Genomic DNA, 72,089 nt, shown 5'->3' with positions numbered 1-72,089 from the left:
TTAAGTTAATTTTGGACCAGAGCACTCTGGATTAATTTAATTATTAAGGACCAGATTGTTCTGGAGAATAATTATAATATTAACAGTTAACTGGGGACCAGAGCACTCTGGATTAACAGATAGAGCGAGAATTAAAATGCATGAAAAAGAAATTAGAAAAATGAGATGCTGGGGGTGTGTGAGCAGTAAAAGGGGGGTGCAGAAAAATAAAACGAAAAGGATTTGGGTCTTGGGTGAGGCCAGGCGCGTGTGGGCCTGGAATAGGCCGGTTCAGACCGGTTCCAAGATTGAACCGGTTCAGTCTAGCATTATAAATAGGTAGGCACCGGTTTTTTTATTCATTTTCACTTCAAACTTCTCTCTCTTCTTTTGTTTCTAGAGAGAGAGAGGCTCTGCCTTCTCTCTAGAATCCTCCTCCAACGCCACCTTCTTCTCCGGTGGCTGGCGCGGTGGCCGGCCGGCCAAGATGGCCGCGCCGCCGCGCCGGAGTGGTTGTGTACTCTCTTTTTATATTTTTTTTCGTCCTCTCTCCTTCTTTTCTCTCCTTCTTTCCGATTTTTAACTCAAAAATGTTCAAAACCCAACGGTTTGACCTAGATCTAAAAGGAAAGAAATACTACTTTTTGAGTCTGGATGTTTGTGGATCCAGTTTAAGGCGTTGTGTTTCTGTAACGCGGTTTTGAAAGTCTGATGTGTGGTTTGTGGGTTGAAATAATGTGATTTATGATCGAGATTTGTGGCTGGATTTGATTGTTGTGTGCGTGATTGATGTTTGGTTAATGCGTTTGGGTTTTTGTGAAGATTTGAATCGAAAGAGGTTGAATGAAAATTGTTTTGTTGGAAAGTTGATTAGGGTTGAAATTTGTTAGTTGGTAGCGTGTGTTTTTGCTGGAAAATTGTTCTCTGTATTTTTAGTTTATTGCTATTTTTGCTGTTGGGCCCCCCTCCTCTCTTGGCTGCTTGCGTGTTTGTATATATAGAGCTTGAAATGAGCAAAATTTTTGTTGCTTGGAGAGGAATATGACAGCCTGTTTTGAGCTGTGTTTGGATATTATCGGACAAAATTTTTGATTTATTTTGGACATTAAAACTAAAATAAAAGGACTAAAAATAAATAAAACAAAAACAAGATAAAATAAAGGTTAAAAAAAATGAATTTAAAGTTAATAAAAGATGGAAATTAAAATTAAATGAAAATTGAGAGAAGAGGGCCCGACTCGGAATCAACTATGAGGTATTTTAAAATACCTCCCTGCCGAATTTTTTGCTCGAAAGGCTGAGACCGGTCGGAGTTAAATGACACGTGTCAGTGCTGTCTTAGGTCAAAAATTGGGGTATGACAACTTGCAAAGCACATAAGGAGTTCTATAAATAGAAACCTAGTGCAATAGTTTGCGTTTACGTTTTCCTTGCAGAAACCCTAGTTCTCTGACTTCCGTCTTCTTGGCTAGCACCGAGGTTTTGGAGGAGCACTGTTCGTGTGGACTCAATAGAGGCTCTGCTGTTTGCTTGGCTGTGATCAAGATTCCAGTTCGCAGATTCCACCGATCGTTTTCAGACTAATCGTTCTAAGGTAACAATCGAATCACTACTTCAAGTTCCAATTCGTAATGATCCAAGGAAAGTAAATCGAAATTTTATTCCGCTGCTTATTCTGTTAATGTCGATTTACCTTCAGGTCTTACCGAAGTAGTAATAAAAGTATCGTTCCGACAGGGAGTTATGAATTCAATTATCTTTTAACAATGATTAGAATTAAAGTTTAAAAGATTGTAAGTTGTATTTTTGTATAATTAAAAGAAAATAAAAATAATAAAATAAAAGAGGTGCCTTGGGATTATTGGTTCATCTAATTGACAAGTCATTCACAAACCAAACTATTAAACTTATAACCTTATGTTAGACCTAACTTCCAAAGACAATTTCTCTTTTGTTCCTCTAGAAACCAAGCCTATTTCGCTGACTTGATTACTATTAGATTTTGGTCTTAAGTTGCAACCAATCCTATTTCGCTGATCATAATTTAGAATCCTTGAAGTTCGAAACTATATGTGTCAAAGATTGTAAAGACTATTTCGCTGCCTTTACAATCTTTGTCTAAATTCACTTGTTCGAATATCAAAGCTCCACTTTCGTTTTATGAATTGATATTTGAGATGATGGATTAACAATTATCAAACCCTCCACTTTCGTTTCCACAGTTTGATAATGGTTAATTCATGTTAAAGCGGTGAATTTAGATTAGAGATTAGGGTTACATAAGATTAAGGTTTAAAGCTTGGTTTGATTAGGATTATGTCATTTAGACTTATCCAACAATTCCAAGACAAGAAGAAGTCTACTCACTAACGTTCATTGTAGACATAGAAGAGAAGAAGAAGAAGAAGAACATAAAATAAAGGTGAACTTTTATTCAAAGAAACAATTGTCACTTATTATTTTATAGAACAAAAGATGAATATTTGTGATGGCTAGCTACTCTATTTATAGTTTACATTCGACTTAAAATCTAAGCAATCACTAGAATGTTCCACAAGTAAACTAAAACAGAGTAGTTTAAAATCTAAGCAAAAGCATCAAAAGTAGTTCTGGAGGGTGGCACGGCCGTGCCAAGCCTAGCACGGGCCGTGCCAAGTTTCTGACTTGAGGGAGATATATTTTTGTCTCCGAATCTTCGTATTTTCGTACCGAATTAGCTTCAAAATCCCTTTCTTTTGCTCCAAGACTCAATCCATCAAATATTCGTTCCTGAAATATAACAATATGTAATTGTTGTAAAATAGCTCAAAAAGGAAATAATGTTAAAATAAAATAAACTTAAATCTAAATAAAACGAAACTAAATAACATATTAAAATAGATAATAAATAACTCATCAAACTCCCCCACACTTGAATAGTTGCTTGTCCTCAAGCAAAAGGCATAAACATGGTAGCACAAAACAATATTATCATATGACAATTTAATTAAAACACATGTCTCCTCAAGGGCTTCAATTTCAAGCGTACACTAATCACAAACTCAAGCATTTCTTGTAAACCTTATTCAACCCAACAATCAAGTTTCAAGTGAGTGTGTGTGTGTGTAGTCCAACCCTTTTCTTGCTCCTGTATAAGATAGATATTATGAGAAAACATCTTCTAATCCTAGTACTAAACCAACCAAGAAAAACTCTTTCTTCATTTTATATAAGAGAGATGAGAGTATTTGCGATCCTTTGATCATTGCCATTTACACATTTCAACATACTTTATTTAAGGAAACGACACCTTCACGTAGGAAGTCGGAGGGCCTACCCCCTTCCCCAATTTAGATTCAATGGTGCCCCTTAAAACATCATCTTCACGTAGGAAGTCGGAGGGCCTACCCCCTTCCCCAATCTAGATTCAATGATGTTTTTTAAAGTTTTTTAAGATAACATCACCTTCACGTAGGAAGTCGGAGGGCCTACCCCCTTCCCCAATCTAGATTCAATAATGCAACCTTGAAATAAATTTGGCTATTTGGCTTTTTATAGACCCCCTTATACTAACTTATACTTTGAGAATTTTTAAAGGTCAATGTACCACTAATATTAGAATGCATTTCCTTAAAATACCTATCCATACATTTACTCAAGGGAAGCAACTTGTGCATTTCTCATTGGATAATTTATTCACTTTAAAACAAGATGTGGGTATATCAGGAAAACTTAAAACACAAGAGTTTATTTTCATGTACAAGAAATAACCAATTAAGAGGAGACGATAAAAAAATTTATGTCATGATATTTTTCAATAAAAACAAGCTACTTAACCATGCCTTTCACAATAAAACGGAACAAAATAATAAAGTTCAAGGGAGTTTGGAAACACTACGACTCAAGACACTTTATTAGGCTCCCCCCACACTTAGGAGAAGCATTGTCCTCAATGATTCAAAATAAGAAAAATAGAAGATAGAGGAGGAGGAGAAGAAGAAGAAGAAGAAGGAGGAGGAGGAGGAGGAGGAGGAGGAGGAGTAGGAGGAGTAAGAGAAGAGAGGAAGAGGAAAGCTCACATTTTTCATTGAGGTCTATAGGGAGGACCTTGGAGGTGAAAATGGTGCATCATGTTCCGAAGCATTTGGTTATTTTCTTCGGATATGCGGTTTCCCTTTAGGACATCATTCCTTAGTCCCGACAATTCAACACCTTGCCTTTGTTGCTCGGTACTTATCCTCTCGACCTCGGTGTGCATCCATGCCCATCTTGCATTTTCATTGGTTTCTTCGTCATCATGGTGCTCCTCATCATGGTGCAATTGTGCACCTTCCTCTTCTTGGTGCAAATATGCACCTTCCTTCCTCGCCTTCATCATCGTGTTCTTCATGTGCCTGTGGATCATCAACAACATACAACAAATTTTCTTCCACCTCGGTGTTAGTTCGAGATGGGTTAGGAAGTACAATCAAAATAGGCACATTGAGTTTGAGTGTGTAGGACATGGGTGGACGGGGCTTAATGAAGTTCATAGAGATAAGGGTCTCTATGTTAAGCCTATTGTTTCCCTCAATTTTGTTAATCCCTTGGTCTTCACCCACTCCCAATTGCCTAGCTATGTATGTGATGATACCACCCACAACTATCTCTCCCCTACCATCCGACCTATTACCGACATGGGAAAGGTAAGCAAGCAAGTAAAAGCATGTGTTAACGGGGTGGTTGTTAAGCATGACCCACAACATGAAGAGTTCATCCGTCCTAGTGTTCCCCAATTCGGTCCTACCCCAAATAGTGCAAGCCATTACCCTTTGAAGGTACCTAAGCACCGGGTTGTGAATATTTCTAGCTTTGTTTGAACGTGTGTTAAATTGCCTAAGGCCGGTGATATGTTCCCAAAAGGTGGTGGGTTGAAGCCCATCTCATCACAAAATTGTTGGAGAGACATCTCGTAATCAATGTTCATAAACCGGATAGAGATTCTATGATTAGGGTTATCAAAATTCATCCTATCCTTTGTAAAAATAATTGAACTTAAAAACTCATAGGTGAAATTTTCATTACCCCGTATAGGTCGTAACATAGCAACCCACCCTAATCGTCCTAGCAATTTAAACACATTGTCTCTAAGGCCTAGTGTAACCAAGTCATAATTATCAGGGTACCTGCAAGGATGTAAAGGTTTAGAGATGAGATTTTTATACTTATCCCTTTGCTTGTTGTCCTTGAATATTATGCCATGATTCTTTGCCGGTACTTGCTTCTTTGGGGGAGGTCCTCTTGAAGATGTTGCAACTTCTTTTCCACTTCTTTTGGAAGCCATAGCCTTGACCTTGGTTGGACTTGGTGTGGTTTTGGTGAAGGTTGGGTGTAGTGAATGTTTTTGGTGGAAGAGGTTGGTTTAGTGATGGGGAGAAGGTTTAAGTGAGTTTTAGGGGTTGGGTTGTGGAAATTGGTGATGAATTTGTGGGTTTTAGGTGAGGTTAATGGGGGCTACGAATTTGGATGATTTTTGGATTGGGTGGATGAAAGTTGTTTTTGAATGAAAGGTTGTGGTTCGAATGGTTTTTGTGCTTATGAAGGTTTTAGAGAGAAGATGGAAGGATGAGAGATGTTTGGTTTGGTGAATGAGGGAAGAAGAAGATGAAAAATAAGGTTTAACCTTACCTGGGGTCGGGCACGGCCGTGCTGAGGTTGGCACGGGCCGTGCCAAGTTTATGGAGTTTGGCTTGGTTTTGGAGAGGCAAGGTCTGGCACGGCCGTGCCAGTGTGAGCACGGGCCGTGCCAAGGTTCTGGGCTCCGGGGCTTCAAATTTTTTCATTTTCTTGAATCGTTCTTGGACAATTACCTACAAAATAACCTAAAACAACAAAAAAACAAACAAAGCAAAGCAGTTAAATGCGTGGGTTGCCTCCCACGAAGCGCTCCTTTATAGTCATTAGCTTGACGGTTAGAAAGGTTTCCCTATCCTATACCCAATCTTTCACAAAGGGACAATGGTATCAAACTGACATTCTCCCACAAATCACACATGGCTCTTTCTATAATCTCGGATCCTATTGCACATGGTATGGAAAAACTCTTTGGATCCTTAAGTTTAGATGGCAAATTGGCTTGAATGATTTCAATAAATTTCCTAACCTGCTCATCTAGCTTGAACTCATCAAACCCTTATGGGAAAGGAATTTTTGGTTCATATTGTGGTGATATGTTAGGCTTTTCACTCTCTATCACAACTTTCTCACTTTGTGGCTTTTCACTCTCTACCTCAACTTCATTAGTCTTGGTTTCCTCAACGGGGTCTGATGAGATAAAACCGCAAGTGTACGGTCTTACCGAAGTAGTATAAAAGAGTATCGTTCCGACAGGGAGTAGTTCAATTTAATTAACCTTTAGAGATGATTAGAAGAGAGAAGAGAATTGTAAGTTGGGGGTTTTTAAACGGTTATATCTTGTGACTTCCATAAAATTGATTATAGCAAAAGCTACACATGGTAGCTTCAACTGGAATCGATTTTGAAAGGAAGAATCACATTTCCAACTGCTTGCCAAACATCCTTCAAATGCTATGAAATCTCGTCTGTAGTGAAAAACGCACGTTTGAGGCATCTTACCGCAGAACCAAACAGGGGCTAAGTGGTTAGGTTGTATTCATTTTGGAGTTCATTTTCCAGTCAACTGAGTTGCATTGCATTCAATCGCTCATTTTGTTAACAATAACAACTATTGAAGTTCAAAGTGTGATATTTCTATATGACTCACAAATGCTCGTATAGATGTTGTTTGTGCTAGTAATGAGGGTGCATAAGACTTCAATGTCGTTGTTAACAATATATTAGGCATATTTTACTATTGAATTGTAACTTAGAGGTTAAGTTTATTTGGAAGCAAGTTAATATAACTTGTAATCTAGTTAGGATGATAATTTTCTATGCTAGTCGTCAAGTCTTTGATTTTGCTCTTCCTTATATTTCATCTCTTTTGATTATTGAAATGAGTTAAGTTAGTTTGTTATAAAAATTTAAAAAAACGATTGAAATTCAAATTTGAGTTTGTAAGTTCTAACGCAAAGTTCAATCACTTTTTTTTCTTCTTTTTTTTTTTTGAAATCTTTAAAAAAAACTAAAGAAAAAGTGATTGTATTATGTAACTTGCATTGCACTATCCACATCGCAGTTCAAAATGAAGACAATGACGAAGAAATTGAAGACAGAAATCAGCTCTCTGAATTTGAAATCCACTTGAGTTGGTCTGATGGTATTGACTTGAGATTTGGGAATGTGCTCAAGTTCGATTATCTCCGGTGCTGATTTAGGTGGGCTAATTTAGCTTCTTTAAAAAAAAAAAAAAACTCTCTGAATTTGATTTTGCGATAAGTTCTTTCACTCTAGCTTAAAAGGTAAGATTAGTTATTACAATTGCAAATTTATAATTTGAGCATAGTTTAGTTTTATTTTTTTAATATTGAGTTTGATTTGTGTTCCTAGATCGATGAAAACATGTCAAGATCGGAGTTTATTTATTTATCTTTGAAGGAAGGATTGGAGTTTATTTTTTGACGTGGATTTATGGTTAAGATGATTGTTGAGAGAGAAAATCGAGAACATGATATTTTTTGGATTTTTTTTCATAAAGTATTGGGTTTATTGATGAAGAAGTTATGCCCTTTTTTTTTTTCACCATTAAATTGGTCTTTTTCAAAATTCAATATTAAGTTGGTTTCTACATACAGGGGTGTTTGAGGTGCCGTTTAGTTTGAGGTTAAAAGTCATCCGAGCTACAAGAGCATGCAATTTAGTTTGGTTCAGTTGATTTTTAAAACAAAAACCAAACCAATCCAACGAGGTTTGGTTGGTTCGGTTGTTGAAATTTTTTGCGAGACAATACTATTTTTTGTGTCCAACATTGAAATCAAGTTAAAAACTATTTATTTTCAACAATGTTTTAAATTTGATCCAACTTTACAAATTCATTTTCATCCAACAAATGTTTCCATCAAGTTAGATATGAGAAAAAAAAAAGTAAAGGCAAGAAAGGGTGTGTAACATTAAAGTTAGATATGTCAAAGGCATATGATTCTATCGAGTGGAATTTTTTGATTGAGGTGCTTTAGTTTATGTGTTTTTTCTAAAATGGCATAACTTGATTTTTCAATTGTATTTCTACGGTTTCTTTCTCTGTTTTGCTGAATGGAGTCTTTGTTGGAAGTTTTATCCTCAACGAGGCATCTGTCAAGGGGACCCTTTATTTCCTTACTAATTTACCTTATGTGCTGACGTTTTTTCCGGGCTCTAAATAAGGCACAAGAAGAAAAAGACCTTCATGGAATTCAAATTGCTAGAGGAGGTCAAAAAAATAATCATTTATTTTTTGTAGAGGATAGCCTCATTTTTTGTAGGGATTCTTTTCAAGATTCTTAATACTTACCAATATGCTTTTGGTCAACTTATTAATTTGGATAAATTTGAAATCTCTTTTAGCCAAAAGGTACATGATGATCGTAAAATCATGTTCCAAAGTTGGATGCAAATTAAAGTTGTTAGTGCCATTCAAATTATATGGGGTTGTCTGCTTTTGTTGCAGGTCTAAGAAACGGGTTTTCAATTTTGTCCAAGATAGGGTGTGGAAGAAGCTGAAGGGATGGAAAGAAAAATTTCTATCAACTGCTGGAAAAGAAGTTTTGATCAAATCATTGGTTCAGGCAATTCCTATGTATGTGATGAGTTGTTTTCTACTTCTGATGGGTTTATGTGAGAATATTGAATGGATGACTAGTAAGTTCTGGTTGGGTAGCAAACAAGGTGAGTGTAAAATTTATTGGATTAAATGAGAGACGTTATGTAAGGAAAAAATGAAAGGTGGAATAAGCTTTAGAACATTTCATGAGTTTAACCTTGCAATGTTGTCTAAATGAGGATGAAGTATTATGCACAACGACGACTTATTGATCTCACAATGTTTAAAATCAAGGTATTTTCCTAGAATCAATTTCTTAAAAGCTTCAACTGGTTACTGCCCAAGTTATACCCGGAGTAGTATTTTGCAAGATCGAGTGAAGGTTAAGGCAACTACGTAAGGGAGAGCCAATTCTTTCTCAAGTCTATTGACCAGAACATTGGTCTAATGGATCTCAAACTAAGTAAACGTACGCTCGGTAAGATTGATCAATGAGGCTTAAAATTCACGGTTCATGTTTACATCATCTTTAACCGGAAGGAACGATAAACAAGAAAATACGTTTGTGGAAAGGCCGTGCATTAAGGACCCTATCAACAAATCATGCTATGAAAGAGGAAGTTGACAGTCGAACATGGAGCGCCATGAACCCCTCAACGAGGGAAACCAATGCACTACCCATAAAATTAGCCGAGCAGAGGTTGTATTGTAGGCCACATCATTTAACTAATATGAATAGTTTCTATGTATAAATATTTGTTCTATACATTGTAAACAAAAGATTCAATCAAACACAAAGCTTATTTCACTATTTTATCTCTGTATCAATTTGTCTTTATCTTAGTTTTTTATTTTTTTTTGCATTTTATAGTGTAGTAACAAAAAATCCAATTAGACGTTAATATTCTTCTAGAACAGTTAAAGAATCCATAACTGAGGGATTTAGTTCCTTCATTAGCATCACTCGCTTGAAGAAAAATGAACCATATTTGAGGACATCAACCCATCTCAACTAAATTCTTACTTCATCAACCTTTGAAAAGGCCTTTAATTACAATTTATTAGTAATCTTTCCATTAGTTACAATTTATTAGTAATCCTTCCAAAAACATCCTAAAATTCATCAGTAATTTGTAAATAAATCTCTTTTTACAGCTTTTCTTTTTTTGGTACGGAAAACATTATTAATAGTTTTTCTTTTAAAAACCGTATGATACTTTTAATTATTAGATAAGTTTTGTAGATAAAACCTTGAACTTAATTTGTGTAAAATTTATCTGCCGATAAAAAAGTGTTTTCATGAGTTAAATATATTATAGTGTTTTCTTTTTGAGAGGAAATGTATTATAGAGTTAAATAGATAGATTTTTGCTCTCTATAAATATACTCTTTTTACTTTTAGTCCATCTAAATTTTTTCTTCAAAACTTCATGGTCCTCAAAGTGATTTTCGTCGATAAATTTGATCATAGATGAAGGTTGTACACATCACACATTCTATAGAGAAATTTAAACTAAATAATGATATATTTATCGATACCCTGTTTTTTTTTTTTTATAAAAATATAATTTTTTCGTTTTTACTCCCTCTACACACTGTCACATTAACTCTTTTTTTTTACCAAAGCAAAGTTAACGATTATCATTAATCAACTAATGTCCAATATAAGAAATATAAGAATAAAAAATACGAGGACTAGTCCATGAACATCCCGCCCTAGCTAAAATATGAGCAACCATAATGATCAAATCAACTTATTTTAAAAATGATGATCAAATTTGTTGACCAAAAATATTTTGAGGACTTTGAGGAATTTTTTTTGGAGAAACAATAAACAAAAAATAATATATTTAAAGGAATTTTTTTTTAACCCTTAAAAGTCACAAAAGACTGAAAATTTCAACCTTCAATCTCTATCGATCTTTATGAATAAACCATACAATCAGCTATACACCAAGTACCATTAAAAATATGTTAAAATTAAGTAGAAGGTGTATACTAATAAATTTAATTATTTTTATTGCAAGGACTAGCAAACGGTTTTGTCATTCCCTTGAGCAGAACACTCAAATATATACTGGGGTTTTTCAGCCTTTTACCTCTTGACTTAGCATGAATGCATCCATAGTTTTCTCAGTTAGTACGTAGTTCTATTCTTTTCTACCTTGGAGTTTAAAACCACTTAAAAAAAGTTACTCCAAATTATGACCTGATTATGGGGACTATTTCCTTCTCTTTTTATAGTCTTAAAGTACTGCCAAAGTACGCAGGTTAGCCAACAAAACAAGCAGATAAAAGAAAAACAAGTGGCGGAATGCTTTGGCACTCCCTTCAACTCTACACTGCTCGGAGTTTTCAATGTGTCATTCATTCTAACGCTTACACTAGCCAACCATTTATTAAGTATGTGTGATTAATCACTTCCACATTGATTTTGAATAAGTTAAATTAATAAGAGTTTATGTTAAAGATACTATAAGAAGTGGCTTTATTGAAAACCATAATTATTTATTAAAAAATTATATATTTAGTATAAACTTGTTTATGCTCCTATTTATAGGAGAAGTAAGTTAAAGTTGTCTTACATGCATAAAGACACTTGTCATTTGACTTTCATGTAAAACATCAAGTGTCCCTTGCAATATGCACCACAACATGTGTCACTCATACACTACACCATATGTACATCATGCACCTTGCTATTTGTCATCACAAGCAACCTTCCATTTTGTCAAATGTATGTTGTAATGTGGCAATAACTGGGCCCCACAGGTAGGGACAATGCATAATATATGCAAGGTCCGAGTGTCAAACTCCGAAAGAAAAAAAAAAGTCTAGAAATTTTACGTATATAAAAGATTCAATTAGATTTTTTTTTAAGGATAGATTTTTTTTTAATCGTCAAAAAGAACTCTAATTTAAGTAAATACATTCTTAAAATACATATTTGAACATAGTAACCCATTTATGTTTTATAGATTTCATTCTTGTTTTGGCAAAAATTTCTTTGTTTAAGTGAGATGTCGATAAGATCAATGCTGGCTGGAGCTATAACAAGGTCCAATGGTTGGTAGCACTTATTTCATGGTGAAAAGCCATTTCATTTGTTTGTTTGCATATATATATGTTTGGGGTGTTACTTTCATCCGAGTCACTTTTAAAGCATTTTGTAGTGTCCACTCCTACAAACAACTAGCACACAAACTCATTGGTAGTTCACTTCATTTACATCTTTTTCACTCTCCCCTCTTACCTTTTTCTATACTTGATTTTGGTGAAAACCAAAATATTTGCTTGTTCATCACCAACCACGAGTCCTTTTCTATCTACCAACTTCACTCATCAATAAGACACTTATAACCATGGTATGTATGCTAACTCACTCTCTTTGAAATTTATGGATTGCAATTAAGAGAAGTATAGCTAATATTAATTGATTTGGTGCATATTATCAATTAATGTTCAACTAGTTCTATTTACTTTCATATTAACATAATGTTGTTGATATTGTCATGCATTTTTCCTTGAGCTTTAATTCTAGTTGAAGTAAACACAAAAATGTGTAGCATGTTTGTAATTTTCACATTAATTTCAAAGTCTAAGCACATTCTTTGTGAATGCAATACTCTCTCTGGTCCTTGTAATAAGACATAATTCACTTTTTAGGTTCATTGAATAATTGATGTATCTGATCCGTATTACAAACCATATACATCAATTATTCAATGAACTTAAAAAATAAATTGTACCTTATAATGAGGATCAAATGAAGTAATTGATTGACTTTTAGACATGCATTTCATGTTTTAAGCATAGAACACGGAACTTAAAAAATGAACTGTTTCTTATAATTTAATGTGATTGGTTTTTGCATTTGCAGATTCTAATGCCCTTAATGTTTGGTTCACTTATGAAGCTGGCAAAGGCACTAGTGTGTGAACCTACTACAACACTCACAACCATTCTTTATTATGGAAATTTGCTTCCAAGAAATCTTAACTTGGAGAGATTAGTACGAAGGGAATTTCTTCACCAAGAAAATTATTTCTTCCATTTTCTCATTACAATGCTGAGGTGTGTCTGGTAATTACTAGGACATGCATGATTTTTCTTATCAAATTATGTGAAAATTCAAGAGATCCATTTAATGTATGTACTTTTGGAGGCACACCATGTGGTAGCTTAGTAGAGTTGTTGAAAAAGGGAATGTATATAGATGTTTTATGTTTCCTAAGACACATTTTTTACTTTTTATGAGTCATGCCATCAACGATGGATAAACTTTGTGAGACATTTTATAATGTTTGAAATTGGATGCTTATAGAAAAAATGTATGGAATTGGAATTACATGTTTCTAATGTACTTGAGGTTGATGTTTTCTATGAATCTACAACTACTACTACTGGCTTAACTTTGCTATGATCGATGCGACTGATTTTAGCTTCTGAATTTGATGATAGTTTGAAATTTAAATACCACCGAAGACATAATTGAAGTCATACATAATTAGATAGTTTAATTTAGGTTCGATAAAGTTCTATGAATGCAACGATGTTAAAACTTTTGAAGAAAAACTTTACTTTTTATTGAAATTTTACAAGACATTACAGATTAGTCTGTGTAGTTATACATAAGTAATACTCTATTTATAAAACATGAATCGTGCTTACTAAAACACATCAAAATGATGTTTTAGAGTTGACTTCCGGCCTTTAAGGCAGGGAGAATTGATTGTGTTTCAGCAAAAATGGTGTTCCAACCCTCCTTTTACTACATCTTATGTATAAAAGGAAGAAAGTTCTGCCCATAATAGCAAAACTCTAGCCGAAATACAAACTTCCTAAAATGACAAAATGACAATCATTCCCTACTTTGTCTGTCAACTAAAAGACCTTATCATTTGTACCATTGGGGGACTAAAATGCATCCCTAAGTGTCAAGAATACTGCATGCAACAAGTTAGGTGTTACCCATACAATAAAACAAGAGTCATGACCTATGAGAAATACATGCAACAAATCATGTGTCAAGAGGAAAACGTGGAGAAGGCCAAATGTTACTAATGCAATAAGCCAAATGTCATGACTCATTAGAAATACATGCAACAAACCAAGTGTCAAAAGTAATGCATGCAACAAGCTATGTCTTACCCATACAATAAACCAAGTGTGATGACTCATTAGGAATACATGCAACAAGCCAAATGTCAAGAGGAATACATGCAGGAGGACAAATGTTAACTATTCAATAAACCACATGTCACGAATCAGGAGGAATACATGCAACAAACCAAGTGTCAAGATGAATACATGCAGCAAGTCAAGTGTTACCCATGCAATAAACCAAATGTCATGACTAATGAATACATGCAACAAGCCAAGTTTCAAGAGGAATACATGCAACAAGCCAGGTGTCAAGAGGAATGCATTCAGCAAGCCAAATGTTACTCATGCAATAAACCAAGTATCATGACAACCAAGAAAGCATGCAATAAGCCAAGTGTCAAGAGGAATACATGCAGCAAGCCAAATGTTACCCATGCAATAAACCAAGTGTCACGACTCATGAGGAATACATGTAGCAAGCCAACTGTCATCCATGCAATAAACCAAGTGTTACGACTCATGATGAATACATGCAACAAGCCAAATGTCAAGAGGAATACATGCAGCAAGCCAAGTGTCACGACTCGTGAGGAATACATGCAATAATTTAAATGTCAAGAGAAATAAATGCAGCAAGCCAAGTGTAATCCATGCAATAAACCAAGTGTTATGACTCATGATGAATAAATACAACAAGCCAAATGTCAAGAGGAATACATACATCAAGTCAAGTGTTATCCATTAAATAAAACCAAGTGTCATGACTCATGAACAATACATACAACAAACCAAGTGTGAAAAGAAATCAATGCAATAAGCCAAGTGTTACTTATGCAATAAACCAAATGTCATGATTCATGAGAAATACATACAACAAGCCAAGTGTCAAAAGGTACGCATACAACAATTTAAGTGTTACCCATGCAACAAAACAATTGTCAAGAAAAATACATGCAACACCGCAATTGTTATCCATGCAGTAAACCAATGTCTAGAGAATTACATGCAAAAAACCACATGTTATTCATGCAATAAAACATATCTCTTTCTTTTGGCTTAGTGAATCCCAACCTGTCTTTTATATGTATGTAGATCAAACAAAGACTTATATGTAATTTCTTCATATATGTTGTTGAGGGATTTCAAATTATTGATGTGATTGTTATTGTTTTTAATAATGATTTTTTACACGAATAGTTTACTCTACATTTTATGTGGGATATGTTAAAAATATTTTATTCATTCACATTTAATTACCCACAAGCACCTCAAACTTTCGAATATACCCCCACTGAAAGTTATGAACCGTTCCCTTACGAACGAGAGTCACAAATCGTTGCCAAGATGCAAGACACTGTTTTTCCATGCCCTCACAATTTTTCCTTGAACATATTCAATATGGTACTTTCCATATAGTTGAGTAGATTTGCGAAGTTCCCACCCACCTATCAAAATTGCACAATGACTTCAACATATGATTCTTTCAAAGGAGATTCAAGCATATTTTCTCACGATTTCACACTGTTGTTAACTAACTCCTTAGACTTCACCTCTTTGGCATCCTTATCGTTGCCATCCACCACATATGAATCCTTTTCTTTGCCATCAACCTCTTAGTAATATTTCTCTTTGAAATTCTTAGATTTGACTTTGCAATCCGTATTGCATTTAGCTTTCACATTTTTAGAAATATGAAACTTACACAAGCAGTAGTTTATGGAAAACATTGACGACAATATTCATTAGTGCGGTATCCATGTTAGTCACAACCACCTTTGCGATATCGTCTTCATACTTTCGAAAGATCATGACAATTTTATAGAACCCAAGTGAGGTTTTTTTTCTTCTTCTTTGGACGTAAAAATTGAAAAACGAACATAATATGTCAACTCTATTGAGGTCACCTCATCTATCTTAAACAATGGCATTTTGTACTAATTAGGTTTATATGTGGATCCGATCAACAAAATAGTAAATGTTAAACAACTTTACAGAATCAAGATAAGCCCATAATATATCTTGTACAATTGTAGACTCACATACAATTCTAAACTTGTAAACATATTTATGATCTTCCAAACATTTAAACAGTTTTCTAGCCTTTCAGTTTTGAAGCATTTTTTGTATCTTTGACGTGCATTGTAAACTTGCTTTATATTTGTCAAATATTATTTTAGGTCTCACCATATTCCGTTAACAACAACCTCACTGTCTTTCTCGGTTAATCTACTAGCAAAATAGTGACATTCTAAATTTGACTCCATCGAATAGTTATGCACTCTATTAAGAATACTTAGTGACAATTCATTAAAAAGGTGAAATGTTAACGAGTGCTTCCGAGATACTCTTTAAGGGTCTTTAATATTAATTTTTTTTTTAAAAATTATGCATTTAATGCATCGAAAACTGAACTATTTAACTTTTTTAAATAACAATTTAAGACCCTTAAAAAATGCAAAATAAAGAACATGCGATATATACTAATTTTCTTTTACGGGATATACTAATTTTTGTGTGTGTGTGTGAGGGGATATAGTTCTTATTGTCAAGGCCAGGAGTTTATGATCAAAAGGACTTGCATGGTAATGATTGATTATAAGTAGGTGTTATTTGATTGCCTTCCCCAACAATTAATTATTAGGTGAATGTTGGCTGAGAATTTCTCCGTAGGAATTGTTGGGTCTGGAGGGGAGTTTGGGGGACCGTCTACATCGAGGTTAAAATAACCACATAATTAAGAAAGACATCACACTCTTACCCAAAATCTTAAAACAATGATGTTATGGGTCCTCTTACTTATAAAGTGTTTAACCTTTACTCTTTTATCCAATGTGGGACATATAACTCACACTTGCACACAACAACACTCTGCCTCAAGTGTGAGTCCATCACTTTATCGTGAGCCACTTGTTGTTTGTACCGTCGTTGCTGCTTTCTGCGCAACTGACCAGCGACCTCGGTCGTACCGTTCGTCGAACCGGGGCTCTGATACCACTGTTGGGTCACTGGGGGAGCTCAGGAGACCGTCCACATCGAGGCTAGAACAACCCCACAAGCAAGAAAGACACCACACTCTTACCCAAAACCTTAAGGCAGTGGGTTTATGGGTCCTCTTACTTATAAGGTGCTCAACCTTTACTCTTTCATCTGATGCGGGACATATAACTCACACTTGCACACAAGCAACATGAATTTCACTCATCATTAGAATTATATTTTTTTGTTTGTATCTTTTACATTATATTAGCGTACTCTATTAATCACCACAAATAAAAAAGAGTATCGCATTATCTCTATTAAATAAAAATAGTATCTTAGAATATCACTTGAGAGTACCTTTTTTTTTTTTTTTTTTAATTTGAGAAGTTGGGATTAGATTTTATATTGTTTATTTTTATTATGATTTGTTCTTGATTTATATGTATCTCAATAAATAGATATTAATATATTTCTTTTACAACAAGTAAGGGATTAAAATTTACTGTTTTGTGTCAAGTCTTTTGCTTCAAGTCAGATATCAGTATTTAATCTTGTATCAAGTTTGTATAGTATATTCGGTAATTTGCATCCTTTTGAAACCCTAACCTGCTTTTGTTATTTCTCTTCTTCTCTACCGACAACGCTTATAGCCATGGTAGGTATGCTAACTCCCTCTTAATTTTTTTTTTTTTTTTTTTTTTGCATTCGTGGTTTGTAATTAAAAGAAGTATAGTTGTACGATGGCTGATATAAGTTACCCAGATTCTTTTTATAGGTAACAAAGAATTGACTTTATATTTGTTTTAGGTCAAGTAGTCTATTGGTTAGAAATTCATCCCTTATATCATACGTCGGGAAATCTGAGGTTCGAACTCCACCCCTAACAATTGAAAAAAGCTCACAGACAAAAAAAAAAAAAAAATTGGCCTTTAATAAACCTTAAAGTGATTAATTAGAATTTGATGTGATTTGCTTTTTGTAGGTTCTAATGCCGGTGCCCCTAATGTTTGGTTCATTGGTGAAGCTGGCAAAGGCACTAGTGTGTGAACCTACTTCCACTCTCACAACAATTCTCTATTACGCCAATTTGCTTCCTAGAAATCTTAATTTGGAGAGATTAGTGCGAACTGAATATCTTCACCAAGAAAACTATTTTTTCCATGTTCTCATTACAATGTTGAAGTGTGTCTGGTAATTAGTACATATGAGGTACCAAATTATGTCAAAATTGAAGGGAACACCATTTAGGCATGTACTTTTTGAGACACATTTTATTTTTGTTCCCACCCCATCATGATTTTTTTATTTTATTTTACTAATTATTATTCCACATGCATTGTGGATTTTATCAACCATGGATATTCCCTTTTTTGTGAAAATTTTATAATGTTTGGAATTGGAACAACATGTTTCGAACGTATTCAGGGGTTGATGTTTTCAATGAATTTACAACTAGTAGCTTACCTTAGATATATCGATCGATGCAACTGATTTTAGCTTCTGAATTATTTGATCGATGCAACTGATTTTGGCTCTGAATTATTTTATAGTTTGAAATTTAAATACTACATAAGAATATAATTGAAGTAGTCCATACTGCACGTACTTTTGGTGAACGGGGATGAATTATTTTTTTGGGACAAATTTTTTGTTATCTCCAATAAACATGAGTCGTGCTTATTAGCTCTCAAAAAAAAAAAAAGAGTCGTGCTTATTACAAAAATATACGTCCCAAATTCTTAACATAATCATTGATCATGCCTCTATTACATTAAAAAACAATGTGTTTTTTGTTTAAAAAAAATGTGTTTAAAGGCTGTTACTAACATATTGAATGAAAGAACTAGAAAGTGAGTGAGGAAAATAGAAGGAGTTTACCTCTTGCACATCTTGTGCGGAGAGAATCTTTGGTGTTTATTATATCTCATTTTAGTTTGTTAAAAAAAAATAAAGAGTTTAAATGGTTATTAATTCATATTATAGAGATCAAGAGACTCTAGGATTTAACTTTAAGTTCTCTTAAAAAATTGAGTTTTTTTTAATCATTCCATTATTTTGTTGATTTAACACACTTATTCTCTCTCCCTCTCCAACAAGCCGACCCTAGTTTTTTCTCTTCCAGTTTCTTCATTGAGAGGTGGTTTTGGGTCAATTTTTGACCTAAAATCATCAATCTTCATCTTTTTCTACTCCATTTCTGTAACGCCCTAATTGTTATCTAACTATTTTTGGTTGATTTAAAGTCTTTTATATGATTTTAAATGATTTATGTTGATTTTCATGGTGTGGTGTATTTTATTAAAATGATTATGTGGTTTGTTGTTATTTTATTAAGTGGTGTTATTTTATTATTTAATAGAATAAGATTTGAAAATAAAATAAGATTAAGTTGTGGAAGCTGTTTTAGAATTTAAAAGAGTTTAGTGGAATAAGTGGAATAAGATAAAGAGGGTTGAGGGAATAAATAGGAGAAACATAGGTCAGAATAGTTTTCACGTGAAAACAAGCCTTTGGGGGAGAAAAAGGGAGAAGAGCCAAGGTATCCAAGTGAAGAACTAGAGAGATCGTAGAGCTTCGTTTGTCAGAATTAAGGTAAGGGTGAGGCTAACTCTCAATAATCATATATATGAATTCTGAAATTGAGTTAACATGTAGTTGTTTATGAATTTGGGAATTAGGGTTAGAATGTAGAATTGAATCGTTGGAAGAAATAGGTAATCTGATGGATTAAGGTGATAAAGGATGTTTAGATTGTAGATTAATCACAGACTAAGTTTCCAATCAGTTTGAGATTTGGGTTCATGAAAATTGGGATTTTCGCTTGAAAAGTCGGTGTCTAAACATTCTTGCAAATAAGGGACTATGTGAGGTTTGGGAAAATGATCCTTGAGATGGTTGAGACTTTAAATTGCTGTAGATTAAGATAGAGCCAAGTGTCAGGAGCGTGTAAGCGAAAACGGCACCAAAATCCGATTAACGGTTGGAATTTTACGCGCGAAATGGTGAAAATCGCACTTTTTGGAGAAGCAGATTTCTGGACCTGATGCTGTCAAAACGTGTCACGATTTTGCAAGCGTGGCACGATTTTTTTGGCCGAAATTTCAATGGTTCTGGGCACAAAAACGTGGCACGATTTTCTAAAATTGTGACACGATTTTCTAAAATCGTGACACGATTTTTGTGAATCAGATCCTTCTTATTTCACTAGTTTTCACCCCTTTTCGCTTTGAACTGGGTTTTGGTGTAAACAAGAAAGTTTTAGATAATTTTGTTAGCTTTCCAATGGCTTTGGTTTGACTTGAAAATGATTTTTAGTTTTCAATATATGATGAAAATACTCCAAGGAGGTCTTAGTGAAATCTTATGAAAATTCAGCATAACCATTTCTAAGTTAATCCAAAACTTATGGGATAATTCCAAAGCTCAAAACTAGAAGTACTATGAGTTCAATTAAGGTGTTTAAGAGTATTTAACCTATGTTGTGATGAATCTAATTTGGTTTGACGTGAATATCTGGTGTTTCGTGTACCATGTAGCGTGTATTGTTGGATTGGATTCTTTAGACTATAGTATTGATTATATGTGACTGCATTGTTTACCAAGAACATGATTGCTTACTGATTGATGTATTATATATATATATATATATATTCATGTGAATATATGCTATGTTGATGAATTTCGTTGTTAAGAGTCGTTGTGTCATAGTTGACCAAGTTGTGGAGTAAGTCATAATTATTTATGCACAGTTGTCGTTGTCCATGTCGTTGTTGTTGTAGTTGTAGTTGAGCTATATGTTGATATACACAAAGTTGAGTCCATTGCATACTTATAAACTGTTGAGGGCTCATACCCTGGAATGTTAATCATTCAAACTGTTGAGGGCTTATGCCCTAGAATGCCTTGTCATTCAAATTGTTAAGGGTTAATTATTCAACTGTTGAGGGCTTATGCCCTGGAATGCCTTGTCATTCAAATTGTTGAGGGCTCATGCCCTGGAATGTTTATCATTCAAATTGTTGGGGGCTTATTATGGTACCACATGCATATTGTAGTAGTTGTCCTTGTTGTCGTTGTTGTTGATTGAGTTGTTGTCCTTGTTGTTGATTGAGTTGTTGTCGTTGTTGTCGTCGTTGCTGGTTGAATTAGTAAGTGTTATTAAAGTTGAAGAAGCGTGAACATTATTGTTGAATATATGTTGCTAATTATGTTATTTAATTAAGTTGTTAAATACAGTTGATGATTTATATATCTATTATTATTATTTGTGAATCTCACCCCTTCTGCTTGAAAATGTTGCCCTTCGTATGAGTAACTTGCAGGTGATCCAGAGTAGTAGCTGTTAGTTGCTGTCGTGAAAGGACTATTCCTCATATGAGTCTTAGGTGCTCTGATACGTAACGGGATGGGGAATATTGTCGTTGTATTTATCATTCCTTATATATCATTATGAACTTGTTGGTGATGGATTAGATCTTTAAAGACAAACTGTTGAGGCCTTGTGCTAGACTTATTGAAAGTTGTAACACGTTGAAAATAAATTCCGCTGCGATGAATTGATATGTTTTATTGAAACTATTATTTAATGAATAACATTTTATCTTATTTAAGAATTTTTGAAAAGCAGTGTGACACTCCGTTTGTTGATTAACTCTGATTTTATTTAATAATTATGTTGTTGTGTTAACGGGGTGTTACAATTTCAATCTAAACAAGTTATTTTCACATCTATCTAGGTTTTTTCTTCGTGATTTTGTCATCTGAGTGTGGTGGTGTGTTGTTCGTCGTCCTGTGCGGACGTTGTTTGATTTTCCATCTTGTTGCGGTGTTCATTTGATTCATATTGAAAGATTGATTATTCAATCAAAGATTTGGCGTCAGCATTGCAGATCCGGAGACATTCCGATCATTTTAATTTTATCATATATATTTGTAGGCATTACGCCGTTATATGCTAATAACTTGAATGTTTTGAGTTTGTTTGCAGATTCATCCTTTACGTTTTTAGCGGTGTTGAATGATGTACTCTATTGATTTGAATGAATGAATATTGTTTTGTTTTTGTCAAAAAATAAAAAATCTTTAAGTTTTATTGTATTTAATTTGTTGTTTATTCTTTTTCATTCTATGATGATAGTATTTTAAATTTTTAAATTTGGATAGAAAATTAAAGTTCAGTCACATTCCTCCAATTCCTATGGAGAAAAGACCCGATACTCTAAAATTTAGTTAGGAGTCAATTAAATTCTATCAAATATTGATAAAGTTAGAGATACAACTTGGATACTCCTTCTCTCAAAAAAAAAAAAAAAACTTGGATACTCCTATTGATAAATTTAATCATGTACTATATCTATCAAAAGTTTAGAATTTTACTTTAATTTTAAAAATTTAAGTGTTGCGAATATTAACAAAATATATAAAACATAATTAATATATTTTTTATAAGGCCAGAGCAAATGACATCAAAAAGAGCGACTCCCAAATAAGTTGGTATCCAACTCTAACATTTTCTCAAATGTTCATATGGTAGGCATGACTCAGAGAGTCTTGAATGTTATGTGATAATGAAGGTTATATATGTTACAAATACAAAGTGAATTTAAATTTCAACATCTATTAAATTTATGTCTTATGCATCTATTATCTATCAAATAACTAAGTTATTTTTTAAATTTTATATCACTTTATTTTATCTTCTTTCGATTTCTTTCTTCTTTTTGTCACATGCATAAAAATAAAAACACTTGTGTGAATGTACATGCACCTTGCTAGTCGGAATGTTGTAAGTGTTTGTGTTTGTGTAAACATTAGCAAAAATGTTTAAGATGGTTGAAAAGTTGTCTTAATAAAAAAAAATGAAAATAACAAAAAGATGAAAACATGTTATATTAAAAAGTAGCATTAGAAAGTGGTTGAAATATATATATATATATATATATATATATATATATATATATATATATATATATATCAAAGTATATGTATGAGAAATAATAGAATTAGTGTTTGGCAAACCTAAAGAAGGAAAAAGGTTGGATGAAAAGAAGGTTTGTGGTTTCTGTTTGTGCTTAAAATATGTGATTACAAAAATTCCTTTATTTATAGTTAACATTTGCATTAGAATATGCTTCTAAAAGATAACATAATAATTAATGGAAACCCCCTTTTTTTGTCAAAATAAAAATATATGTAAGCTTTGTTAAAAGTGTTATATGTAGAATAAATAAGAATATTGAGAATAATAAAAATACACAAAAATACCCCACTTTTTCGAAAAATTGCAGAAATGCCCTACTTTTTCATGGGTCTATGGTACCACTCCACTTGAAGTTGCGGGGTACCCTAAAAGTTGGTGAAAAATTTGTCCTTATTATACCCCTCCACTTGGAGTTGCGGGGAATTTTCCCATTTTTTTTAAATTTTTTTAAATACCCCTCCATTTTGACTTGCGGGGTATTTTCTTGTTTTTTTTTTTTTTTTTTTTTTTAATTTTTAAATACCCCTCTACTTGGAGTAGAGTGGTATAATAAGGACAATTTTTTTTTGAAGGATTGGGATACGTATGCATGCATAAATAATATTAATAATAATTTAATTTAAAAAAACTAATTAAAATTATACAACAAATAAAACACCATAAAATCTACAATTATTATGAAACATGTATTATTTCATCTACTATAAATACTTCATTTCATTTTTCAATTTATCACACCATTTCATTATTATGAAACATGTATTATTTTATCTATTTTTATTATGCAAAATAAAATATTGGTTTTAAAAATAGAAAAAATAATAAAAATATTGAGAATAAATGTGGAAGCGACATGTGGCATATCATATAGATAAAAAATATTGATCATCTTTTTAAATATTTACACAAACAAATATAAAAATTATATCTAATAATGATGTGTGTCATGAAACTTTCATACTCCAATTTTATCGGATTAAAAAAACAAATGAAAATTTGACACCGACGCAACGCACAGATCACCGTTTGAACCTTGAAATCAACGGTTGTAAAGTTGTAATCCACCAACACACGGATCGAGGTTTTTAGCCGTTGATAGAGTGAAATCCAACGGTGAAAATCAACCCTTTCAACAATTCAATCTCATTTGAAATCAACCCTTATCAACGCGTGTTATAAATTACAGAGTTCCTTTCGTCAACAACACAGTCATCAAATCCAATCATTTCCAATCATTGAAACATGGCAATCATCACCTTCATCCTCAACATTCCCAACGCAATCTTTGCATTCTTCGTGCAAACCGTAATTCTCACATTCCTCTTCCCTGATATCTAAATTGAACCAATTCAAAAACAATTTGATCTATAAAAACAAAAAACTGCACACAAAATTAAAAATCATTGGATGTATTTCAATGACCATTTATGAAAACTATTTGAACCGGATTACATATTATTTTTTATAACCAAATCACATACATAATTGTTTTTATATTTCAAATGTAAATGAATCACTCTCATTCAGTAATATTAAATTTTAGTATATTATATGTTATATCTACATTAAACTAATTACCTTATAATTTCTTTACAATTCTAATTTGGATATCCTAAAATCAATCCAAATTAAACCATATTTAATTGAATCACATTATTTTAAATGAGAAATGCAAATCAAACCAAGTATTATGTTATTTTTCTATTTGGATCAGATGAATTTTAGCTTTAAAATCGACCCAAATCGCATCATAAACAACTCTCGTTACTAACACTACCAGAAAAATTGAAGATAGAGACAGGCAAAATGTAACGCCCTCTTTAATTATTTGATTATTTTAATGAGTTTAGAATATACTTATATGATTTGTGTGATTTATATGATTTATTTTGATGAGTGATATTTTGTTATGTTATATGTTGGTTTTTTTTTTAGTATAATATATATGCTATTTGATTTAGAAATATATATGCTATTTGATTTAGAAATATATATGTTATTTGTTGTAGAAATATATGTTATTTGTTGTAGAAATACACATGATTTGTTGTAGAAATATATATGATTTATTTTAGAGATATATTTGTTATTTGTTATAGAAATATATTAGAATAGAATATTAATATTTGGATATAAGAGAAAAATAAGTAGGTTAAGGATTTATATAAATAGGAGAGATCTAGTTTAGAAAAAAAAAAACATAACGTACGACTGTTTTTGGAGAAAAGGGAGAAAAGGCCAAGAGAAGAGAGAGAAGACCTAGAGGCTGCGATTTTCATTTCTTTAAGGTAAGGGTGAGACTAACTTTGCAATTCTATTAAGTCTGTGAATCAACGGTTACATTTAACATGAATTAGGATGAGTTTAAGAGGAATCGGAAATTAGGTCAAATTGATAGAATTGATGATTAATCGGTGAAAACTTGTTAGAATGATGTAGAAATTGTTCCTAGACCTTAGATAATAATTATGATGAATTCTGGAATCGAGATTAGGCTTAAAACCATGAGAGTTGATGATTTTTAGGCAAAACAACACTTCTGCCCGTAACGACATTCATCGCTCGCCTCCCGAGCTATGATCCTCGCCACGGTGAGTGATGAATTTCATCGCTCGCCACGCGAGCAACCTTTCCTCGCCTCGCGAGTTGCACGTTGCAGCTCGCCATAGCGAGTAGTTGAACTCGCCTCGCGAGCTTGATCAGAGAGCATGCAAGATTTCGTGATTTTGACTTTTGAGATTGAACCTGGAAAGACTTAGAATGAAACTTTGGAGAATCTGACTGAACTCGCCATGGCGAGCAGAGGCTCTCGCCTCGCGAGCACTAGTATTACAGAATGCCTTGTTTAGGTTAAATGCGATCTTTGTCGCATGAGTTGTTATTAGTTGAACCTTGGGATAGTAATGAGGAATATATATGATATTAATGATGATCTGTGAAGTTGTTATATGATGATTTGATGATATTTATAATGTTATATAATTAGATATATATTGCATGAATTATGTTTGATGATTGAGATGTTGATGACATGCATTTGTAATTGTTATATATGATGATTATATATGACTATGTTTTTAGAGTGGATTTTTATGAGACATTTATGAAGAGGCCTTCGTGCCAAAGACTGTCTAGTTATTGAATATATTCCGCTGCGAAGTATTAAAGATTTTGTTATTGAATTTTAAAGGATAAATAGTTATTTATTCAGTTTATGATTTTAAGAAAAGAATGTGACATTCCGTTTACGTGGAAAACTCTGATTAATTAAATGAAATTTTTACGTTGGAAAACAGGGTGTTGCACAAAATCCGTCTCTAAAATGAATAAAATCCGTCTCTATACATGTCTGAGACGGAACAAGTTTGATCGTTGATTTCGTGGTCGCTAAACACTTTAGAGACGGATTTGCATTTCCGTCTCAGATTAGAATGAATAGATCCGTCTCTAACTAACAGATTCCGTCGATGAGAATTATAGGGGTGGAAATAAATCCGTCTCTGACAGAGACAGAAACTGCCGTCTCTAAACTAGAAAATTCCGTCTCTGAACACCATAATATAGGTAATAATTTATGTCTCTATTTACTAATATTTCGTCTCTATAATGATTTTTAAAAAAAATATTGCTTCAATATTCCTAATGTTTAGTGCTAAAACAATGTATAAAATATCATTATATTTGCTACATTTAACTTTTAACTCTCAAGAACATCACAATAATATTTTGATACACATCAAGTTTGAAAAAGGGACATAATGGAACCCTCATACAACAAAACATCATCACATAATCTCAATATAAACGTAACCAAACTAAATTTAATGATTAATCTACCTAGTTGTTACCAGTATAAAGTTATCTAAAATTTAAAAGATCATGATATGTTTGATCTAACAAAAGATATCAAAATAAAGGTAACCAAGCTAAAGATCATCTATCTCGTCGTTACCATTATCACCCTCTCCTTCAGGTTGAATTGATGAGTTCATATTAGGCACAAGATTCCTAAGTATTTGCTCCAAGCACCCATCTTCTCTTTTATTGTTTCTTGTTCACGATTTTTCTTTTCAAGTTCAGCGGTTAATGCTTCAATCTTAGCCTCCATAGCAACAACTACATCAGTAGAAATTGAAGGCAATGGTCTCAAAGATTCTTTGACAACAACAGCTTGAGATCCTAATCCAAAACAAACAAACATTATCATTCAACAATAAAATTAATGTCTCAAAATATTTAACAAAAAAAAATCTCAGGAATAAACATTGTTATCTCATTCACTACAATCAAGGCTTCATGTCAACTTTAGCACCAAGTGCAGCAATAGTATGACGGCCATCTTTATTCCATGATCTAAATTTTAGGTTTCAAGCAAAACCTATCCCGCGATGCAGCCTAATGAGCATATTGCACAGACGACTAAACACAAAATACAAATTGTTGTGCAGTTGCCATATCTGCAGAAAATAATAAAAACAACTCATACATTAGGAAACATCGTCTAATGACTCATTTCTCTTGGAAATGTTGCAGGTCCCGTTGTGGAATCTAGGATTTGTCATCTTACTGAAATTGACTTCCATATTTACAATAATAATCGTCTTATGATTCCACTTTTTCCTATTGATGAGATGTTTGTCGTAAGGCGTGTCTGTATACTTTTGGGGAGCATGCCATTCATTGTAAGGAGCTTCCCGGCTTTAAGTACAGGCATGACTTTGTTAGGGATGTACTTTTTGATATATTCAGGCGAGCGGGAGTATCAGTGAAGAAGGAGGCACCTGTGAACTTTCTGACTGACCCACTAGATAGAAGATCAACACTTAGGCATGCAGATGTTATGGTGTACGGATGGATTGGAGGAAAACGTGCATGTGTGGACTTGACTGGGGTTTCACCACTTGTGGGTTTAGGGGTGGGGGCTTTTACGGTAGGACAGGCAGCTCTGACAATCAACATGCTTTTATACTATTTGCTTTTGACACTTTTGGCTTCCTAGCATCAGAGGCAGTTGACCTTCTACATAGAGTCCAAAGGGTTATGCATAGCAATGTTATGTCTCCTAGGTCCATGAATGCTGTGTTTACGATGATTGGTTTTGCCATCCAAAAAGGTCTAGCGGCGCAGCTTGTTGCCCGCTTGCCTCCTATTCACGTGTAAGTAATATTGATAGTAAATATAAGTTGGATTATTCTAACGCTCATACTAAATTTATCTAGAATATTTATCATACACATTAAAATTAGTAATTGATACATTAAAATTACAACAAAATTTCGTTCAAATGATTACAAACTTCATCACAGGTCCGTACATCTAATAAAAATAACATCTGTCAAATACATACATCTGATACATATCTGAAAACATAGAAGATTATCTATACTGGTACGAAGCATGTATATGTAGGTAAATCATCCGACTTCCTTCTATTGATCCTTGCCATAAGCAATCTGCTTATCTGAAATAAAGTAAAAGGATTGGGGTGAGACAAGATGTCTCAGTGAGTTCCACCTATCTTAGGTTGGAGTAAATCTCGGGAGTCTGTGATTGCCATTTGTATGTGCATAACTTAATTTAGAATCTATTGTGCTGTTCCACATAACTTAGTGATCGGGGGGAGATCTAGGATCACTAACTGTATATTGTTATAATCATATTTATATCATGTTTTCATATTAATGTTAGAAGGTTAGCATTGAATAAACAATATTATCTGAGTTCATTTTACGAAATGGATCCGAGTGGAGTAACCCCAGATACATTCCTCTGCTGACCGGATAAATTCCCTATCTGAGGGCTAGAACTGGACTCCTCTTGTAGTCGTGTGGGCCATCCAGTCGGAACATATATACTTCCACTTCAACTAGCGGAAGTGGGCCATCCATTCGGAACGTACTCTCATCCAGACATAGTTCGAAGCTTGCCTGAGCCACAACTTATCTGATTATATATATATGAATATAATTTTGAAGCACATATATCTGAACATGCCTTTCTAATCGTGTTTATATTTGATACATACTGCTTAGTGGATTCTCGTATACTGTATAACCTAATTGTTCAAGTTCTAAGCATATCATTTTCATATGCTGCTCACTTAGAGTCTGTGATAATTCTCATATCATAAGGGTTTGTAATCTACCTTCATGTTATTTATTATGTATGTTTAAACAATTTGTATTTTGTGTTTGTTATAAAATTAAATTGTTATCTGTTCAATATGTTCATTTCTCTCCATTCAAACGTCAAACCATAGAAATGCTAAAAATCATTAATTTCAACCCAAGTTACACTTAAACCAAATTAATTTCAACCGAAATTACCACAAGAATTTTTTAAATTGTAAAAAGTCTTGATTGAATATGTTATTATTTCTATGGTTAATTTAAAACGTTTAAAAAATTTTAGTTGAATACCACCAAACTTTTCCTTAAATTAAACAAAAATCTTAATCGAATACCACTAGACATTTTCATCATATGAAAATCTTTTAAAATTTGAATTGTACAGCAAGCAAAATATGAATATTTAAATCCATAGTCATGGATTTGACATTTAACTAGAGACGCTTACAACCTAGTTTTGATGGCATATAATTCACATGTCTTGCAAATACTTTATCAATTTGTTTTTATTTTTTTAGAGATATGTTGATCCACTTAGGATTGAAATTTCTCTATATATTGTAATTCATTTTATGAAATAAAGGTAGAGTTTGATTGAGTAAATATTGAGAGTCAATTCTCTTTGGTTCTTGGAATTGTATTTCTAGTTTATCAGCTTGCCGTAGTGCTAATATTTAAGTTATTTACCGAACCTCCATAGCCGGTTGTGGTTTTTCATGGATGGAGTCAGAAATTACACTTAGGGGGACCATGTCCAAAGTATAATCTATTGCAGTTTAATTAGAAATTATAAGATATATTCAAAGTAAAAGTATACTCAAAATTTTAAGAAATTCAAAGATATAATAATGATAAGTATCTTGAGACTTGTTAGAGAATGAATAGATTAAAGTGAATTTTGAATAGAGTGAAGAAAAAAAATGAAACAAATAAAATGCAAAGTTAGGAGGATGGATTCCCTCTGAAATCACGAGCAGTGAATCGTTGGTTAAAATAAAATACATATAAAGTTAAAAAATAAATAAATAGAGACAAAATAAAATACCCACTCCGATTATGAAGTTTTCCACAAATCCATCTTTCACAACTTCTAATTCCATCTTTCACAACTTATAATTCGATTCAAAAAGTTTCACCATCTTTTTAATGGGTACTTGGCATTTCATCTTTATATGACCGTTTTACTTTTTTACATTAGTAGCATGAGATGGGAAATTGTTTTTTTACTTTGACTTGTTGAAGAGCTTTTTGTTCTTGTTAATTTATTTATTTCTCAGAAATTGTTGATGGAGTTAGAGATTAGTCAAGTTATTGGATGATGTCCTCAATGATGATTCCCTTTCTTAAAGTGGGTTTGTTAACCGCTCCAGTAAAGCGTTAAACACATTTTTTTGTTTGTTTTGTTTTTGCTACCATAGTAAGAAATTGATGAAATAAAGATAAAGTCAAAATTGTAAATGAATAAAATAGCGAAAGTAGCTTGCGATTTGATTTATCATGACCTACATACCGAAAAACATGACCTAGAATGTATAACATCGCTCGACTATTTTCACGGGTAATGCTTTGGTTTTACTTTGTGAAAAGGTTTGTGGCGTCCACGTCGGTTATAAACTTTCCACTTCACAGTATGATCCTTTGACAAGGTTCATATGCACAACCTTCCCTCACAATATGTGTCTTAACTCATCGCTCCTTGCAGTTAATGGCGCTATAAACATGGAACATCGATTTTATACCTCATTGTCGAGTTCTACCTATCTTTGACTCAATTTTAGGTATTCAACACTCACATACTAGTCAATAGACTTGAGTTAGAATCATCTATCCCTAGTTTGGTTGTTATAACTTTCTCCTAACATTCCATCAATTTGGAGACAATTTTCTCAGCCTTTAAATGGATATCTGCTGATTTCAGCTAACATGATAATTATTTGTATGTAAACAAATTCCCCTCTGCATTGCATTATCTATTGGTCTTCGAGTTGTGAACAATATCATCATTGTGTCGTAAGAGTAGGAAACTAGTCATTTTGACCCATTTATTTCGCTTGCAATTAGTCTGAGGCTATTGCCTCCTACCGAATCACTTGCCACTAGGATAATTTTTTTGTTATCTCCAATAAACATGAGTCGTGTTTTTTACAAAAATATACGTACAATCGTGGATGAGTTTTAGAAAAAGTAATAATGTAGAATCTATAACACAACTGTAAATAAATTCATGATTTGTAAAAGTCTCAAAATCACTAATTACTGAGTAAGGATCCTCTCCATTTATGAAAATAAACGAAGGATACCATTTAGAAAGAAATACACACAAAAAATAAAATATGGGTCATACCATTAAATGGGTTCCACCATTATTAATTATTTTTTACTTTTTTCAAAACTTTTTTTGTCTTTTATCTCTCAAAATTAAAGAAATGGAGGAGGACATAAATGGAGAGGATCTTAACTCCTCTTCCCTCACCTAAACTCTATTTTCGTTCACTTTCCTCCATAACCCATACTCCTGTTTTTCGTTTTCGATCTCTGTTTTCACATAACCTTTGTAATGGCTTCAACTGTTTTGTATTTAATTTTGAGTACTTACTCTTTTGGATTTTAAGTACTTAAGTTATTTTGTTGTATTATAATTTTTATGATTGTGTGTGTATATGTGAAATTACAGTTTTTTCCTTGAGTGGGTTCTTATGAACCGTGTTACATTTCTCGTATTTACGATCCTTCAACGGCTGACCTATCCTACGGTCCTACGTAGGATCTCGATCATGACTACATTGCCTTCTACTCTTGTTATAATGCATTTGACTTATCAACAAAAAGTGATCGTTTAAGATTTCTATGCACATAATAAGTTTTAATCTTCCTATTTAAAATGAAAGTTAAGTTCTGATCCCTTTTTAAGAATCAGTTTTTTAGTCTTTTTTTGGTTATTATGTGACCTACTCATTAATGACCCCAGAGAGACTATATGGTCACACTGAATATCCATGTCAAAAAACAGAAAAAATGAAATTAAAGGACCAAAACAAGTGTAAGTTTAAGAAAAATAATAAATTGGCTATTGAATATAGTAATTTTACTAAATTAACCCCGTCATTAAGAAATGCATGCTTCATAATGTTTTTGGTTAATCATTTTTGTTTCTTATCTTACATTTGATTGTTAATTTTTTTATATAGAATAACACTCAGTTACAGCTGAAGTATTCTGGCAAGAATAATTGTTTTGTTGGAACAAGATTGTTCTGTTATTCATGTACTTGTGAGTTGTGTCACGCATTTTATAAGAAAATATATTTAGTATGCATATATTTCATGCCCAAAAGTTCACACGCTTTAGAATTTTGCATTGATTATTGGCCTCATGGGTTATATATGCAGCAGCCAGAGTATACTTGGCAACTAAGCAAAGTGAACATTAAAAAAGGAATATACACATGTATATTATATAGTATATAGTTTAAGAATAAAGCAAGTGCAAGTCAAGGGCCATGAACCAAACATTTTTCTCATCAATGTCACCATGCATTTTTGCTCTTCTTTTGATTTCTCTACCACGCAATTACTCATTTCCTTTCTAAAAATTGTATTATATTGTATTGTATTGAAGAAGAAATGAAGAATATTTGATTCAATGAATGGATATGCACTACCTGCATGCATTTGCCAACATTTTCTGCCTCAAGTTCACGCAAAATATGACATACTTTTGTCATTGCTTGTGACACTTTTTTTTCTTAGTTTATTATACATTCCTTTCTGATTCCCTCATTGGAGACAACCATAAATTTAAATCAAGTTCAATGAGCCAAACTACTTGAAATAACTAAAACACTTAAGTTTTTGAGAAAAGATATTTCGACACCAACAAAGTATTATATTATACAATTTTTATTTTACATCTTTTTTCTTCTCTATGGAGTTTTGTGTTTTTCTCTTCATGAGAGCTTCATTTCTTTTCTTTGAGGTCTCCTAAATACACTTATTCTTACCTTTAACTTTATGTTCAATCATTCTAAATACACTACATCTATATTATTTAATTTACCCCAACATATCCTCTAAAATATCCAACATCAACAAGAAAAGACATTTCCCTTTTTAGCCAATAGGGTCTCCTCATATATTCTATGATACAAATGTTTCGATGGTTATTGAAGCCTAAGTTCTATTCAAAATGGTACAATATAACACTAACCAATAACTAAAATTGTGATTTTTAATTCTTTGATTCTTTATCTTTCTTTTGAAGAAAAAAAAATTATATGGTGTTTGTTTATTCTAATTTATGTTTTGGATTTGGCTTTAAAAAAAAACAGTATATCATACATAAAGTGTATTAAGACGCGGTTAGAGACGATGGAGAAGAAGAGAAGAGCTATTCAGAAGTTTACGAAGAATGACATTGCTGAGCTTCTTAGGAGTGGACATGATTATGATGCATATAAAAGGGTAATATTCTCTTTTCACCATTAAATTTTGCATACAAGTATTGTTGTATTGATTCATATTATGCACATGACAATAAATTAAATATCGGCACAAACGTCAAACACGACACTGATACTAACATGTAGACTTCAGTAATAATTTGAGAAAATAGAACTGATTACATGTAACGGCGTTGTGTCGGTGTTGGAACACTTGTCGGACATGTGATATACTTTTAATCTGAAGTGTCGAAGCTATTTTTGTATTTGAAGCAGACTGAAGGGCTTCTGTTTGAGGAAAAAATATTATCCTGCTATGAATTCATTGAAAAGTTTATTGGATGCATATCAGATCATCTTGAAGAATTAATTAAGCAGAGGTGTGCTTTTCAATTCTCAAACATGAAAAAATAGCATGATAATCATTGTTTTGAATAGCAACTCAAAAATCAAACCTCTTCTTATTTATATAATATGAACTAATTTCTTATATAGTGAATGCCCTGAGGAATGCAAGGAAGCTATACCATCATTGATGTATGCTGCAGCAAGAATTTCTGACCTACCAGAATTGCGTGACCTTAGAACTTTGTTTACAGAAAAATATGGAAATTCTCTTGAACCATACATAAATAAAGAGGTAAAACCAATGATCCACCCTTGTAGAGTATATTTATTATTATTGTTTCTAAGGATTGATTAAATAATTGTTGTTCCTTAGTTTGTTGAGAAGTTGAGACATTCTCCAACAAGAGAAATGAAGATAAGGTTATTATATGATATTGCACAAGAGTTCTCTATAGAATGGGATGGTAAGGCTTTGAAGAAAATGCTTTATACACACCCATCATTATATGAAGTAAGTAAATTTTCACACTGTGACTTATATCCAAGCAAATGGAACATTTGTTTTATCACAAATATGAATTAGAATTTCATAATTGTGTGATTCACCAACTTTGGTCCTTGATTTCAGGAGTCAAAAAAATTTCTTAAAATTAACAAATCATATTATTGGTCCTAGAAATTATCTTGTACATACTAATGTGATTCTGGATTTTAATTTTTGAGATCATTTTGCAATTTTATTAATTTCAATAGGCTTATATATAGTTTTAGTTCCCTAGTTTTACATTATTCACAATTTTGGTATTCCAACTTTTAAATATCCAACATTTTCTCCACCTATGCATCATTTGAGGTTGATTTTCTACGATGTGACAAGTGAGATAATTACGTAACAATTTAATTGATTATATAGAAATGAGTTGTTAAGCGAGAATTCACCCAAAAAGTCTCTTGCTATAACACAACTGAGTTGATTACATGAAAAAAAATCGGTGACACCAAAACTAAATATAAATCATACTTAAATTGTCTGATCCTATTATTATAGAGACTAAATTGACGACTTATTCATTAAAAGGGGACGCAGTTGGGTGGAAGTGGAGGAGGAGAACACAAAAATGAAAGTGACTTGAACACATTCAAAGAAAATGAGACAATGCACCAATACAATAGTAGTGATGATGAAACAACAAGCACAGACACATCACCATCTCATCATCATGGAAGAAAAGCTAGTTCAAGTTCATTTGGAAGCATATCTGAAAATGAAGAAGAAGTTGAAGAAATCAAGAAACCAAATTCCTTTTTGCTAATTCCACCCCCTTACTTCAAACCACAAAAAACTAATAACAAAGGTGAAATAAATTCCAACAAAACATCAGACTCTGAACCATTAGAGAAAAATATTGATTCAAGTGGATTGAAACCAACAACATCAGTGGAAACATCATCTTCAAAAGGGTATGCACAAATGTGGGGTGGTGCATGGCATGTGCCTTCTACTTTACCTGATTATGATGATTTTATTGCTCGTCTTAAAGCTTTCACTGGAAGATCATAGAAACTTAGGATTTAAAGACACATTGTTGTAAATTTGTAAATGTAATGATGCTAGATTAATTATTATACACCCTAGTGGTGCATCGACTTAATTATTATATGTTAGACTAATATATATATATATATATATATATATATATATATATATATATATATATATTTCAGGCCTTATTAAATTAATTATCAGGCCATTTTTTTCTTCATCTTATAAGTTTCTCGTGCGTTCTATTTAACGTGTTTTGGAGGTTTTTATGAGATGTTTATATCGTTCAAATTATATCATCAGAACTGTATATGGCGTGCGAGAAATCAATAAAATAGAAAAAGAAAGAGTCTAATTATTATACGTTCACTCAAGTTTCACTTGAATACAAAGTATAAAGGCTTAAAGTTTTTGTGACAACAAATCAACTATTAATAATTTTCAAAAACTTGTTCAACATTATGAGACAAATATAACAATAACATAGATAATATATTTATACTCTTTTATTGGAAAACACATGAAAAAACATGAAAAACATAAAGTACAAGTTAAAATTCAAATTTAAATAAACATTGCATGTAGTTTCAGAACACAATTTAGTTATTTTCAAAATATCTCCTTAGATCCTCAAATACTTATTTTTTTCACCATAACCTTCAAGCCATGTTTCATGTGTAGGATTAAAGAAATACTTGGCTTTACTACTTGACCTTCAACCACATGAATATGATAATTCAACAGTATTGCTACAATAATCATTTTCATCTCAATGAAACTCATCTCCTTACCCAAACAACTCCTTGGTCCAGCATTGAAAGCAATAAACTTGTAAGAAGGTACATGAATTATTTCTCCTTTCTTAGAAATCCACCTCTCTGGTTTAAACTCCAAGCAATCTTCTCCCCAAATTTCCTCAACTCTTCCAATTGAATATAGAGAATACACTATCATTGTATTTGACTTAATCTTATGTCCACTAGGAAGTACATCTGGTTTTAATGAAGATTTATGCTCAAAAGGGACAGGTGGATAAAGTCTTAAGGATTCACATAAAGCTGCATGTAGATAAACCAACTTATTAATACCTTCTATTCCTAAACATTTCCAATTACCTTCTCTTGATGGTAAATTTTCTTTAATCTCTTCAAGAATCTTAGCTTCAACAAAAGGGTGCGTCGCGACCAGCCATAAAAACCAAGTAAGGCCAGAACTAATAGTGTCTGTCCCGGCTGCGAGTAAATTAATTGTTGTGTCTTTCAGAAACTTGTCATCTATTGGATCTTTTCCATCTTTCATTTCATTCATAAGGGCGTTTATCACGTCAAATTGTTGTTGGCCTTGTATTTTTCTTTTGGATTCGATTTTTTCATATAACGCTTGATCAAGAATTTTTTGATTCTCTGTATACTTTTTCTCTTCACCAATTTGAAGCCATTTTTGTAGCTTCCACAAGAATCTAGGCTTGTAATGTCTATAAAATATTGTTTTTATTCCTTGAGAAAATGCACTCTCCCATGTAGCTTTAGGAAGTTCAATAGAAAGACATTTAGGATCAAACCCTAAAACTACAGAACATGTGTTGTCAAAGGTTAACCTTCTAAAAACATCTTGCAAATCTACTTGCAATCCTTTTTTACAAGCATTATCAAGAAACAAAAGGAGACAACTATCAATTTTTTTCTCAGTGGTTTTGTAAAAAAATACCTTAAAATTTTCCTGCTTGAAGACTGAATGAAGTAGAGTTCTGTTGTACTTCCACGCATCGAAATCAGACCTGAAAATTCCTTCTCCAAGGGGTTCAAAAATCTCTCTGAAATTTTTTCCTTTACCATAGTTTTCAAATTTTGTGCTTGTGATGTGTTGCACGTTCATGGGATCACTTGTATACACAATCTTCATGTTTGTTAACCATGGTCCTTCAAAAATGAAAGTTCCTCCGTTTTGTTTCAAAACTGAGTTTATATGATCATGGTTATTAGACATGTTGTAGAAGATAGAAGGTAACATTCCAAACACTGGCCATTTCATCATGGGTTTGTTTTTGTTGAGCCTCCAATAGTAGATTACAATGAAAATAATCAAAAGGATTTCTCCAATGCCAAACACAACCATAATTGTGTTGGTTTATGTTTACACCCCAAAATTTGTGTTAATCTTTGTTATTGTTATGATATGGTTTTTCAGTAGTATACAACTTTTGTAGAACTATTTATAAGACTTTATTTTTATTATTTTTACATATATGTTTTTTGTTTCATTAATTGTAGAAAAAAGTAGGTAACATTCCCATTTCATCATGGATGAATTAGGCTAAGAGTCTGTAGTTCATCGAAAAAACTCATTTTTATGTGGAATAGTTATAGATGTAATATAGAAAACTTTTTCAAGAAAAATCTTTTACATTTAGGGTTCGTTAGATGATTAAGATAGGATAGAGACATGATATGATATAGACTTGAATGAAGACGGTATATGATATAGATATGATAAACATTAATCATATGTTTGAGGCGCACATGATAACAAATATGATATCATTATTTTACTATAAATAAATGAGTAAATTACACTCGTAATTAATTAAATATTTAAAAAAAGACATGTAATTAATTAGAAATAAGTAAGGAATGACAAAAAAAAAAAAATTAAAAAGGAATGACAACATTTTAAAAACGACAGAATATCATGATTAAAAATAAGGAATGAATTTCTAATATGTTAGGATAGTTTCTAACCCAACCCATACTTATGATAATAATTAATAAGGCACTTGATGATATGATAGGAGAATGATTTATTTTATCCTATCTTTGTGGTACATATCAAACATAAGATTTAAGTTAATTATGATAAATATATCATATCCTTCTCTCTATCCTGATCATTAAAGGAGTTTCTTAACTTATGTTTCAAAGACACGAGTTAACTTTACCTTAAAAAACATACCAACTTTTTTTGTTTAGAACGGCAAAGTTTCCAAATCACCGATTAGATTGGAGGGAGAGCCTCCCAAATGTGTACCGTAGAAAGCAGGTTGTTTCACAAATAAAGAGAGCATGACTAAAAAATTAATGTACCGACATATAATTAACAATGCTTATCCAGCTGTGCAATGTATATCTTACATAGCACTTGTTGTTGTCACCCCATGGAAGAACATGATGGTTCATTCAGTAAACGGTAGTTTAGGGACATTGATTAAGCATCAAAAGAAATAAATTTTTATTAAAAGGTAATATAATTATTATTTGATGAAAAATGACAGTTTATATTTTTAAAATAGAAATTTTATTTTTGAATTCTTTAACCAGTATTTCAGAGATACCGATTAACTACACCCATTTTATTAAGAAGATCACAAATTGTTGATCTTCTAGAAAAATATGATTATAATAGTGCATGCATGCTATATATGCTATCCATTTCTACAAAATATTAAATGCAAAAGGGCATTGCAAACTATTAGTGGTGATTGACACTAGTTGAAATGAGCACGTGCCTACATGAGTTTTAAGTTTGGGACCATGAGAGTATCAGCATGCCAGCAAACCACTAACTCCAGTTTCCTAAAGTAGGTAAAAAAATGTCCTTATATGGTAATGAGATTAAATGTATGATAAAGAAAGTCCAAGTCATACGTTGATGACCTACATTGCATTTAGTACGAGTCCCTCCCAAGGTGTCCTCAACAAAAGTAATTAATGAATGAGTAATGTTTTATGAGTGGTGATAGGTTGACAATCTTACATGAAGGGGCGGATTTGGCCTTACAAAACTAGTGTGGTACAATTTTTTTTGTTAGGTTGTCTTATATATTATTTCTCACAACATTATTAATGAAACAATTGTATAGGTTAGTTTTTTTTTTTTTTGAAGGAAATTGTATAGATTAGTGATACATATGAATGGATTTTAGTTTAGGTACTCTGGTTCAACACTTGTTTTTTTGCATTTTTTATGGTATTATTAGTTAAAATAAAAGTTAAAAAGCTAAAAAGGGAATTGCAGGAATCAAACTCAAGTTGCTTTAGTGAAAGGGGCGCGCCTTTGCCACTATATAACACCATACACATGTGATGGAATTACAAAATTTGAGTTATATAATATAATATTTAGCTAAAATTAAATATATATATATATATATATATATATATATATATATATATAATGGGTCTGGACTGGTGTGACACTTGCCACAGTGGGCCTTGTCCAGGTCCTCCCCTGCTTACGTGACATATATTAATTTGACTTTTACATAAAAATGTGACACGTGTACATGTGGTGAACACAGAAACACATTCAATACATTTTTCTCTCACTTTCTCTTCTCTCCCTTTCGTCTTTCTCTCTTCCACCTCTTCCTTCTCTCTTCTTCCTCTGCCGACGTCCCTTTGCGTCATGACTGTCCGTCTTTATCTCGTATGAGTAAGGGTCGGGCTGCATTTTTTTATACTCTTTCTTCTCCGACCAACCCTCCACCTCATGGCCACCGACGCACATCTCATCATTGATGTCCCACTCATGTGTTTCACTTTCTCGGTATGGATCTGATAGTGACCGACAAAGATCTAACTGTCGTCGGCGTATATCTGGAAAAAAAAACCAAAACGCCGATGGTGGTGAAGGACAAATGCAAGTGAAGGTTGGTGGCGATAGTGGTTGCGACTACGATGGTGATTATGGTAACCGTCGAAAAGGTGACAAAACGGGAAGTAGACCGACGACGTTGGAGATGGTCGTGACCGGTGATGGTGATGGCCGTCGACGTATGTGTTGGTTGTGACTGAGTGAGAAACACGCAGAGAGGGGAGGGAGAAGACATAAACACACATATGAGAGGAGGGAGAAGACAATAGGTTTATACGGATTTACAAAATTGCCCTCCATTTAATGGTTAAATAAAAATATCTTGTCATATCCAGGTGTGGACCCAGGTGTGTGTCAGGGGCTGCACCTGCACACACACTGGGTTTTCAAATTTATGCCCAGTAATATACTTTATTCATGTTTTGCATACCCTTAAGTTTTAGGAAAAGTCTTTCATAGAGACAACCCCAAATAAATATTATTTGGACATACTCATATAAAACTAACAAAATTAAATAAAAAAAAATTTAGTTACATCAATTGATATATTATAATTTTACTTTTCTTTAATTTTTTCTTGGTTTTGTGTATGTGTCTAAATATATTTATTTAGGTTTGTGCCCAACCAAATATACCTCGTTATTGTTGCACCCCCAAGATCCTCTCACATCAAACCGTGCACTTGAATTTTTTAAGTACAGCCTAACACCTTCTTCTCTCATTCTACCTTGTTGCATTTTACTTACGACTAAATTTTGTTTTTTTAATTATGCATTTGGTAATTATTTGTGTATTTAATATTGGGTAATTCATTGTGTTGCTTTATTTTCAACAAAATTCAAAAAAATCACATGTACCTACCTAGTCTCGTGCTTAGTCTCGAACTAATGACTTAGATTTATCCTCAATTTTCTCAGTCACTTCACTTCATCCATCATTCAGTTGCTTTTGAAAATCTATGATATATAATATATATTGCACAATATCTTTAATTTTCACTTCACTCATTTTTTGTTTTTTAATTTTGTTTTCATTTTCTTTTACTTACAGAGACTATGACTATACCACCAAAAAATAGAGACTATGACTATCGTGATCGTCGAAATTATTACAGGAAAATTTGGTTTGCCATATATATATATGCGTGATCATATTTCGATCAAACCATAGATATTATAAAGTTTGTACTTGTTAAATTCTTATTGAACAGTGCAATATTATTAAAAAATGACAACCTAGTGTAACCATATTGTGAAACATTAAAATTGTATAATTTAAACATTCATGTATATATTATAATAATTATTAATTAAAGTTAAAATTTTCGCACCCCTGAACCAGGGTCTGGATCCGCCACTGGTCATATCAGCAGTGGTATAAAGGGTGTACAACATAAAGGTTGTCAATCTATCATTTTCCATGTTCTATATAGTGTTGTGTTTATTTGAACATCCATTTAGATGACAACTTTTGAGACAATCAAAATTTTACAAAAAAAAAAAAGAGGTATTGGCATAAAAACCAAAACAATAGAGAGAGAAAGTAAAAACGTAATGTATGTATGAGAGAGAAAATTGTTACAAAAGTTGTCAAAAAATGGTTATTCAAAAATCATTTCTCTTTTATATACACCATTTTTCTCATGCATCCATCTAGTTGACCACCGTCTATCTAGCAACCTTTTTCTCTTATCAATGGTGATTTGGTAATTTTAATTTTAAACAAGAGCCCTCACTACTACAAAATACCCCCTTTAATAGCACTCATTTTAGCGTTTAATAGCGCTTATGAAGCGCTAAGAAAGCCCCCGCTATTAAAGGTAAGAATGCTATAATAGCGCTTTCTAAGCGCTATTAAATAGCAATGTTTCAATAGCGCTTTCAAAAAAGCGCTAACAAAGCCTCATTTTTGTGCTATTTTTAACTGATGTTTCTTAGCGTTTTACGGAAAGCGCTGATAAATGTCCCTATTTTTATTTTATTTATTTATATGAAATCTACAGCCAAAAGCATTATAATAAAATGTTGATCAGACAATACAACAAGACACTGATTAGAAACACTAGTAATCCATTAATCCATTGATAGAAATAAACACTAGTAATTGTTGATCAGAAACTTAATTACAAATGTCATAAATATTAATCAATCCTAAATGACATCTAATGTACACTTGCATAAAAATGGAAAGTTCGTGCACAATACATATATATGAAAAGCAGCCACAGCCGCAAAAAAAAAAAAAAAAAAAAAAAAAAAAAACACCAAACATTAAGAGGACTCGTGACAAGCGATCCAAATTACTCAATAGATCTACCTCGAGCATATTCTCCTGTGTCGTATGGAATGAAAAATTAATCAAGTATCATTCTATTTCCAGCATAGCCAACAGTTTAAAATAACTCAAAAAGGATACTAAAGTGCATATAGAATCCACTTAAAATCAAAAAGAATCTAAGTTGACAAACAATACAATACATCCGGATATTATGTAATTCATTGTTTGTCTATTAACCTGTCAAACTATCCAGTTCCAATACAAAAATTCCAACAGCCTAATCTTGTGAAATCTAACTTACTTTTTAACATCGAGGCATAACAATTATTTCAAATTACATTAAAAACGAAAATGATGAAAAATAAAAAGAAACTCACTTGTATAGTTGGCCATGAAGGAACAAGGAACAAGTATATAAAATCAAAGAGACATAAGGCCATTAGGCCTAGTGGTGATAAATTTCAAAGAATTCGGACAGGTGATGTTTTATAGTAATATAGGCAGCTAGCACATGTGTTTTATCTAACATAGAAAAATAGCAAGTCCCGCATCGGAAGGTTATCTAACATTGAGGTAAGTAATTCTATATATACGGACAACACATTCTGCCTCTAACAGACCTGTCCATTACCAAGTGTACTGCAGTACATTAAATTGGTGGGCCAGATAAATTAGTCTAAATTTTTGCATTGTTTGTTGGTGATTGTACGGTTCTCCGGTACTCACTTTTCAGTGAAATTCATGTGTGAATTATCACGTACCAATATGAAAACGAATTGCGATTCGGTTAGAAAGAGAATTAAGAATGTATACCTTTAAAAATACATTCACCAAAAGCGCGATTGAGCGGTAGGGTGGGATAAGTCGAACATCAACCGGTGAACCAATTCGAGGTGATCTTTTTTGTGACCAATTTGCTGCTCTGTAAATGATGAAACAATACACATTATTCCCCTATAACCACAAGTAACATACACTCAAATATATGGGACAAAAAGAAGAATCCAAATGGAAAAATATATAAGCTTGAGTATCAATCAATGGTAACAAACATGAAAACACATAAATGAAATGCATTCCTGAAAACCGGTATCCAGTGCCACATTTCAGTGTTATTAAACTTATTAGAAATAATTCAAGCACTGCACTTATCGGAAATAAAAACAAAGCTCACAAATATAGCATTTAAGATCTTCAAATCGAAGCAAAATAAATGAAAGAGAACAAAATCGAAGCTAAAACAAAAAATATAAATATCGAGTAGAAAAATATGAGTTCTACAAAGACATTTAAAACTCAAACACTAGAAAAAGCTATTAATTTCAATAAAACCAAGCATAATTCATCAACAAGAAGAAACATGAATATTTGTTGAAAACCATTATATTTGAATTAATGCCACTATCTCAAACACAAATAAAAAGTACAAAGGAAGAGAATAAGCTACCTGTTAGGAACCATGGAGTCTTCAAGTGGAGCACATACTCCTACATCAGGAAGCACATGTTCATTAGTACAATATCAACACCCTTGTTAATACTAACGTTCTTTTGAATCAACATTGACCAACTTCAAGAGCATGGTAAATAACATCATACCACACCACAGACTTTGAAATAGTAAAGAAAATTCATTAAATTATTACTAGCGATCCATGACTACAATTTTGTTGTGGTGGTACTTAGCGTGTGTTTGTTATAAAGTTGAATTTGACACAACTGTGCGTTTAAAGAGAAGCTTGCATTTCTAGCTTCACAAAACCATGACAATAGTAGCATTGGGTCGCAAGAAAGTTACCTTGAATGCAAAACTAAACAAGCCATTACTAATTAAACAATTTAATTTAATTTTAACCTTTGGCATAAAATTGTAGTAGTGTTTCCTTCCTCTTATCCTTCATGTTAGTAGGTGTTCTACTTACATAAATGACCACTTCCTTCCCTTTCTCTTTGCTTTTTATGGGTGGACTTCTAGTAGGCATAACCACAAGCTTCCCTTTATCATTCCTTTTGTTTGAAAACGGACTTGAGACGTAGATTAAAGAAACACAGCCACATGTCCCTCAGGTCCCCTGTTTCATTTTTGCACCGTTCACATTCAGTGCCACACTAGTTTAATTAATGTCACATATACTATTACTACTACGGTATTAAGAGTTTCCTACAAAATCTATCGCCCATTCAACACTTGTTTCCTAATAAATTTGCTTACTTGCTAAATGTATTAAGATATGTCTTAACATGCATATGACAGAAGCGATCAAATGAAATGAGAAGAAATATGAACATGTAACCAAAGAAAAGGGGAACCTTTGCCAACAATACCAGAAACAAAAATCAATAACATTTATTTTTCTCTTCATCAAAAGGAATGGGAAAATTCAAGTATAGAGAAAATAAACAACTTACAAAATCCAAGAGCATAGACTTGCATCATATTGATTTTAACAATCTTCATGTTTTTGGATCCTTTTTCAACCAGGACCTGAAAGTAAATTTAATTGATTAATTATGTTCAAACATGATTTGCAAAAACTACCTATACTCATGGGTGTTTTATTGATTTTTGGCTGCACAATACTTAACTCATGAAACTCAATAATTAATGATGTATGCAAAACCAATTGAAGGAAAGCCAATTGTAAATCTTCAACTGGAGTTCACAAGCATGCTTCTACTTCTACAAGACAACCATCAACTTAGTCCATCAAGTATCACTCTTACTCCTATCTAGTTCCTAAACTTTATGAAAGTTATAATTAGTTCTTAAACAATATGAAATCTGTCAAGGTAGTCGTTAAACTATACAAAATCAGTATGTTAACAGACACGAAAATTCAACTGATCCAAAACAAGTAATTTCAATGATATTAGAGAGTCAAGAGTTATGAGCTGCAAGAGGAAAAAAATATTATGAACATGTCGACCGGCGTCGGACGGCTGAACATCAAACACAAACCAACCTCATAAATCAAACCAGAACACAAAACCACAAACTTTGAAAAACACAACATTAAGCATCGCAAATACAAACAAACCCATCTCAAAAATCAAACAAAAACACAAAAAAGCTATCATTTTTCGCAATAAAACTCAATTTAAAAGGGAAAAGCAAAGTTAGTTTGAGAATGAAACAGAATGAGTTAAAACTAAACAAAAAAATCCATACACAACAGAAGACTAAAGTTGGAAATTTCTTACTTTGAACGAATCTTAGGGATGAATGGCTTCAATCGATTCTGGGTTTATTCAAATCTTAGGGTTTCAATTGATTTTCAGGAGAGATAGAGATGGGTTCGTAGAGACCATGAAGGGTTATGGGTAGAGATATAGATGAAGGGTTAATCGATAGATTTGACGGAGAGACGTTGGTGAGATTGACGTAGCTGAGTGAGACGGCGGTGGATGAGTGGGTTCTACGGTGGTGGTGGCGAGAAGGTCAGAGAAGAGTTTTTGTCAGTGAATGAGTGGGTTTGGTGAGAGAAGTGTTTTGTGCGTGATGAAATCTTATCTGCCTTTTTTTTTATTTTTTTATTTTCATAAAGCCAAACAATAGCGTTTGTAAAAACGCTATCTATACCCCCTCCAACTATAGCGTTTTTCTGAAAAGCGCTATTAGTGTGAACCAAAATAATAGCGCTTGCAGAAGAGCGCCATCTAGTCCAATTTTAAACAAGTTTTTCTTAGCACTTTCTGTAAAGCGCTATAACAGGTCTATGGGTTGCATTTTTAATAGCGTTTATCCAGATGCGCTATTGAAATTGTGCTATTAAAAGCCAAAATTGTGGTAGTGCCTTTTTATCATTCCGTTCTCTATTTTTTTCTTCTCATTTCTCTATTTTTCCGTGTTCCCTTCCTCTTATCCTCCCTGCAACAGCTACTGTTGTCCAACATCTGTCTTTGCCGATCCACACCCTCCTTTTGTTCTCTTGCCCTCTCGTCATCACACTTCATTCGGTGAATGCGGGGGATCGACCTCAACAAGGTGGGTATGCAGAGCCACCTGTTCTTAAAATTGGAGAACAGCGATGGCGAGAACGGGGGGTGGATTGGAGAAAAAGAACTATAGAGAAGAGATAGATTTATATCTGAGTAACAAGAGCAAACGAGTTGTCGTCACACCGAAACTCAAGTTGTGTGAGAATAGTGTGATACGGTGGTGGTGAGAATGGTACGATGGCTTAGTGGCTGAGGGTGAGGTGGTGGCTGGCGGCGACAGAGAAACAAAGCAACGTGAGAGGAGAAGACAGAAGAGAAGGAGATCAGAGAAAGAAGTAAGGATGAAGAGAGAAGTGTTCACATAATTATTTGTAGAAAGGGATTCTGCCACATAAGAGCACCTTCAATGGTGAACTCTATCCATGATTATTTTGAGGGCCCTATTATGCCACATAATCTTGTAACTACTCATCAATTTTTTACTTCAATGGTAAACTTTAAAATACTCATCTTGGGTCCCACAATTTTACCACACATATTAATATTTCATTTCATTTTAGTTCCACTCTCTCCACTTTTTCACCTTTTTAGCCTTGAGAAACGTGAAGTGTGGGTTGCTTCAGAAAAGCACCATTATTACAAGCTGGCCAACTCCATTGAAAATTTTGGCAAAATACTCTCCAAGTAAAATAATGTCATTGAAGTTTCTCTAAGATTCTTAACTTATCATCTCTATTTCCTCATACCCCCATTATACATCCTCATGTGGCAGCCTATGTGGAATTTTATTATGAAAAAAAAAAAAAAGGAATCTGACCAGTTCATCCTCTTCCACCTTAAACCTCTTTCTCTACTGAAGCAACTGAACCGACAATCCCCCATCTTTCAAAACACCAATGCAGCAACAACACGACCACCACCATGTTTTGAGGTTTCAAATATTCGTTTCTAGATTATGAGAAACAAAATACCAAAGAAAACAAGCAAAACAAAATATCTGAAACACAATCTGAATCTCTTAATCTCTCATCGGCAACAACGGTCGTGCCGGAAACTGAAGATCCCAACCTTCCTCCTCACTATTCATTGACGTTACCTTAGTATCTGGCACCGTATCTTCAAAAAACGCAGATCTTGAAACACATAAACCCATAAACGAAAATTTGGACGGATATGTACAAGTCGCGGCGACCGCTGAAGGTGAAGGCGATGAAGGTTGCATTGAGAGAGACTTGTGAAAGAGAGCAGGAAAAAGCGAGTGAGGGTGATGATTGAAATGGAAGTGAGGTTGAGGACATGGGAGATATGTTTGGTAACCGCCGTAGCCGGAAACGGCGGTGACATTATTGATGATAATTTGAGAGTGGTGGACGGATGATGTTAGATCTGAGTACGACGATGGTGGTGGAGGTGAGATCTGAGGGTGAATACAGTAGACAATGGTGGTGGTGAGATTTGTGGTTGGTGATGACGGATGGTAGTGGTGGGAGGGTCTGACCGGTGGTGGTGGGATTGGCCGATGGTTGTGGCCAATAAAGAAGATATTTATATATTTTATTATTTAAAAATGTTAAATTAAATAATTATGTTAATCATTATTAGAAAGTGTTTTCTTAGTTCTCAAGTTTTGTTAAAATATTTTGGAACCCAATCTAAAATATTTTGGCATACAATCTAATATATTTTGGTGTTTAATCTGAAATATAGTTTGGTACATAATATAATATATTTTTGTACTCAATATGATATATTTTGAGCCTCAAATTGAGATATTTTTAATCGATCTAATATGTGAATTACTAGTTCCTAACGTCTCTCACATATTAGTTGTGAATTTTTTTTCTATAGATCGAAAAGAGAGCTCACATAGTTAAGAGTGAGCTATATGGAATGAGCTATGTGGAGCTCATATAGTTAAAACCGAAAAATATTACATGTCCCCTTTTTGACTTGTGTTGATGAGTCTTTCTTTTCTTCATTTCTTTTCTTTGTCCATTTAGATTAAGAGTGTTCTTAAGACTATAAACCCTTTTTGATATACATAATTAAGAGTGTTCTAAAGACTATAGACCCTTCTTGATATAATGATCCTTCAGAATTAAGAATGATCTTCAGATCATAGTCCCTTCGATAATTTATGTTCCTTCATAATAAATAGTATTTTTAAGATTATATTCCTTCTTGGGGTATAATGTCCTTTGATGATTAAGAATGATCTTAAAAATATTTTCTTCTTCGATTATTGGAGAAGTTAGAGGTTAGAATACTAGTAGCACCATAGTTGAGTGGTTGAAATACCATATTTATATTTGAGATGTTATTTGAGTGGTCACAATACAATAGTAGAGTTGTGTATCATATTTGATTAGCTTCGGTATTAAAAAGAGTGGTCCAATTAGTACCATATTTGAGGTGTAATTGTCGAACGATTAGCTCCAGTGCAACAATGTAGTTGATTGTGTCTTGGAGGCAACATGGTTAATTTTCTACCTTGCAAAATTTTAAATGGTGCCACAAAACATCTTAAAGAGAGCGACTTGATTGTAAATTTTTTAAAATAGACTTGAAAATTCAAATACGATAGTTTAGAAATCCATAACAAAACTTTTAAGACGCGACAATTCCAGAACCAACAGCTGCCAAGTCAACAGGTGCAATTCCATGCACATTCAAACAAACTTTCACTTTCACTTTTGACTTTAAGCTTTGTTTAACATCGTTAACGTGCTAATACATATATAGAAAATATATCAATTGAGATGATTGTTAATCGTCAGAGATAAATGATAGATACCAGATACTAAAGTTGTTTAATCTGTGATTTATGATTTGATCTTCACAGTGTATACATAAAAAACATATGCTACTTTGAGTTTGGATACTCACTAATTTTTTAATTTTTTTTATATACTCCAAAACGGCATCGTTTTGTTACCTTAACGTCTACGTAGTTGGAATCCATGCTTTACAACTTTGCTTTTCTACTTTGATACACCTAGAAAGTTCATATTCTCTCTCCTTTTCCAAGCAATAACATTCTCCACTAATACGGCATCGTTTCATTGCCTTGACACTGAAGCTTTCAACCCTTCCACACTATGACACACGTTAAGCACTGGCCTTCTATACTCAACAATTTCAAAAACAAATCCAAAAAAAAAGAAGAAACAAAAAATGGGTTGTTTCCAATCAAAAATGGAGAATGAAGAAGCCATAACAAGTTGTAAAGACCGTCATTACTTCATGAAACAGGCGGTTGCCGCCCGTAACAACTTCGCGGCTGCGCATTCCTCCTACGCAGCCTCACTCAAGAACACCGGCGCGGCTCTCATAGATTTTGCACAAGGAGAACAACAACAAAATCTTTTATTCTCTCCTTCTTATGATGTTCCTTTGCCTCCTCCTCCTCTTCCTGATTTGCCTGCTGCTCTCCGGCGTGCTATTACCATGCCGGAGTTTGAATCAGACATGGTTGTGGAAGAGGAAGAGGATGGTGATGGTGATGAAGAAGTTGTTGGAAGAGTGAAAGAGAGAGTGAATATGGATATGATTCAAGTGTTGAGTGAAGTTGATAATCATTTTATAATGGCTTCTGAAGCTGCTCGCGGTGTTTCTGTGATTCTTCAGGCTACTCGTCTTCACTTTCATTCAAATTTTTCTGATACTGCTAGAGGTAACCACAAAAATCCATGTTCATTCCTGTTGTTTAGAACAATTTGAAGTGGAATAACATGTTTGTTAGGTTATAGATAACTAGCTCATAAGTATAACATATAAATTTGTATAACTATATTTTCTTTTGTATTTTTCTTTTTCAGGACACCTTGATTACTCCGCAAGGGTGATGCGAGTTGTAACATGGGATAGGTCCTTCCGAGAAACACCAAATACCGACGAAGTGAAAGATGATTTTGATTCGGAGGAGCGCGAAACTCTTGCTACTGTATTAGACAAGTTGCTAGCATGGGAAAAGAAACTTTATAGTGAAGTTAAGGTAAGTTGAGTAAAAACTTATATGATATATGACTAGCTAAGAGTTTCTTTAATTTCTTAATTATTTCATCAATTCATTTAGTTTTGTATCTGCAATTAAGTAGATCCACACACTTTTTGTTCTGTTCTGAATTTTGCAGCTGAATATTGTTTCATAGGCTGCTGAGTTAACAAAATCCGAGTACCAAAAAAAGGTTGCTACTATCGACAAGCTAGAAAAAAGAGGTTCAAACATTGAAACATTGGAGAAAGAAAAAGCAGCTCTGAGTCATTTGGATTCAGTTTACATTGTAGATATGCAATCATTGGACTCAACAATTTCAGAGATAAATGATTTACGTGATCAACAATTGTATCCGAAACTTGTGCAGCTTGTTGATGGGTGAGTTATAATTTTGCAATATTATTTATAAATTACAATTGTATGTGATCAATCTTTTAAGTTTGTCAACATAAAAATTGTTAGGATGGCTAAAAATAAAAACCAAACAGAACCACTAAACTGAACTGCTACGAAAAGAAACAAAGTTCACGAACTGAATTGAACCAGTTCAGATCGTGAACTATCCATCTCAGTATGATTCTTTTAGGTGTGGACGTGTGGTTCGGTTTGATTTAATGTTTTGGTTCAGTTTATAAACTTTATAGTATCTTTACTGTGCTAGTATTCGGTTCAACTTGGCATTTGGTTTTCTTAAACAGTCTTAATATCAGTTAATAACAATAATTTGATATAGTTCAGTTTGAAAATGTACAATTCAGTTTTCGGTTAAGGTAGTCTTGGTTAGGTTCGCAAACATTGATTCGGTTACCGAATCTTTATACAAGTTCGGTTAATTTGATTTTTTTCTTCCTGAACCGAACCATGAATAGTCCTGACTCCTGACAACTGTTATGCAAGTCATTAGAAAATGAATACAAGACTAATGGTGTTTTTTTATGCTACACAGGATGGCCAAAATGTGGAGAACCATGCATTCTCACCACAAGAAGCAGTTAAGTATCATGAAGTTATTGAAATCACTAGATTCTCAGTTTCCTACGGAAACAAGCGAACACCATCATGATAGAACATATCAGTTATTGAATGTTATGCAAGAGTTGGAATCACAGTTTGAAAAGTTGATAAAAAATCAAAAGGGTTTCATCAAAGCCTTATATAGTTGGTTAAAATTGAATCTTACCCTTATTGAGAGTGATACAACGAAAAAGATTTCTTCGCCACCCTTACAAATCCTTCTTCATGCTTGGAATGATCATCTAGAGAAACTTCCTGATGAACATGCTAGAATAGCCTTATCACATTTCGCTGCCGTGGTAGATTCTCTTTATCAACATCAAGAACAAGAGTTGGTTTTAAAGAGAAAATGCGAGGAGATACGAAAGGAGTATACGCGCAAAAGCAGACGATTTGATCAATGGGAGTGCAAATATAAGAAAAAGAAAGGATTAGATGAATTCGATCAAAATAGAGGCGAAGATGATATTAATGATCCTCCTGAGGTTGCAATGGAGAAGAGAGTTTTGGTTGAACTAGAGAAGAGGTTGGATGAGGAAAAAGATGCATTTGAAAAACAGTGCCTACATGTGAGGCAAAAATCATTAAGTTGTCTAAAAAATAACTTGCTAGAGCTCTTAAAGGCTATGACAGATTTTTCATTTGAATGTTCTAAAATGTACAGTGAATTAAGGTTTGTAGCACATAGATTAGGATCAGCAGAAAGCTGATTATGAGAATTGGGCTGTGTATTAAATTTTTGGGGAGAGAGGGAAGGAATGTTGTAAGTTAGGCATATAGTACATTTCATGTGTTATTCATAGAAGATTAAATGATGTCTTTTTTTGGTATGTAAATGTAAAATTGTTTTACACAAATAATCAATTACAATATGCCAACAAAACAGAGAAATTCATAACTGCCTATTTCAATTAGGTTCAAACATGATGTGGGAAATTGGAGCTGTCAATAGATGTCATTGTAAAATAAATAATTTTACACAAACATAAATATCCTTTATCAATATGCTACTATGAGAGTAATCATATTTGTCAATTTGTTGATATCTATTGGGACTATAATATCATTAATGCTAAAAATATACCCCCTCCATCATAAGTTATAAGTCGTTTTAATCCCTATTTCAAACTCATGTTTCAGATCCTTCTGTTTCACTTTATTGCAATTCCGGTCTTTTTTTTTTTTTTTTTTTTCGAGGGGATCAATCCACCACTCATTTGTGGGACCATTTAAAGTCAGAACAAAACTTTTGATCACCAAATTGAAATTGAAATCCCAAATTAACCATTGGATCAACCTCAAATGAGTTAATTTCGGTTTAATTCATAACCTAAAAAATTGTGATTTTTGGCCCCAATTTTGGATATGAAGAGAAAGTACAAAAAAAAAATATATCACTTTTAATGAAAAAATTACAATTTGATGGTCAAAAATCGAATTTTAAATACCTCAATGACATTCAAGAGTTGGTGACTGTGATTGACAAGAAAGGAACTAACAAATGGACATAGCTCTCTTCTCCACATCATCTCTCTTCGCCGAAGAAGATGATGACGATGACATTCATACCAAGGGTACTACTCTCTCTCTCTCTCTCTCTCTGCTTGTTTCTTCTTTGATTCCTATGTTGACAAATTATGTTTCTGAATGCAGATGAGGAAAACGCTGAGACTCATGAAACTTATGTTGAGAGGAAGCATCAGTTCCCTGGAATGGTAAAGTAAAGTTTTCATTTTTAATATTCATTCATCATATCGCCATTATTTGGGGCTATTCAATTCAATACTTTAGGATTACAATTTCAAGCATTTAGCTTAATTGCTGTCATTTTCACTTTCTTTTGAGCACAAGTTGAGTTAAATCACGGTTGTCGTAGTATTCACTTGCTTTCTAAGTATCAGAGAATAAAGGAATAGAAACAAAGATGCCATCATTACAATTACAATTACAATTTTTTCTAATATCTCAAATTAGGTTATAATTAAAGTAAAATTGTAATGTCTAGTGTTCAAATATATTAAATAATTATGTGCCATAGTATGCTTCTATGCTCAGCTTTTGGAAGAATAATGTAAGATTGTTGTGTTCACCTATGGTCAACTACACCTATCCACCGAGTGGTTCTTACTATTGGATCAAAGTAATTTGACATGGTGTATTATTAGATTGCAGTTTTTTTCAACTGTGTTTTATGTGTGGCTGTCTGTTTTTGTTTAGCCAATAGATGCCATTTGCTTTTGTTGTTTTTGTTGATAATTTGGGACATTCATTTGTCTGTAATGTTATTCATGTTAGACACGCTAGTTCCATGAATTTGCTTGACATGACATGACACATTTTTAAACTTCAATTCTTCCTGTGCTTGAGGTTTTGTTAACTAGTGTTGTTAAGTAGAGGCTATATCAGCACTATAGCGCTAATATGTTATTTATGCAGAATGTTGTCAAATAGCAGTTATAGCGGCGCTATAGCACTATTGCGTTGCAAAATTTGAAATTTCGAGCAAACCACTATTTTGTTACGATCCACGATTGAAAACACTGTCATCAACATTTTATTATTCTGAAGTTCTTTATGCCATTATCTTCTATGCAGGAATTGATTATCCGAGAATTTTCCTTTCATCAACTGAATGCTAATTTGCTCTGGCCAGGAACTTTTGCATTTGCAGAATGGTTAGTTCAACACAGATCATGCATTGAAGGACGGCGTACCATTGAGTTGGGGAGGTATTTTAATTACTCACAAATCCTTTAATTTATATAAGCTATAATTCGCAACCCTATTTAAATCTTAACTCGATCCTATGTCACTTGCGCGCATCTATCAATAACCACTCTTGGTTGTACATTTCTCTTCTTGAATAGAACACTTAGCCGCAATCTTAGCCGCAATCTCTTGTAGAAATGTATAAACAGGTTCGTAGTTTGAGATGGAGCATTGACCCCGTTGGTCATCAAATAAATGCAAGTATTTGTATTACCATGAGATGTATGCATCTGAAAATTAATAGCCAATACATCAAAATATCCAGCATAAAAAAATGATCTATTTCATGTTATATGATTTCATATCCTTTGCAGATTTTAATTTCAGAAATTTGATTTCACGTTTTTTCTTGCTTGTGTTGCATCCATACCAGTGGCACAGGTGCTTTGGCCATATTTCTTCGAAAATCATATAATCTTGATATTACAACTTCAGACTATGATGATCAAGAAATAATGGAGAACATAGCTCACAATTGTGGTGCAAATGATTTACCTGTCATTCCTCATATAAAACGTGAGTATTCTTTCAAATCACCCAGTCATCTTTTGCTGCTCAAACACAGAGATGTTAATTGTCACTTTTCCAACCAAACATGAAACAAATATTTTTGTTCTTTCAACAATATTTTTTACAAATCAAACAGACCCTACAGGTATTGTATGATGATATGTTTGTTAACTTAGAGGGTTGGGCTTTGAAATTGTTTTAATATGCTTGGCATTTATGACATGTATGCTCTAAGAGAAGGATTGTTACAATTAAGCACATGTACAATGAGTTGTTAGAAATTAGAGCATGAATGATATTTAGTATTAGATATTACTGAGTTGAAGGTTGTTCACCACAATTAACTCTAATGTGGGGGATGACTACTTTTAGAATTAAATAGGAACATGAATAGATATTAGTTAGTACTGAGTTGAAGGTTGTTCCCCACAATAAGCTATAATTTGAGGGATGATTACTTTTAGACTTAATATGGTACATAATGTAAATATTTGCTTGTTTAGACTCACATTTTTCTCTGATTCTATATCATTTAATTTACTCTTTGTTTTACTATTTATTCTCATATTACTTTCTGTTCTCGAATTACTAAATGTGTTTCTGTTTTCAGACACTTGGGGAGACAAGTTTCCAAATTCTGACCCTGATTGGGACCTGATAATTGCGAGTGACATCTTATTGTGTAAGATTATTATCTTCTAATTTACTGTCTCTGTTACCCATTTTCCCTCTTAATAAAATGTTAGTTTATTACTACTAATAGAATTTATCAATTTCTGTGGGCTAGTTTAGCTTCTTCAAAAAACAAAAAAAAAAAAAAAACTAATAGAATTTATCCATTAGGGAATAGTTAATCATTATTGGTCTCAAACCAGTTAAACTACCTCGAATATTTCTTGCACATTGAAACATATGAAATACTAAATCATTAAGAAATAAAAGCAATTCCATTTGAAATATCTGAGTTCTCTGCTGAGTTGGTTATTAGTGCTTAACAGATGGCTTCCCGTTCCTGGTATAACATCAGTGACATTAATCATTACTAATATTCCAAGTGAAAATTGTACTCATCCCATGAGATATGTCTAAATGACACACGCACATTCTATATTTTGTAAAAGACACTTGCCTCTCCTGAATTATTCTCACCCTCACAGAATAGAGTGTGCATGTGTCTTTTTAGACATATCTCAGGGGAGCCATTTAAACAAACCTAAGGGAAGGTGAGTGTAATTTCTCCAACAAATAAGGGTGGTGGGTGTTTGATTGAAAAATCAAAGAGGGGGGTGCATATGGTATTTGAGCATACCTCAGTGAGGGGAGTGCAATTCCCATATATTTTAATGATTAATATATTTTCTTAACATCATTAGTATATACTAGAACTAGGCTTAAACATTTTCTATCAACTATGGAATAATAAAATATGATATAAATAATATTGCACAGTTCTGAAGCTTGTAAAATATAATCTTAAAATCAATAACAAAATTTCAAAAGTAGTTGCCAATAACATTGGAAGTTCCACAAAAAGATAAATTAAAATAAGAGAGAGACCATTGTAATTTAAACATATTTATTTATTTTCTGACAAATTTCTCTCTCAAATCAAATGTTTGCAGATGTGAAACAGTATCCGAATCTGATACAGACGATTTCATTTCTTCTCAAAAGTTACAAGCACGGTGATAGAACTACAGTTTCTCCGACTGGGAATGATGAGACACATGGTATCTTGCTCGAGCCCCTTCTAACATTTTCTATTTTAAGTGTAGTTGAATTTGAAAAATTTGCTGTTGTTTTGCGATACTCTATTTAGTACAATATTTTGTTAAATAGCAGCTATAGTGACGCTATAGCACTGTAGCGCAGTGGAATTTGAACAAAGTGCTATTTTCTGCAATTCACGATTGAAAACACTGCTCAAGATTTTGCACTTTTACTTGTTCTTGTGCTTGCAGGAGATGTAGTGTTGCCTTGGCCAGCTTTTCTGATGAGCTGGAGACGTAGAATTGGAAAGGAAGACGAGTCGATTTTCTTCAATGGATGTGAGAATGCTGGTCTAGAAGTGAAGCATATCGGATCCCGTGTATATTGCATCAGTCCCATTGAAAATGAGAAGTCAAACAAATGCTTGATGAAAAAAGTTAGTGTTCAAGCTTCCGCTGGAGGAGAATGAAATGAAAATTGGAAATTAACATAGTTTAATTTGCTGCAACTAGTAACTGATAGTCACACCTTTTATTGGCACACTTAATTCATGTAAGTTCAAAATTATTCATACAGTGAAGGTATAATTGACAAAATAGTTAATGTAACATTGAATGTTCCTTTTTGAGAACAAAAAACACATCAGTGAACGTTCCAAAAGTGCTCCATACTCTGCTCCTTTGGGAGATGGTCTTACTATTCAAGTTGGTTACATTCTTTCTTCTTTTCTAGTGATGATGTTATTATTTGCCACCGTCTGATTCTCAAACTGATGTGTCTTTCTGTCCGGATGCTGCTACACGATCTTTAGCAAAGGGGGACCAATTTTGATTCAATTATTTCTGTAAGTAGGTCAAACTTTATGAAATTATTTTCCATTTACTAATTATCTATTATTGTCATAAATCATTTTGAACCTTTGGCAGGATATTATTTGTGTGCATTGTCATGTAGTTTAAACTAATATTCTAACTAGGGAGATTTCAGAAATATTCCCTTATTGATTTTTTGTGAAATGTGTATTTATTATTCACTTGGATTCATGAATCATCTGCACTGTTATTGCATAAGCAATTAATCATTGGAGTGATGTTGCAAAATACAAAAAACAAAATAGAGCATTACTAGATTGGACCACCATAAAAAATAAGTTTGATACGGTCAAGTATGTTTGGATTGAAGGTCACATTACTTGATATATGTTGTACTTAATGTAGTAAGCTTATCAATAATATCTTACTCCACAAAAAGACACAGGACACATACACAAGTACAAAATAGGAAACCACCTCCAAAATTTCCCACGCAAAAGCCAAACCATGCAAAACCCTTCATCTACGTAATGTTATTCACTACTCATTTCCAACTCAATACTTACAATGTTGCTCATCAAATCAAAACCACTCACCTTTTATTACTCCTCACACTCAAATCTCATTTAACTAATAAAAAAAAAAAAAAAAACCAATGACATACTCAAAACAAAACACCCAAAATTACCTTGTTATACCACGATGTTGTGTCTTCCTATTATGGATAGTGGTTCTAGCATTGTGTATAACGGCGTTGTTTTTCCTATGGCCATTAAACCCAGAAATTGAAATGGAAAGTTTAATAGTAAAACGAGCAAAAGTTCACCCGTTACCACCGTTGAGTGTTGATGTGTCATTATCGGTAACCGTTAAAATTCACAACAAGGTTTTGTATTGGATGGAGCTAGCTGAAGTTGACGTCGGCATCAAGTATCGTGGGCATAAACTTGGTCACGTGGAAACGAGGGGTTGGCACGTGAAGGGATGGGGTTCAGAACATGTGTTTGGTGAGCTTGAGTTTGGGGGACTTCCTTCTCCAGATGTGGCACATTTGATGCAGGATCTGGCTAAGAAGAGGGTTCATTTTCACACTGCTGTTGGAGTTGTGGGAAACCTTGGACTTTTTGCCTTTCACTTCCCTAAAATTTTCAAGGTATTATAGTATTATTTTCATCATCCTTCAATTAATTACATATTCCAAAATAAAGCCATATCGACCGATTTAAACAAATGAAAAGGCCAAATTGGTCACTAAATTGGCCGTTGACATTATTAGCAACCGGTGGTTTGATGACATTTTGCAAACCGGACACTAAATAGTTTGCTAAGTCATTTAGCAACCGATTTTAAAATTCGGTTGATGAATCAACCGCTATGGTGACTGAAATAATTCGGTCACTAAATTTTTAGTAGTGTATGGTTTGTTGGTACAGCTGAAAAGGAAAATTATGTAAGTAATATCATATTTGAATTTATTTTGTGAATAAAAAATATATAGAATTTTGTAATTTTAAATTAGATTGATTGCTTATCTAAATAAATAAAAAAATAGATTGATTCAATTAAAATTATTCTAGACTAGAGCATTTAGAGTGTTAGATCAAATCATGAAATGCTCTTGATTATCTAAGCTTCTCTAGTGTTAAAGTGAATTCTCATTTCAATGGATTTGGATCTCCACCTTCAATAGTTTTGCTGAGCCATAAGAAATTGGAGATAATTAAAAAGAAAGAGACATTGAGTGGGAATGCTCAATTTCTGTAGTAATCACAAGCTCACAACTGTCCCGTGAGTTTAACTCAGTTGGTTAAAACAATGCATAATATATGCAAGGTTTGAGGTTCAAACCCCAAACAAAACAAAAAAAAGAAAAAATCAAGCTCACAATTTCAATCGTGTTGATGATCCTTTATAGTCGCTACATTGTGCAATGATCATAGTGATATGTGTCCTTTATAGACGAATTTCATTCTTTTATTATTAACATGGAAAAATTTCAACTCCTCCAGTTTTTTCCTTTATCACTTTCCAAATAACTTGGATTTTGTTTTTCATGTTATAATAGGTAAAACTATCATGTGAGGTTTTGGTGAATACAAAGAACCATACCATTGTACATCAACATTGTGTTGAAAAGGTAAAGCTTAAGAAACCGTTATAGACCTGGCCTTGTTGAGGTCTTACAACAATCTCTTTGGATAACTTGACATTGCAGTATTTGTCAATTAATCATTTAATCTACTTATCTTGCACACTAAGTCTGTTTATGCTTTCAATCATAAAAATGAAGGACTGATTATGGGATGGGGCGAAGCGCAAAAGATGGTAGTCCTCATCGATCAATATGTATACATCGATCTCTACACATACAAATATATCGCAAGTTTGAAATATATTAAGAGTTTAATTTATATACATTGTTAGTGTATAATTTTTTCATTATACAATAGATGTAGTCCCAACTATATATTGTACTTATTACATTATGCATAATTTCCCTGCATCAAAGTTTACATTAACAATGCTGGAAAAAAGGACAAAAACAACATGAAACAAGATGAATGAACTTGAGAATGGAGAATTTTTTTTCCTTCTATCTTAATTATTTGAATATATGAATTTTCTAAAAAAAAAAATCTAAACGAATAAAAAGATAATTTAAAAAAGAAAAAAAAAATCATCTTTAATCTCTTAAAATGACTTCCACTTATTATTTCAAAAAGGGCATCCACTTGTTCCTTTTATTATTTTTGACTCAGCAACTTGTTACTTTTAGCTGTGTTACTTGCACAACATTTCACATAAAAGGTGACAAGATTATATCGTCACTTGCATCTTTTTTTTTTTCTTTTTCCTTTTCATTTCCTTTAACGTCGACACAATCTAATGGCCCACCATACCTTTGAGGGCTTAATTAGTAAACAACTTTTTTTATATGAAATAATCTTCATTTTATTTTACCATAGTTCCAAGCAAAACTAGAAACGTGGGGGGAAAATGGTTAAAAACAGATAAGAAAAATTAAAATTATGTCATCAAATTGCAGCTTAAGCACCAACACCAATGTTTGTTTATGCATGCATATGCATTGTGACCTTGCAATGAACCAAAATAACTGTGCACCTAAAATCAAATAAAAATTCCTCAAATTGTTTTTGGGCCCCGAAAACGCAAAAAACAATTACCGGCAGACCATATAAATTTTAGGTGATCACATAGAGGGTTGATGTATCCTTAAATGAGTGGATGATCACTTATTGTATATGAATATATATGCCAAATCACATTAATTTCGTATGTTCTATGATTCTTTGTGCAACTTGTTTGTGTATATTATACCTAATATCCTTGGACACAAGGTACATAGCCTTATATGAGGTAGGGGTTATATGAGGAAGTCTTGGCTATCCTAATTCTTTTTTTCTTTACATAAGCTTATATATTTTGATACTTATATTAGCTACTCAAATAAATCTATTATTTTCTTTTGTAAAAAAAGAAGAATCACTTGATTGGTAAATTTATTATTCATGTTTTGACACTTCCAGAGTCTTTATCATGATTTCGGAGAAAGTTTTTTCAACAATAAAAAATTTCAAGCCGAGATTTAAAAATGAAATGGAGATGATTTAATAGTTTATTTTGAATTTGAAAATTATATTTTTGATCCCCGTGAGCATTTATATGCAGGGGCCGGGGTTCGAACTTCGGACGCCTCACTTCTCCACAATTAAATTGTGTGAACTCTATCAACTAGGTTACTTGACAAAATAAATGATATTGTTGACAAATTTAGTCAATACGTCAATTATTGATAAATTTGATTTCTTGAAGCGCAGTAGAACTCAACTCTCCTGCAAATTATTGTCAATTTTTATTTCCTTTGTGTTTACTTTACTTTATATTTTGGGTTAAATATATTTTTAGTCCTTACATTTTGCGACCCTTTGAAGAATAGTCCCTACGTTTCATTAAATGTTTTTAAAATCCTTACATTTTATCTCCGTTATCAAAATTAGTCCCTGATATTAATCCTCTAACAGAATGCTGATGTGGCAGTTAGTGGGTCCCAATTATTTTAAGGTTAAATATGTTTTTGGTCCATATATTTTGCGTGACTTTAAAGAATAGTCCTTACATTTTGCGTGACTTTAAAAACATTTATTAAAATGTAAGGACTATTCTTCAAAGTCACGCAAAATGTAGGGATCAAAAATATATTTAATCCTAAAATAATTGGGATCCACTAACTGCCACGTCAATATTCCGTTAAAGAATTAACATCAGGGGACTAATTTTGATAACGGAGATAAAATGTGAGGATTTTAAAAACATTTAATGAAATGTAGGGAATATTCTTCAAAGGGGCGCAAAATGTAAGGACTAAAAACATATTTAACTCTTATATTTTACGTAAATACAAATTATTCTAAGAAATTTATTAACGTATTTTTTTCTTTTATATTTGGCCGTCTCAAAAAATTTATGCTAGTAGTATGGCCACTGTTTAGACACGGTGTGTGTTTCTCCAAAGTAACTTGACAACTAAGCCATGACCCATGACTAAGTTGTATTACAGTCATTAAGAATCTTTAAGAAAAAACATATAATAGAAATTTGAATTGCTGACTTCAAAAGGAGTTTTAAATATTTCTGGATTATCCAATCTTTTTTCCTTTTTATTTTCTTGGTCATATATAGCTCAAAGTATGTGCTTTGCTGAGGTGGTGATGAGGAAATTTGAAAAAAGGGAAAGGCAAGTGGTTCGAGCCATAACTATATAAATAGCCTTTGGTCTTAGTTTTAGTGCATGCACTCGAAACACCTTAAATCCTAACATTTTATGCCTCCCTTGTCCTCTACTCCATACACCATGGACCTTGAAAATTGCAACTGTCTAGGCTCAAGAAACAACTGCATTTGGTCAACTTATGAGAGAATTGGCAATGATCCTATTGTATGTGTCAATGAATTTATGGCTAGAATGAAGATATCAAGCTTGAAAAATTTGTGGAAGAAGATCAAGAAAGAAAAGAAAAGGAGAATATTTACATCATCTTCTCCCGTGTTTCAATATGATTCTAGCTCATATTTACAAAATTTTGATGATGGTTGTTATTTTACTGATCCTGATGATTTTTCAAGGTCATTCACAGCCCGATTTGCAGCACCACCCTCCAAGACTCTGCAGAAGAATTTTGAAGTCATAAATGGTGAAGAAATATTGGGCTAAACAATGAGAGAGCTAGCTAGAAACGTATGTAATTAATTGAGTTCCTTAAATTGGTCTCCTATTTTTTTCCTTGTGACTTATGATATATAGTTGTTCAAAGATTTAGTATAATGAACTTGTAAATCTATTTCAACTATTAGATTTTGTAAATGATATTCTATATGATGATTTCATTTCTAACTTTTGTTGTCATATATGATTTTCTTATTTTTCTTATTTTTTGACATAGATGTTTTCACGATCAAATTTCTTTTTTTGGTCCAAGACATTACTTCTAGTTCTTTTTTTTATAGACAAGCATAATAATAAAACACAATAAATCTTTTCTCTCATCCATTAAATCAAGAAGCATATCAAATTCAACATCATAATCTATCAGTTTCACTTAAATCATGGTCAAGACTAGAGCTCTTACCTTAGACGTTGTATTCCTTAGCAACCAATTATAATCCCTATAAATCCGCAGCTTCAGTGCATGCACCATTTCTCTCGCTCTAAACTTTGTTTCACAATCCAACCGTTGAAAATGAATACCCGCATAGGGTCCAAAAGTGATTAGGATAGCGTGGTACTCTTATATTTGTAAGGGACAAAGGTAAATGTGTGGCTGAATTGATCGTATGTATGTCAATAGTTTTGATGAGAGAATAATTTGATTTAAAAGCCTAAACACAAGGCACCTGAAATGACTAGAATTAAAGAATTCTCACCTATAGCTCAAACACGCAAGGTTTATTGAAGGTTTGGCTACCACATGGTAATGAAGGAAATCAAATGGAAATAAACTAGAGCTGCCTAAGAAAATATATGTAGAAAAAGATTGGCAAGACAGAGATCGAAAGAATGAAGGGCATGACACACACTCAAGTAACACAAATTGAAAGTAAAAATGGTAATTACATTATTACCCCCTTAAGAATTGTTTCGTCCTCGAAACTAGAAGATCTCAAAATAAAGATAAAGTTTACTATTTCAATGATAATAAAAATAAAATAGACTTAAACATAGATAGAATAAAATATGTGTGTATACGTTTAAAGAAAATACTAGGATCTTACACTCATTCACACCGACATGGATGCAAAAATGAAAGAATTTAACACTTACTCATTTACACTAACTTAAACTTTGCATTTGAGTCAAGGGATCCTTACAACGACAATTCTCTATTTGGAGATTCGCAGGTGGTATTTTTTTCAACTCGACGAGGAAAAAGTCTTCCTAAGTGATCTTTTGGATAGGGTTCATCCCTGTCCCACGAAAACCCTGTTCCCGATCAATTTACTAAAATACACTATATATGTGTATACACAAATGTTTTAGATGTTATATTTATTTGTCTTTTCGCAAAATATGTTTATAAATTTCTTTTATGCATCACAATAATGTTCAAATATTTTATTTTTTTGGGGTTAAATTTTATTCTTTTTTTACTCCATATTTGATTTAAAATGATAGAAATTCTGTTCGTTGTTTTATGCTTACAAGGTCCCGTAGTCGTGGAGATGGGGAAAGAATGAAAAACACCCTAAGATGGGAAATATGGACATGGTAAGGAGCATTTTGGGTGACATGGATGAGGAGTGGGGAAATACTCCTAGCCCCTGCCTCGTTTACATCCCTACTTATTTAGCGGAAAATCGGGGTGAGGGGTGGGTGGATGGGTGGGTGGGCTGCGAGGGACTATTCTTCGCGTCTGCTCCGTTCACATCCCTACTTATTTAGCGTCCAGGTGAGAATGCAGAAAATGTTTTTCTTCTATCTATCTTAATTACTTGGATATTTGAATTTTCTAAAAAGAAACATATGTAAACGTGGAAAAAGATATTATTAATAAAAAAGAGCAAAATGTTATCTTTAATCTTTTAAAATGACTTCCACTTATATTTGCAAAAAGACATCCAGTTGTTTACTTATTCAACATTTCTCATCAAAGGTAACAAGATTATCGTCACCACATCCTTTTTTTCTTTTTGCTTTTTATTTCCTTTATCGTCGACTCAATTAAATGACCCACCAAACCCTTGAGGGCTTAGGAGACAACTCTTTTTTATATGAAAGGATCATTTCAATTTTACAATAATCTTCATTTATATTTACCATAGACCATAGTTCCAAACAAAACTAGAAATAACTTGAGGAGAAAGGAAAAGAATGTTGGGTGACACAAAGCAATTACTTTAATGCATGACTTCACAAGCATGTCTACTAGGAGCAAACAGTTAAACAGATTATAAGAAAAATTAAACAAATTAAAATTATGTCATAAAATTGCACGCTTAATCACCAACCAATGTTTGTTTATGCATGCATGCATGGTGACCTTACAATGAACCAAAATAACCGTGCACCTTAAAACAAATAAAAAATCCTCAAATTGTTGCGTAGTTCTTGGGCTATAACCTTTCTTTGTTGCTCATTAAGGTTTTTTCTAAATTACCTTTGAAAAATGGTGGGTAATTTACCCACCAATCAATGAAAATGAGCAATTTATTTGTGGGGTCAAGATAGTTCATGAATATGTGCTTATGTGGCCAGGGGCGGTTTCACCGCCCAGTGACCCCGGGCGGTCGCCCGGGCTCGATCGATAATTTTTGCCCATTAGACCCAACCCAAAAGCCAATTAACACACTTACAAAAAGAAAAATTTGGGCAATCTGAAAATTCTCACACGCAAATAGGTCTCGGAATTTTATTTAGCACACTATTGACGAGTTCATCTCTCTTATTTTAACGGGTTAATTGTTCAAATTGACTCTGTAATATACCTTATGTCTGAAAAATGACTCTTAAAAATACAAAACATATATTCTAGCATTGTAACTTGAATTTCTTCTTATTTTTGACCATCCTGTAATATACGTGTAGTCTAAAAATGTGACCTACATGTTGAATTTTTTCATTATTTTTTTCATACATGATTAGCACGTTAAAATATAGCTTTACATAAAAAAAAAAAAAAAAATCTTCCACTAGAGATAAATTAATTATGAATTTTCATTCCCTCATAATTATGAATTTCTTAAAAAATTTATAATTAATTTGTATCTCGTTTAAAGACTACAAAATTTCACTGCGAAGGTTCTTATCATGTTCTAGTCATGCCTACAAAATTAGGGAACTAAATTTGACTTGTGAGTATACGCTTACGCGGAACAAAATTTCAATTTTGCACGTTTTGGTTGAAAAATCATAATAAATTTAAACGACTTCGAAATGCTATGAAACTTTACATATCCTTTTAATGTATTTTTATAGATGTCTCTGCAAATAATGAGCTCAAAATTCGATTTATAGGTCGAGATTCCATTGTTTTGTTTTTTGAGCTTTTGATACTTTAAAAATTCATAATTAATTTGTCGTTTGTCGAAAATTTATAAATTTTTTGTGTAAAGCTGTATTTTAACGTTCTTAACTCGCCTCTAACAAATCATGAAAAAATTCAATCTCTCGGTTGCTTTTTTGGACTTCGCGTATTTTACAGGGTTATAAATAATAAAATTTTTGAATTACATGGTCAAAATACATGTTATTTAATTACAGGGCCAATTTTCAGACTTCACATATATTACATGGTCAATTTTAATTAATAATCCTATTTTAAATTGTAGTTTTATTGACAAAATGATAAACCTCTTTTATTTCAATTTTTTTAATTATTAAAATTAAAAAAAAAAATTGATTTATGACCATTGATATAATTTGGGATAAATTTTTCGCCCGGGCTCCATAAATTTGCTCCGCCACTGTATGTGGCTAATGTGTATTGGTTGGGGTAAATTACTCATCATTCTTTCATGGATAGCCTAATTGTCACCTTAAATTAAATAATATAATATTAATATTAATCCCAAAAATTATGGTCACAAATTCTAAAATATTGACAACCAAGGCTGATACTATAATGTATTGGCTACCCACACAAATACATCTTTTAAATAAAAAAATGAGAAGGAATTTGAAAGTAAAAAAAAAAAAAAAAACATCACTTAATTGGTAAATTTATTCTTTATGTTAATTTTGACATCTCCGGAGTCTTTATAACAACTTCAAAGAAAGTTTTGTCAACAATAAAAATTGTCAAGCCAAGATTTAAAAACGAAATGGAGATGAATTTCTTGCAAATAGCATATAGTTTATTTTGAATATGATATTGTTAGTCTATTTAGTACAACGTCAATTATTGATAAATTTGACTTCTGATGCACTTTCAAACTTAACTTACTAGGCTTCTCCACCCACCTTTCCCCACTTCTTAGCGCCACCACCGCATTCAAGCTCTTCCTACTCTTAGCACAAACATGAAAGTATCTTGTATTAGCATCACCCTCTTTTAGCCATCTTCTTGCTCTTTACCTTTTAAATAACATGGATTCCTTACTTTAAAATAGGAACCATTACTTATCAACCTTCTCTTTATACTAACTCTACACCTTCATCCTACGACAACCTACTATTCTAGTGTAGTTTTCTTTCTCTAGGTTTAGATCCCCTTTGTAATAAAGAAAAAAAAATCAATGAATTTGAAATTTAGAATGCAAGAAACAATTTTCTTTTATCTTAATTTTTCTTTGGTTACTTTTATCTTAATTATTTGGATATTTTGAATTTTTCAAAAAGAAAATTTTAAACGGGAAAAATATATAAAGCAAAATGTTATATTAATCTTTTAAAATGACCTCCATTTATTATTTCAAAAAAGACATCCAAACAAAAACTTGTTACTTTTAATTTAGCTTTGTTACTTTACACAACATTTCTCATAAAAGGTGACAAAATTATCGTCACTATATTTTCCCCCTTTTTATTTATTTTGATCGTCGACTCAATTTAATGGTCCACAAATCTTTGAGGACTTAGGATTAGGAGACAACTTTTTTTTTTATTTGAAAGGATCATTTCTTTTTTACTATAATTTTCATTCTTATTTTCCTCATAGTTCCAAACAAAACTAGAAACTTGGGGAAACAAAGGATGATGAGGGAAGTGACTTCACAAGCATGTCTACGTGGTATTACAGTCACAAGTAGGTCTTAGGGTTTTAAAACATTTTTTTTTTTTTTATATTTATCCAAAGTAACTTGACAAGTAAGTCAAGAACCCATGTGAATACGTGGTATTACAGTCACCAAAAATCTAAGGAAAAAACGTATCATACCAACTTAAATTGCTGACATCAAAAGGAATTTTTAATATTACCTTTGAAAGCATGTTGTACCAATTTGACTGGCTTGCGTGACATAAAAAGGAAATTCTAATATTGCTGGATTATCCAATCTTGTTCCTTTTCTTTTTGTTGGTCCAATCTAGCTCAAAGTATGTGCTTTGTTGAGGTGGTGATGAGGAAATTGAAAAAAGGGGAAAGAAAAGGGTTTCGTGCCATCACTATATAAATAGCCATTAGTATTGGTTTTAGGGCATGATCTACAACAAACACCTTGATTCCTTAAACCATTTTACAGTGCTTACTATATATGTCCTCTACTCTATATACCATGGAACTTGAAAATTGCAACTGTCTAAGCTCAAGAAACAATTGCATTTGGTCAAGTTATGAGAGAATTGGCAATGATCCTATTGTATGTGCCAATGAGTTCATGGCAAGAATAAAGATATCAAGCTTAAAAAAATTGTGGAAGAAGATAAAGAAAGCAAAGAAGAGGAGAATTTTTAGAAGATCTTCGCCGGTGTTTCTATATGATCCTTGCTCTTACTTACAAAATTTTGATGATGGTTGTTATTCCATTGACCCTGATAATTTTTCAAGGTCATTCTCTGCTCGATTTGCAGGCCCACCCTCCAAGATTTTTCAGAAGAATATTGAAGTAATGGATGGTGAAGAGATAGTGGAGATAAATGATGAAAGTTAGCTAGCAACATGTAACTTTGAGTTCTTAATTTGGACTCAAAATTTCTTTTTCTTTTTCCTTGTAAATTATATTTTTTTTTTTAACAATTCCTTGTAAATTATATTATTTATAGTTGTACAAAGGTTTTATTTACCTTGTAAATCTATTTTAACTATTTAGATTTTGTAAAAGTGATATTCTATATGATGTGTCTCTAGTTGAGTGGATGGTCACTTGTATATATAGTAATGATATTTCTACGACTAATTTTAGACAATTTTTGTAATAGTTTTTCTTTTTTATATTGGGCAAAAACAATAAAAAGAGATAATAAAAACACAATAAAAGTATGAGAAAGTGTTATCTTAAAAATTATTCAAAAATAATTATACAAATATCATTTCTCATACATATATTCAAGAAATGCCAAACTAAATTCATTTTGCATGTTCTGTTAATCTTTTTATATAAAAGTATGTTATGTTTACTTTGTGCGGCGTCTATGTTTTACATAAGTTGGTATATATATTTTAACTACTCTCATAATATACGTGTTTATCTTCTCCAAATAAGTTCCTATTAACTAGTAAAAATTGGGTGTAAATTCCTGCGAGCATGATTTCGTTGGGAGAGACGTTACGATATGTAAGGTTGAGATTCGAATCCTGAATTCTCTTCGTATTCATCTTTAAAGAGATTTTTTAATTATTAAACTATTTCAGAAGAAAAAAAAAAATCAAAAGTAGAAAAATAGTAGTACCACTTGACAAATAGATTTATTCATCTTGTTTGGACATGTCAAATCTCTACAATAACTACAAATTAAAGAGTTTTATCATCCATAAAAATTGTCAAGACAAGACCGAAACAAAATGGACTGTGGATTTCTTGAAAATAATTTGATCATATTACATTGAAAGAATTGCTATTTATTTACTACAAACATCAATTATTGATGAATTTGACTACTTGAAGCTTGTTAGTTTCTAAGTATTTTTTGGAATGGCAATCATACTCGAGACCACTTTTACTACTCTACTCTTTAACTCCCACCACAATTATCAGGTCAATCTTATAACTCTATTGCTTTAATTTATATTTTATATAGTGTATTTTTTTTATATTAATTAAGTAATAGTATATACTATTTAAAATTATATTTTATTTCTTTATATTTAGCCATCTCTTATAATTTACACTAGTTTTGTCACTGTTTAGACTTTAGACTTATGAGTGAGTTTAGCATGTTCGAATTTTCCCTACTTACAATTCTTCCCGACACATTGTGTGTTTCTCCTAATTAATCAAATGTTTGCATAACTAGGTCTTAAGATGTTTGAAACATTCATTCTTTATCTTTCTGGTCAGTAGTAACTTGACAACCAAGCCATGACCCATGTGACAACGTGGTATTACAGTCACTAGGAATCTTTTAAAAGAAAAACATATCATACCAATTTGAACTGCTGACATCAAAAGGAATTTTTAATGTTGTTGGATTATTCAATCTTGTTGCCTTTTCTTTTCTTGGTCCTATGTAGTTCAAAGTATGTGCTTTGCTGAGAAAATTAAAAAATGGAAATGGGAAAAATGGTTCATGCAATCACTATATAAATAGCCACTGATCTTAGTTTCAGTGCATGCACTCCAAACACCTTGATTCCTTACACTATTTTATGTCCCCCTATATGTCCTCTACTCCATATACCATGGACTTTGAAAATTGTGACTGTCTTGTCTAGGCTCAAGAAACAACTGCATTTGGTCAAGTTATGAGAGAATTGGCAACGACCCTGTTGTATTTGTCAATGAGTTTATGGTCAGAATGAAGATCGCAAGCTTAGAAAAATTATGGAAGAAGATCAAGAAAGAAAAAAAGAGGATAATTTTTAGATCCCCTTCACTTGTGTTTCTATATGATCCTAGTATTCTTACTTACAAAATTTTTGATGATGTGGTAGTTATTCCACTGACCCGGATAATTTTTCAAAGTCATTTTCAGCTTGATTTGCATCATCCACCCTTCAATATTTTTGAGAAGAATGTTGAAGTGATGGATGATGAAGAAATATTAGAGATAAACGACGAAAGCTAGCTAGCAATATGTTTAATTTTGAGTTCCTAATTTCATTAAAAATTTCTTTTTCTTTGTAAAATATTATTTATAATTGTACAGAGGTTATATTTATCTTGTAAATCTATTTTAACTATTAGGTTTCGTAAATTACCTTGTAAATCTATTTTACCTATTAGGTTTTATTTTTTAAGGAAACCTATTAGGTTTTGTAAAAGCGTTATTCAATATAACAATTTTTTTTTTTTTGTCTTATAGGTTTTTTTTATCTAATTGACCATATATATATGGAAGCCCAACCTCGAATTTCAAGGTTGGTAAGGAACTACCTTCTCAAAGAATATTACCTTTTCTTTTCTTGATAATGGAAGATTGGTAGATCTTGTGCCAACGACGATCTATCAATAATTATAGTCATGGGTGTGTGTATATATGGATAATGTTTCATGTACACACTTTTTTTCCATACACACATTGTACCACTCCATGTGAGAGTGTGTGAGAGATAATACGAGTTTTTTTTGTGTGGAGAGACCACAAGGACTCTTGTCAAAATTGTGTGTGGGTGTACAAGTGGTACATACCATCTAAGGTGGTTTATGTATCACTATTATATATATATATATATATATATATATATATATATATATATATAGAGAGAGAGAGAGAGAGAGGAGAGGAGGTATTTATAATGGAGTGGTGATATTTGAACAACCATTTCACACAACTTTTGTGACAATTTATTTTTTCTCCTTTTTCATTGGTTAAAAACAATGGAGAGAGAAAAAGGAAGAGAGAGAATAAAAAGATAATGTAAGTATGAGAGAGAAAGTTGACAAAAATGTTGTTACAAATGGTTGTACAAATATCATTTCTCTTTAAAATGTGCCCATATGTCACATCTCCCTCTTATTTTATTTTAAAGTTAAATAAATTTTTTATTCCTATAAATATAGTCAATTTTTATTTTTAGTTCTCATAAAAAAGTGTGACATAATTTGGTCTATATAAATATTTTCAGCAAGTACTTATTGTCTTTGAAAAATTAAAACTTGTTTAATAATGATTAAACTTTCAAATTTTTGAATTATTTTTTACATATTTATTTAGTATATTATACAGAGTTCCTCAACAAAAAGTTAGTTTAAAATTTAATTCTTAGGTCTAAATTTTTATTACTTTAATATTAAAATGTTTGTGTTTAGAAAAATTTAATTCATTACATATTATATATAATTATTATAATATTTTTAACATGTCTGTAAAAAAATCATTCAATCAAAAATTTATTAGTTTAAACATACATAAACAAAATTTTATTTAACTGGACTAAAATTGCATGCTGAAAATTTCTATATAGACCAAAACATGTCACTTTTTTTATGAGAACTAAATTTTTTTTTATATACCTATAGTGACCAAAAACTTATTTAACCATTTATTTTATTTTATTTTTTAAAATGTAAAATAATTTCGTTTGATAATATGAGAAAAGTATAATTATGACTTAATCCACCACGTTGGTAAATGCACAAATGGTACTTGATCCAACAAAAATAACACTAAAAAACTAGGTAAGAAGGAAAAGAGTAGGGTTCGAGAACCACTCACAATACGAACAAGGATCCCTTTTTCTCCTAGTTAAGAGTCACCTCCATAAGGTGACCTTAATATGATCCGCGAAGTCACACACCAATGTAGTCTTTTTGGAAAAAATATACCCATTTTTAGTTTCCCAAATTTTCCAAAGAGTAGTATGTCATACTTACATTAGACTATTCTAATGATTTAAGTTCAATGAAGAAGAGTAGAAATAGTCAAAGAGGGAGGAAATGTTCCAAGCAAGGTCCCCAAACTCCAATCCATTTGAAAATATGATACCATACCGAGCTCAAGAAGCTACACCGACAAAAAAGTGATCCTCCACTTATAACATTCATGTACACCATACATAATTAGGGATGTGCATAAAAACTGGATTAGCTGATCCAAACTGTAAATCTGATGAATCAAACTAGAAAAGTCCAATCCACTTTCATTTAACCTAATCCAATTCATTTATAAAAAAAAAATATATAAAAAAAAAAAAAAAAAAAAAAACGAGTCGGTTATCCATTTATCTTCATCAATAAGACATCCCCCTCATTGATAGATTGGAA

At 32.5% G+C, this 72,089-nt stretch overlaps 5 protein-coding genes across 7 annotated transcripts; 4 read left to right on the top strand and 1 right to left on the bottom strand.

The window, feature by feature from the left end:
* The first annotated feature begins 32,777 nt into the window (after positions 1-32,777).
* LOC11409191 (IST1-like protein) lies at positions 32,778-35,242 on the top strand. Of its 2 annotated transcripts, none has more exons than XM_039833079.1 (6): positions 32,778-33,016; positions 33,156-33,288; positions 33,543-33,646; positions 33,762-33,906; positions 33,988-34,125; positions 34,702-35,242. In XM_039833079.1, the coding sequence occupies exons 1-6, from the start codon at positions 32,967-32,969 to the stop codon at positions 35,173-35,175; spliced, it is 1,044 nt and encodes a 347-aa protein (XP_039689013.1). In that variant the 5' UTR covers positions 32,778-32,966; the 3' UTR covers positions 35,176-35,242. The 2 variants fall into 2 exon arrangements, with proteins under 2 accessions (XP_039689013.1, XP_003604452.3); XM_003604404.4 differs by having other exon boundaries at positions 32,780-33,016; positions 34,693-35,242.
* A 545-nt stretch (positions 35,243-35,787) lies between these two features.
* On the bottom strand, positions 35,788-37,272 carry LOC11420375 (alkane hydroxylase MAH1). Its single transcript, XM_003604388.3, has one exon. The coding sequence runs from the start codon at positions 37,270-37,272 to the stop codon at positions 35,788-35,790; it is 1,485 nt and encodes a 494-aa protein (XP_003604436.3).
* Positions 37,273-48,982: 11,710 nt separating this feature from the next.
* On the top strand, positions 48,983-51,809 carry LOC11418146 (nitrate regulatory gene2 protein). The gene is made up of 4 exons (XM_024781613.2): positions 48,983-49,635; positions 49,781-49,956; positions 50,114-50,337; positions 50,906-51,809. The coding sequence occupies exons 1-4, from the start codon at positions 49,137-49,139 to the stop codon at positions 51,681-51,683; spliced, it is 1,677 nt and encodes a 558-aa protein (XP_024637381.1). The 5' UTR covers positions 48,983-49,136; the 3' UTR covers positions 51,684-51,809.
* A 579-nt stretch (positions 51,810-52,388) lies between these two features.
* LOC11417867 (EEF1A lysine methyltransferase 3) lies at positions 52,389-59,200 on the top strand. 2 transcript variants are annotated; one of them, XM_039833940.1, is made up of 10 exons: positions 52,389-52,547; positions 52,627-52,688; positions 53,569-53,702; positions 54,116-54,258; positions 54,863-54,934; positions 55,875-55,982; positions 56,214-56,806; positions 57,679-57,927; positions 58,840-58,911; positions 59,065-59,200. In XM_039833940.1, exons 1-7 carry the CDS (start codon positions 52,475-52,477, stop codon positions 56,429-56,431), a joined length of 810 nt encoding a protein of 269 aa, XP_039689874.1. In that variant the 5' UTR covers positions 52,389-52,474; the 3' UTR covers positions 56,432-56,806; positions 57,679-57,927; positions 58,840-58,911; positions 59,065-59,200. The 2 variants fall into 2 exon arrangements, with proteins under 2 accessions (XP_039689874.1, XP_003604445.1); XM_003604397.4 differs by having other exon boundaries at positions 58,840-59,200.
* Positions 57,565-57,936, top strand: LOC11422449 (uncharacterized). The gene has a single exon (XM_039833787.1). The coding sequence runs from the start codon at positions 57,565-57,567 to the stop codon at positions 57,934-57,936; it is 372 nt and encodes a 123-aa protein (XP_039689721.1).
* Positions 59,201-72,089: the final 12,889 nt, after the last annotated feature.

Source organism: Medicago truncatula, chromosome 4, assembly GCF_003473485.1.
Source record: "Medicago truncatula cultivar Jemalong A17 chromosome 4, MtrunA17r5.0-ANR, whole genome shotgun sequence".
NCBI classification, from domain to species: Eukaryota; Viridiplantae; Streptophyta; class Magnoliopsida; order Fabales; family Fabaceae; genus Medicago; species Medicago truncatula.
Note: the sequence above shows the minus strand (reverse complement) of the source record. Positions and strands in the feature narration are given on the sequence as shown.

Excerpts from the sequence above, each read along its gene's own strand:
- LOC11420375 (XM_003604388.3), bottom strand. The coding sequence starts at position 37,272 with ATGGTTGTGTTTGGCATTGGAGAAATCCTTTTGATTATTTTCATTGTA.
- LOC11422449 (XM_039833787.1), top strand. The coding sequence starts at position 57,565 with ATGGAAAGTTTAATAGTAAAACGAGCAAAAGTTCACCCGTTACCACCG.
- LOC11418146 (XM_024781613.2), top strand. The coding sequence starts at position 49,137 with ATGGGTTGTTTCCAATCAAAAATGGAGAATGAAGAAGCCATAACAAGT. Across the intron at positions 49,636-49,780 it reads TTTTTCTGATACTGCTAGAG|GACACCTTGATTACTCCGCA; the intron begins GTAACCACAAAA and ends TTTCTTTTTCAG. Across the intron at positions 50,338-50,905 it reads CTTGTGCAGCTTGTTGATGG|GATGGCCAAAATGTGGAGAA; the intron begins GTGAGTTATAAT and ends TATGCTACACAG.
- LOC11409191 (XM_003604404.4), top strand. The coding sequence starts at position 32,967 with ATGATACAAATGTTTCGATGGTTATTGAAGCCTAAGTTCTATTCAAAA. Across the intron at positions 33,289-33,542 it reads ATTATGATGCATATAAAAGG|ACTGAAGGGCTTCTGTTTGA; the intron begins GTAATATTCTCT and ends TATTTGAAGCAG. Across the intron at positions 33,647-33,761 it reads GAAGAATTAATTAAGCAGAG|TGAATGCCCTGAGGAATGCA; the intron begins GTGTGCTTTTCA and ends TTTCTTATATAG.
- LOC11417867 (XM_039833940.1), top strand. The coding sequence starts at position 52,475 with ATGGACATAGCTCTCTTCTCCACATCATCTCTCTTCGCCGAAGAAGAT. Across the intron at positions 54,259-54,862 it reads TGTCATTCCTCATATAAAAC|ACACTTGGGGAGACAAGTTT; the intron begins GTGAGTATTCTT and ends TTCTGTTTTCAG. Across the intron at positions 54,935-55,874 it reads TGCGAGTGACATCTTATTGT|ATGTGAAACAGTATCCGAAT; the intron begins GTAAGATTATTA and ends AAATGTTTGCAG.